Below are 72,089 nucleotides of genomic sequence, written 5' to 3'. Positions count from 1 at the left end.
GCCCAAATGGAACCAGGTTTCATGAAGATATTCTAGAAGGTATTCTAGAAACCTAGAAGGTAGCAGGGACACAGAGGTAAAGAGGGGAGAGCACTGAAGGCAGAAGAGAGGGCATGTGCACAGTGGGAATGAAAAGCACTGGACGTGTTAGGAAACAAGGGATTAAGTGCTTGCACTGCAGCACAAGTATAGGGAAGCAATGAGAATAAAATATAATGATGGCCTTGGTCCATCTGAACGCAGAGTTTCAAAGAATAGCAAGGAGAGATAAGAAAGCCTTCCTCAGTGATTAATGCAAAGAAATAGAGGAAAACAATAGAATGGGAAAGACTAGAGGTCTGTTCAAGAAAATTTGAGATACCAAGGGAACTTTTCATGCAAAGATGGGCTCAATAAAGAGCAGAAGTGTTATGGACCTAACAGAAGCAGAAGATATTAAAAAGAGGTGGCAAGAATACACAGAACTGTACAAAAAAGATCTTCACAACCCAGATAATCACGATGGTATGATCACTCACCTAGAGCCAGACATCCTGGAATGTGAAGTCAAGTGGGCCTTAGGAAGCATCACTACGAACAAAGCTAATACAGGTGATGGAATTCCAGTGGAGCTATTTCAAATCCTAAAAGATGATGCTGTGAAAGTGCTGCACTCAATATGTCAGCAAGTTTGGAAAACTCAGCAGTGGCCACAGGACTAGAGAAGGTCAGTTTTCATTCCAATCCCAAAGAAAGGCAATGTCAAAGAATGCTCAAACTACTACAAATTGCACTCATCTCACACACTAGTAAAGTAATGCTCAAAATTCTCCAAGCCATGCTTCAACAGTACATGAACTGTGAACTTCAGATGTTCAAGCTGGATTTAGACAAGGCAGAGGAATCAGAGATCAAATTGCCAACATCTGTTGGATTATTGAAAAAGCAGGATAGTTCCAGAAAAACATCTATTTCTGCTTTATTGATTATGCCAAAGCCTTTGACTGTGTGGATCACAATAAACTGTGGAAAATTCTGAAAGAGATGGGAATACCAGACCACCTGACCTGCCTCTTGAGAAATCTGTATGCAGGTCAGGAAGCAACAGTTAGAACTGGACATGGAACAACAGACTGGTTCCAAATAGGAAAAGGAGTACGTCAAGACTATATTGTCACCCTGCTTATTTAACTTCTATGCAGAGTACATCATGAGAAACGCTGGGCTGGATGAAGCACAAGCTGGAACCAAGACTATCGGGAGAAATATCAATAACCTCAGATATGCAGATGACACCCCCCTTATGGCAGAAAGTGAAGAGGAACTAAAGAGCCTCCTGATGAAAGTGAAAGAGGAGAGTGAAAAAGTTGGCTTAAAGCTCAACATTCAGAAAACTAAGATTATGGCATCTGGTCCCATCACTTAATGGCAAATAGATGGGGAAACAGTGGAAACAGTGACAGACTTTATTTTGGGGGGCTCCAAATTCACTGCAGATGATAACTGCAGCCATGAAATTAAGAGACACTTGCTCCTTGGAAGAAAAGTTATGACCAATCTAGACAGCATATTAAAAAGCAGAGACATTACTTGGCCAACAAAGGTCCATTTGGTCAAAGCTATGGTTTTTTCCAGTAGTCATGTATGGATGTGAGAGTTGGACTATAAAGAACGCCGAGTGCCGAAGAATGGATACTTTTGAACTGTGGTGTTGGGGAAGACTCTTGAGAATCCCTTGGACCACAAGGAGATCCAACTGGTCCATCCTAAAGGAAATCAGTCCTGAATATTCATTGGAAGGACTGATGCTGAAGCTGAAACTCCAATACTTTGGCCACCTGATGGGAAGAACTGACCCATTTGGAAAGACCCTGATGCTGGGAAAGATTGAAGGCAGGAGGACAAGGGGAGGACAGAGGATGAGATGGTTGGTTGGCATCACTGACTCTATGGACATGAGTTTGAGTCCAGGAGTTGGTCATGGACAGGGAGGCCTGGCATTCTGCAGTCCATGGGGTCACAAAGAGTTGGACATGACTGAGCTACTGAACTGAACTGAACTTTCTATTGATTGAGCCTGCTTCTCTTACTGTCCATATTGCAAGGCTGTAGGTCTCATGTCCTGTATAGTCCAGGAAGCATCCTAAATGAAGGGTGCATGCTCCAGAATGCCAGGATTGGGAGCGTGTCATTGTTTTCTTTGCTATTTTTCAGTGCTTAGCACATGGCAAATGGTTACTTTCCAGTGGGTCTGCAAATGTGGTGGCCCAGGTAGGTGGATTTATAGATTATATCATCTAACTTTAACTAAACATCATCACAAAATGGCAAATAGCTTAAAAAGATGCCTTCAGAGAACTCACAGATTGAAGATAATACTAATAATACAATTACAGACAAGTTGAAAGTTGCATAGCTGATATTCCTTATCCTCCAAGTATAAGATGGCATTGGCCACCTTACAGAACCAAAACAGGGATCATCTGATGAGACCTGATAAATAGTATCTGAAAATGTGACATGTGAAATATAGATAAATAGATATAGATATAGATAATATAGATATTATATATATATATAGATAATATAGATAATACTTCCTTCACTTCCACAACTGTTCGCACAAATGTCTATCAGTCTCTCCCTCTAGTAGAAAATAATTCTTAAAAAAAAGAAAAAAAAAGAAATATAGATAAAGATCCAGCACTATTCATGGTGAACGTTCTCATCAATGGCATAATAGTATTGTGTCTTCGTGACATCTTGAGGTTTTTTTTGCATGATAGCCCTTGAATGAGGTATTAAAACAAACTAAACTTAGAATGAGAGCAGCAACTTTGCTTGCTGTATCACAAAGTATTAACCACAGTTTTTAAAAATATGAAAAGTGAAAGTCTTAGTAGCTCAGTCATGTCTGACTCTTTGCCACCCTATGGACTGTAGCCTGCCAGGCTCCTCTGTCCATAGAATTCTCTCAGCAAGAATATTGGAGTGGGTTGCTATTCCCTTCTCCAGGGGATCTTCCTAATCCAGGGACTGAACCCAAGTCTCTTGTATTGCAGGTGAATTCTTTACCATCTGAGCCACCAGAGAAGCTACCAAAATATGAAGTAAATATATGTATACATAAATATGAATACATATAGAACATTTCAATATAAAACAACTAAGCAGATAAAATACTTCTAAATTTTATGCCTTTGTAAGTCAACATGTATGATCTATGAATAATAAAAATGTAGGGATTTTGAAAGTTCTCTGAATATTAATAAAAATTATTCAAAATACTTAATTTTCTCTTTATCTCAACCTTTTACCTTTTGTGCCTATTTAAGAATGAAGCATATGCCTGTTCATATCGCTAACATTATTACAGTCATAACTTAAATATATAACTATAAATATGTGTGTATCTGTACTCCACATATTCTCAAAATATTTTAGCTGTGAGGAAGTGATAATTTTGAAGTTTCACATTTTGGAATAAAGATGCATCAAAGGTTTGGGGCCAGGAAGTTATATATCGATATTTCAAGATATATCAAGAGCTGTATTTAAGAAAAAAATCTGATGCCAAGGTACCTTAAGAGACTATTTTATGGACTATAAGAGACTATTTTATAATGAACTGTAAAAGGGAAAGAAGGGAAGGGAGGGCTAATACATTGTTGAGATAATTCACGTCTTGAATAAGGGAAGAAGGGTTGGGACTAAGAAGGGGAAGATGGAAGCGGTAGACACGGGATTTCAGTGAAGGCAGGAACAACAGGACTTTAGGCAGAATAAGGGGAGTAGAGGACAAAAAGCAGCAGTAACCATGACTTTCTCTTCTGGGCAAAGAATGAACGGTGAAGATATTACTAATAACAGCATGCCGTGTTTTTAGTTTGGCTTGGAATAGAATATATTTTCTATAATTTGGGTCATTGTTAACTCAAATAAATCAGCCTATTCATTTACTCATAAAATTTTTCAATTTATTCAACAAATACAAATTCCAACTACATTTCAGAAACTGCATGATATATCAAGTAGTCAGAGCTGTATGAGATGGTCTCTAGACTCAGGAAGCTCACAGGTTGCTGCTGCTAAGTCACTTCAGTCATGTCCGACTCTGTGCGACCTCACAGATGGCAGCCCACCAGGCTCCCCCATCCCTGGGATTCTCCAGGCCAGAATACTAGAGTGGGTTGCCATTTCCTTCTCCAATGCATGAAAGTGAAAAGTCAAAGTGAAGTCGCTCAGTCATGTCCAACTCTTAGCGACCTCATGGACTGCAGCCTACCAGGATCCTCCATCCATGGGATTCTCCAGGCAAGAGTACTGGAGTGGGGTGCCATTGCCTTCTCTGAGCTCACAGGTTTGCGGGAATTATAAAAACATGTCGATGATGACTTGAGGTGTGAGAGGGGCCACAAGAGAACCACCTGGAGAGTGATTTGGTAGCACAGGGAAGGGACAGCTGGCCTGTCTCAGGACAGTTTTGGAAAAGACGTCTTCTGAGAGTCTAAAAAAAGTGCTTGAAGGGAAGAAGAAAGAAAATTGAGTCCCAGGAGGAGGGATATGATGGCCAAGGCAAAGCATAGTGTGGGGGAAACTGAAGCAGGAAAGAGTTCAACAGGCATCAGATTCCGCGTGACAGGAGGACTGCTTATCTGCTAAGAGGCCATGGTCTCAACTATTCTGAAAACAAAATCAATACCAATCAATGAAAAGCCAAAAGCTGCCAGATCTATGCAGAACAATGACAACTGGAGGCCAAATAAAAAAGAAGCGGAAATAGATCCTTCATATGTTAAAGCTGCAGTATGGAAACTGAGCAATGAAAACATTAACTGTGGCTATTTAAATTAGAGACATTACTATCTGGTGAGTAAATGTGGCATGTGTTAAATAAGAGAGGCCAGCGGGCAACCTTGTAGACAGGGACCCCAAGAATGAAAAAGTAGACACAATTGGAAGTTTGTTTCAGGAGATTATATGCACCCACACAAGGAAAGAGGGAAGGGTCAGAGCTATGGAAAGTACAGAGATGTTTACACCTTGGTATTTAAACCACGTGGAGCTTCCTAGGTGGCTCAGTGGTAAAGCATATGCCTGCCAATGCAGGAGACACAGGTTCTATCCCTGGGTCAGGAAGATCCTCTGGAGGAGGCAATGGCAACCCACTCCAGTATTCTTGCCTGGAGAATCCCATGGACAGAAGAGCCTGGTGGGCTACAGTCCAAGGGGTCACAGAGTTGCTGTATGCGTACATGTGTGTGCTAGATGAAACTTGAAGCTGAAAGGGGATAGGAAATGTGTGAAAAATATGTATACTTTATTTATCTGAGAATGTAGAACTGTTACATGAGACTTGGCAGGAATGGAGGATTACTGTATAGTTCCACTGATGGTGTGTGAAGTAGCCTGGGTAAATGTGACAAGTATGTATTATGGATTGATTACTTAGTACATCTTGCATCCACCTTATTTCATCTAGTCCTCATTATTCAATAACTCCACTAGTGTTACAGCATTTTGCAGATGAGGAGACCAAGAACTACAGGCAAAATGTGAGTTGTCCAAGGACTTATGGTGGTAGAGTTGAGATTTAAATCAGGCTTTCTGACTTCAAAACCAGGGCACCAACCACTTTACCAGTGGTTTCAACATATCAGTAGCTTTTTGGAGAATTATCATTTGATGACTGAGGGTTCTTTACAAATGTATAGACGGCTTTTATGTATAGAAAGGAGTTTTTCCATGCATATTCATTTTCACCAGTAGTGTATACATTACAATTTTGATTGTAAGATACAACTTAAATATTAAGTAAATCTACTATGCCAAAGTCTTTGACTGTGTGGATCACAATAAACTGTGGAAAATTCTGAAAGAGATGGGAATACCAGACCACCTGACATGCCTCTTGAGAAATCTGTATGCAGGTCAGGAAGCAACAGTTAGAACTGGACATGGAACAACAGACTGGTTCCAAATAGGAAAAGGAGTACGTCAAGGCTGTATATTGTCAGCCTGCTTATTTAACTTCTATGCAGAGTACATCATGAGAAACACTGGGCTGGAGGAAGCACAAGCTGGAACCAAGACTGTTGGGAGAAACATCAATAACCTCAGATATGCAGATGACACCACCCTTATGGCAGAAAGCTAAGAACTAAAGAGCCTCTTGATGAAAATGAAAGAGGAGAGTGAAAAAGTTGGCTTAAAACTCAACATTCAGAAAACTAAGATCATAGCATCCAGTCCCATCACTTCATGGCAAATAGATGGGGAAACAGTGGCAGACTTCATTTTTTGGGGCTCCAAAATCACTGCAGATGGTGACTGCAGCCATGAAATTAAAAGACGCTTGCTCTTTGGAAGAAAAGTTATGACCAACCTAGACAGCGTATTAAAAAGCAGAGACATTACTTTGCCAACAAAGGTCCATCTAGTCAAAGCTATGGTTTTTCCAGTAGTCACGTATGGATGTCAGAGTTGGACTATAAAGAAAGCTGAGCGCCAAAGAATGGATACTTTTGAACTGTGGTGTTGGAGAAAACTCTTGAGCATCCCTTGGACTGCAAGGAGATCCAACCAGTCCAATCTTAAAGGAAATCAGTTCTGAATATTCATTGGAAGGACTGATGTTGAAGCTGAAACTCCAATACTTTTGCCACCTGATGTGAAGAATTGACTCATTTGAAAAGACCCTGATGCTGGGAAAGGTTGAAGGTGGGAGAAGGGGATGATAGAGGATGAGATGGTTGGATAGCATCACCAACCCAATGGACATGAGTTTGAGTAAGCTCTGGGAGTTGGTGATGGACAGGAAGGCCTGGCATGCTGCAGTTCATGGGGTCACAGAGAGTTGGACATGACTGAGCAACTAAACTGAACTGAACTTACAAATCTAGTGGTTGTTAATTAATAGTCAACTTTAAATTTAGGATATTTAATTTCCCCAAGCATTTAAGTACAACTCATAAGTTTTATTCATGTATTATTTCAAATATTTTGTATTAAAGTCATGCTAGTTATATTCTCCTAAATATTTAAATTTTTGTGATTGATTTAATTATTTAAAACTTTTCAACTTAAAATGGTTTATATATCTGTTTTTCTAGTGTACTTCAAATAGACAAGCAGGTAAAATTACAAATCTAAAACACAAAATATTCTTAAGTACTTAAATGATACTTAAAAGCCTAATATTAAAGATCTGATGATTTGGATTTATTTAAACTTGTAAATGCTATTCAAACTTATTAAATACTATTATATCTTTTAAAATTAAAATCACACAGACACAATCTTCAGGTTGAAAGTACAAGTTTAAGATGTCAGATTTAAAACCAAGATAGCCTGTATTTTTCAGATAATTATACACTGTTCAAATTTTCTATTTTCTTTTTCATTTATTCTCTGCAGTTGGGGTCACCTAGATTTGCCCTTAACATCCCAAATTGGTACAAAAATAATGATTCCAAGGATTTGATTTTATCATTATTTTCCCTATACTTATTTTTATATCTTCCTGCAGTTGCTAAGTCATTTATCATCTTTTGACTCAAAGAATTTCAGGCTGTGGTTAGAGATTCTAGACAGAGACCTTGAACCTAGTGGCAATTTCCAAAATAATTCTACCTAAGCTGCCTGTTAATATGTCAATCCTGTTCAGAAAGTTTCATCTGGCTACTTATTAGCCATTTTATTTTTACTATAATTTCTGACAGAACTTGTATTATAACCCCATCATAAATATAATTGTCTCATTTGAGTGTACAACATCTCATACCCACCTCACCAAGTCACAACTAATCTGTCTGCTCAAAGCGAATTAAAATTTGTATGACAGCCCCTTCTACCCCATGTGCTGGGGTTGAAATTAAACTTTTTACTATCTTGTTGAAATTTGTACCTTTTTAATATAGATTATTTCCTAATGTATCCCACAGACCACAAATTTACAGTTATTGTATTGACCAGAATTACCTCTCCAATACTGTGCGCTCCTGGGTTTGAAACCAAGCAAGATCCTGTTGGGTCCAGGAGACAGACACCCTCAAGTCCCCTGCCTCTTCTTTGTAAAAAGCTTTAGCCTCCTAGGCCTTCCCAGAGTTCCAAAGAGCAAATTTAATCAGAGAAGTGAAAAAAAAAAAGGGCAAAAACCAAGGAAAACAGTTAAACAAGACAAAATCATAACAGTCTAGCCATAAACAAACTCAAGAACCTTCGGTTCTTTCTCAAGGGCTATAGATAATATCCTGAGCCATGACCTTGAGTTGTTTTACAGATATTAATACTAACACCCCCACCAGGTAGAAGATGTTAATCGCGTGCTGACCACCAGCACATAGACCCCAGACCAGTTGGAAGGTTGATGACTAAGATTCCTGAAACATCACTCTGTTACCTCACCATCAACCAATCAGAGAATTCTGTACAAGCTGAACACACGTCCTGGGACTCTCTCCCTTAGGCTTTAAAAACCTTTCCTTGAAAGCCATGGGGAGTTCGGGTCTTTTGAGCATGCACTGCATGTTTTCCATGCTTCACCCCACATTTGGCCCCTTGCAGTAATAAATGCAGCACTTTTGTTCACTGCGACCTGGGGTTGGTAAATTGGCTTTGCTGCTCTTTGGTCAAGCAGACCAAGTCTGGATCAGTAACACATCAGAATCATAAATCATGGTGTCCTGACCAATGGATGGGCATATAGTCAAGGTGGACTCACTTTAGGACTTTGAATGTTGAGCAAAGGCAGAAAAAAGGATTAGTGGCAGTGCCCTACAAACTGGCCAGTGTTTCCAACTACTGGGATCCCGAGTTGTTGCTGGTTCCCAGTTGGGTCTTCAGTCTTCCCGTCAGTTCTCTGAGCTGCCTGCTCAGCTGGTAAAGAATCCGCCTGCAGTGTGGGAGACCTGGGTTTGATTCCTGGGTTGGGAGGATCCCCTGGAGAAGGAACCGGCTACCCACTCCAGTATTCTGACCTAAAGAATTCCATGGACTGTATAGTCCAAGGGGTCGCAAAGAGTCGGACACCACTGAGCAACTTTCACTTTCCCTTTCCCACCCTTCCAGTAAATTACTGTTTCTTTGCAAACCCAAACTCCAACTGGTACAGGCAGCCAAGGGAGGCTACACATATGACAGACACACACACACAGAAGTGCACCTCGCAAAGAAACTAGAGAAGGAAATGGCAACCACTCCAGTATTCTTGCCTGGAAAATTCCACGGACAGAAGAGCTTGACAGGCTACGGTCCATGGGGTCACATAGAGTCGGATGCAACTTGAGTGAATTCACTTTCTTTCTTTCTTTATCAAAGAAAAGGCTTTAGGCCTTATCCAGGCTCCAGTCAGACCAGCCATACTGTTATTCGTTCTGCAGATTTCATTTGAAGAAAATATGAAATCGTTTTATCACTAAAAAGGTCTGAAATCATCACATTCATGACTGTGAAGGTTTCAGTCATGAAACCTTTAAATTGGATAATTTTAAGGACAAACTGAAGGATGAGGACTATGGCAGAAAATGTCTGAAATAAAAAAAAAAAGAAAATGAAAAATTGGAAACAGCTTCAAAATTCATAAGGTTTCAGAGGAAAGAGAGATAACAGGAATTATTTTCATGTGAAGACCCTCAATGCCTAAAAACTGAGTTCTAGGTAGTACAGCAAAGAACAGAACATCCAAAGAAAAGGCTCAGGGAGCTGTGATTACAGACAGGTAAGAAACGTGGGATCCATGCTTCAAAGTCCTTGAGAGAAATACACAGGAGAGACAGCACGTTACAAGGACTTTTGCAGAGAAACTGAAATAACTGAAAATGAAAGCTAAAATTCGTATTCCATTTCTCAGCTTTTCTAGAAACTAGAGCGTGGACATGTATTTTAGGTTCAATTAACTGGACATATAAATGTAGAAACACCATCTGTGGATACAAAGAAACTGGCACTTCAGGGAATCAAGAGAAAGTGACACAAAAAGCATACACAGGGAGAACTCTTCAGGAGGTGACAGCAGTTTAAACAAGTCTCCAGAGACAGAGCTGTGCTGTGGAGGCACCTGCAGTCGAGGGTCAGTTGGTCAAGTGACCCGTCAATCCAGGCTTCAGTAGTAATACCCATGTGGTCCCACTGCTAATGTCTGAGGGTTCCCTTTTTTCCACATCCTCTCCAGCATTTAATGACTGTAGAATTTTCAAAGATGGCCATTCTGACCTATGTGAGGTAATACCTCCTGGTAGTTTTGATTTACATTTTTAAAATAATTAGTGCTGATCACCTTTTCAAGTGCCTGTTGTCCATCTGTATGTCTTCTTTGGAGAAATGTCTCTTTAGGTCTTCTGCCCATTTTCTGCTTGGGGTGTCATGTTTTCGTTTTTTATACTAGGCTGTATGAGTTGTTGGTATACTTTGGGTATTAAGCCCTTGTAGATTGCACCGTTTGCAAATATTTTCTCCCATTCTGTAGGTTGTCTTTTCATTTTGTTCATGGTTTCCTTTGCTGTGCCAGAGTTTATAAATTTGACTAAGCCTCATTTGTTTATTTTTGCTTTTATTTGTCTTGGGAGACTAATCTAAGAAAACATTGCTATGATTTATGTTAGAGCATTTTTGCCTATATTCTCTTCTATGAGTTTTACAGTTTCATGTCCTATATTTTCAGTCATTGTGAGTTTATTTTCGTATGATCCAACAATCCCACTCCTGGGCATATATCTAGATAAGACGAAAACTCTAATTTGAAAAGATGCATGTATCCCAACATTCACAGCAGCACTATTTGCAATAGACAAAACATAGAAGCAACCTAAATGTCCATCAACAGATGAATAGAGAAAGACGTGGTCTATTTATACAATGGAATATTCAGTTCAGTTCAGTCGCTCAGTCGTGTTTGACTCTTTGCGACCCCGTGGATCGCAGCACACCAGGCCTCCCTGTCCGTCACCAACTCTCGGGAGTTCACCCAAACTCATGTCCATCGAGTCGGTGATGCCATCCAGTCATCTCATCCTCTGTTGTCCCCTTCTCCTCCTGCCCCCAATCCCTCCCACCATCAGGGTCTTTTCCGGTGAGTCAACTCTTCGCATGAGGTGGCCAGAGTATTGGAGTTTCAGCTTCAGCATCAGTCCTTCCAATGAACACCCAGGACTGATCTCCTTTAGGATGGACTGGTTGGATCTCCTTGCAGTCCAAGGGACTCTCAAGAGTCTTCTCCAACACCACAGTTCAAAAGCATTACTCAGCCATAAAAAATATTGAAATAATGCCATTTGCAGCAACATGGATGGACCTAGAGAATATCATACTAAGCGAAGTAAGTCAGCCAGAGAAAGACAAATATCATATAATATCACTTATATATGGAAACTTAAAAAGGATACAAACTAACTTATTTATAAAACAGAAACAGACTTGCAGACATAGAAAACATGATAAAATCCATGTTATCCAAGGGGGAAGGGGGAGGAATAAATTAGTATCTGGGATTAACAGGTACATACTGCTATATTCAAAATAGATAAACAACAAGGTCCTACTGTATAGCACCCCTGGAGAAGGAAATGGCAGCCCACTTCAGTATTCTTGCTTGGTAAATCTCATGGTCAGAAGAGCCTAGTGGGCTACAGTTCATGGGGTTGCAAGAGTCGGATATGATTTAATGACTAAACCACCATTGTATAACACAAGGAACTATATTCAATATCTTGCAATAACCTATAATGGAACAGAATGTGAGAAAAATTTATATTATACACACACACACACACACTCTGCTGTACAGCAGAAACTAACACAGCACTGTAAATCAACCATGTGCATGCATGCTGTGTTCTTCAGTCGTGTCTGACTCTTTGCGACCCTGTGCACTGTAGCCCTCCAGGCTCCTCTGTCCATGGGATTCTCCAGGCAAGAATACTGAAGTAGCCACGTCCTCCTCCAGGGGATCTTCCCAATCCAGGGACTGAATGCTTGGTTCTATGTCTCCTGCTTTGGCAGGTGGGTTCTTTACCACCAGCACCACCTGGGATTTCACTAAAAAAAAAAAAAAAGAACTCTATCACTTATAAAACCATAAAACTTCAATACTTTTCACTCAATAAGCCTCTAATAAGCACATATACTGTGTAAGATACTATGCTGAAGATCTAGGAAGGCAAAGATTCCCATCATCCAAGTACTTAAGAGTCTAGTGGAGGAACAACAAACACTTAAATTTAAAAATAATCGAATGACAGAAGTTAGAGATGCCGTATATTATCTACTATGGAATTTGCATGACACATCAATTAACTCTGCCCAAGGACAGATGGGGAGCTATGTGAAGGTACAGAGAAGTGATATTTGAGTGGAGTCGGAAGGACAAAGAGGATTTCACCAGTTTCACAGGAGCAGACATTTCTGGGAGAGTGACTTGTATGTGCCAAGGTATGGAGACTTAGAAATTTGCAATGTGTTTGTGGGTCAGAAAACACAGGTGTTTTGAGCATGGTAACCATAAGCAAGTGCCTAGAAATAAAATAAGAGGGATACTCTGAAATCTCATTATGAAGGTGCATGTACACCATCTTCTCTGGTGGCTCAGAAGTTAAAGCGTCTGCCTCCAATGTGGGAGACCCAGGTTCAATCCCTGGGTCGGGAAGATCCCCTGGAGAAGGAAATGGTAACCCACTCCAGTATTCTTGCCTGGAGAATCTGGGGTCACAAAGAGTCGGACACGACTGAGGGACTTCACTAACTTACTTACTTACTTATGTACACCATACTAAAAAGTTACTTTATTCAATAATTGCCACTATGGTTTTTAAAGCCACAAAGTGATAGGACCAAATTTACTCTAGAAAAATAATCCTGGTGTCAGTGCAAGAGTAGTAAGAACAGGCAACGCAAACACAGAACACACTTAAAAGTTTAGCTGCTAAAGTTTTTGCCTATATTCCAAGTGAGAGGTGTACATAACTCAAAACAAAAACCGAGGAAGCAGAAATAGAATTTGAAAACTATTGCTAACTTGGTAAGTAAGTACGTGGTGTGAGGTTAGCCTTATATCCTTGGGAAGGATTCCATGGCCTTGGATTACTTACTCATTTACTCATCATAAAATACTAACGACATGATAACATGGTAATGATTCTGATGTTGCAGAATACGCACAAAGAACAGTGCATTGAAAGGATCTAGCACTGAGCCTGATTCTCAATACATTTGGATGCTAAATAATAGAAGCTGTGGTTTTTTTATGGACTTTCCAGGTGGCTCAGGGGTAAAGGACCCATCTGCCAATGCAGGAGCCGCAGCAGACATGGGTTTTAACCCTAGGTCAGGAAGATCCCCTGGAGAAGAAAATGGCAACCCCCTCTAGTATTCTTGGTTGGGAAATCCCATGGACAGAGGAACCTGGAGGGCTACAGTCCTTAGGGTTGCAGAGAGTTGGACACAGCTGAAAACGCACTCGTTGCTTTTAACAGAAGGAAGAATGTAGAGGATTGAATATTCTATTTTATTCTATGATACACCAGATATGGCTTTAATAAATGCCATATTATATTTTGATAAAGTCACAGTGAACAATATGGTGTGACTTCCACCTATTTCAGAAACTAAAGAGCCAGAAAGCTTTAAAAAAAAAACCAAAGCGGGAGACAGGGAAATTGATGAGGCTTTTCTTTCAACTGCTACTTGGAAGGTAAGAATGTCCACATTTTACACTTCAGCATGGTTCTTCTGTGGTTATGTAAAAATGCTTTACTCTTTTATATATAAGTCTTTGTTCTCTCACTAAATTAAAATATTTAGGTCAGAGCCTGTCTCTAATTCTTTCAGTGTCTATTATCATAAGGCGTTTAGTATACATAAATACCTTTACATTTTCACTAAAATAAAACCTTTATTTTATCTTCAATAAAATTTTATCTTTATCTTCAATAAAATTGTTACATATAAATATTATACATACACATATTAAAATAAATACATATATAAAACCTACATCTCTGATGACGCTTACCTGAATATTCGTTTTTAACTGCTGGAAAATATTGAACTGTTTAAAAGTATTGATTTCTAGCCCTTAACTTAAAATTTATAGTTAGCCTTATAAAAGAATAATAGGTGAATATTAAAAAGCATATAAATTGCTTTAAACATCTTTAAATTTTACAGTAATTTTCCTGTCTTCATCCTACTATATTTCTAATTTCCAAATTAGTTATGACCAACCTAGGTAGCAGATTGAAAAGCAGAGACATTACTTTGCCAACAAAGGTCCGTCTAGTCAAGGCTATGGTTTTTCCAGTGGTCATGTATGGATGTGAGAGTTGGACTGTGAAGAAAGCTGAGCGCCGAAGATGCTTTTGAACTGTGCTGTTGGAGAAGACTCTTGAGAGTCCCTTAGACTGCAAGGAAATCCAACCAGTCCATTCTGAAGGAGATTAGCCCTGGGATTTCTTTGGAAGGAATGATGCTGAAGCTGAAACTCCAGTACTTTGGGCACCTCATGCGAAGAGTTGACTCATTGGAAAAGACTCTGATGCTGGGAGGGATTGGGGGCAGGAGGAGAAGGGACGACAGAGGATGAGATGGCTGGATGGCATCACTGACTCTATGGACGTGAGTCTGAGTGAACTCCGGGAGTTGGTGATGGACAGGGAGGCCCGGCGTGCTGCGATTCATGGGTTGGACACGACTGAGCGACTGAACTGAACTGAACTTTTATTACAATGGCAAATTCAGAGAAGTACAAATAAACACAGAAAAGTGGGCCCCCTACCTTAATGTACTCAGTTAATATATTCAGTAACACATGAGGGAGATTAGAAAATGTCAGTCTGTTTGGAAAGGTACAAAATGAAACGTGCAAATCTGTCTGCCAAAGGAATGCCATCCTAAAAAAGAAAAAAAAAAGCCCAAATTTACACGTACGGGTATTTCACACACACGGTGATCACACTACACACACTGTAACGCATCTTGCTTTTTTCACATACTGTATTTAGGAATTCTTTGCGCATCCACATTTAAATCTCCTTCATAGCGGAAAAATGGCTGCACAGTATTAAGTGAACTTAACTAGAATTAGCTTTAACTGAACATATTTGCCCAGGCACAGGTCTCAGTATATGTAAGTCTAGCTCAGACTTTCACAGATTGAGGATTACGAAATCTCTTTAATCCCATAAATCGTAATACCCCAGCTCTACACCTGATTTGAATTTCAGTCCACTTTGCAAACGCAGTCTCACGTGAGTCTCCTCCTCCCAGCCTGAAGTCTTGCTCCGCCTCCCTCGATTTCTCCACCCGCCCCGACCAGCTTCCTAGGAGCCAGGCTGAACAGGAGGGGACGGGGCACAGCCGTCCGAGGGCGCATGCGCGGCCTAGGCAGCGCATGCGTGCTACGTGGCTACTGGCGCGTCCCTTTCCTGGGCTGAGGTGGCCGGCGCCTGTCCAGGGGCGGGACGCCAGGCGCTATGGCCGAGGGCAGCGGGGAAGTAGTCGTAGTGCCCGCGACTGGGGCTGCCAACGGCCTCAATAATGGGGCCGGCGGGACCTCGGCGCAGACCAGCAACCCGCTGTCGCGGAAACTGCGTAAGATCCTGGACACCCGGCTGGACAACGACAAGGTGAGCGGGGCTGGAGGGGCCGAGGGTCGCGCATCCCTGGGAGCCGGAGTCGGGGGGTGGTCGTCTGTGCGGCGACCTCGCGCTTGTCCCTTGTCTTCGCCTCGAGGTGGGCACCCAAGGCCCGCGGGACCCCTCAGGCTGCGTTGCCGACGTGGGGCAGGTGAGAAGGGGGAAGCCGAGGAGACCCTGGAAAAACGAAGTTTCCAGGGTGTACCTCTATTTATTTAAAACGGTTCCTCGAAGATTCTGGGTCTGGACGGCAAACGGTGGAAGAGGGGTTCTCCCTGACCCCGACAGGTGTTGATCGTGCCTTAACGGCATAAAGAAAAAAAATGTAGAAGTGAGAGTTTTATAGGTAAATGTGTAGACACCTGACAGTAAGGTATCGATAAGAATTTGTGTGTAAAAGATAACATTATACTATGATGAGTTAGAAAGATGGTCCACATTATACTATGACTAAGAAAGGTGGTCTTTAGGACCACCACTTATTAGATATAACCAGCAAACTGGTGCATTCTGGTTTAAGTCCCTTAACTTCTCTAAGCTGATGTCAAATCTCTTAATTGGGAATACCGCAAGTTACTTTCTCAGGGTTGTTGCGAGGGTTCAATGAGAGAAACCAGGTGAAATGGTCAGCACAGCGCTGCAGGAGTTGTTTCTTGTTAATTCTCAATAAATGTTAATTTTATACAGTTTATTAAGGGTTTAAAGTGTCTGTTATTGACATGAATCTTCTCTTTTAATACAGCTGCTCTGGTAAATTAACATTATTTCTTTTTTACTCATGAGAAAAATAAGGTATGGAGAGAGGGTCTCTGGGTTAAGACATATATCTAGTAACTGGCGAGCTGTCTTTTGCCCCCTAGTCTGTGCTATTTTGTTCATTTAGCGTTTACTGACCACTCATTTAGCCTCGACTCCAGGACGTATCAAGGCTGTGTTCCAAAAAAAGAAATAGCTTTATTTTATCTATTTTTTGCCATAAATATTTATAGCTATTTTTTCTGTCTCTTAAATATTAAACTGAATTTAAATAGCCTTACAGTTTTTTTCATTCCAGCCATTTTAAAAAATTGAAGTATAGTTGATTTGCAATATAGTGTTAGTTTTAGGTGAGCAACCAAATGTGTCCAGTGTTTTTATGATAACGTAATCAAAACATGAAAAGTCCAGCCTGTTTGAACATGTATTAGTTCAGGTGTAGGAATTTCTGTCTGTAGGATTTAGGGTGTTATTGGACACAATGGGCTTGGTTCTCTGCCCTCTCTACCCATGTTCTCTCTGTTAAAGACCTCTTTTAGTCTCATAGCTTTTTAAATAGTAAAAAGCATGATGATGCTCTAATTTCTAACCCTGTTCCTGACATCTCTACCAAGCTCCAGTTGTCTACGTGACACCTCCAGTTGGCTACCTGATCCATATCACACAGATAGCATGGCCAGAATTCTTGATTTTCCTCCAAACTGGTTCTCTTCCCCTGTTAGTAAAGAACATCACCATTTACCCTTCATGCAAGAAGCATATAAGTGGTTTTTTTTTCCTGTTGTTTTCTTTTCCCGCACATCTCACATCCAATTCATTACAAATCCTATAGGCTCAATCTTGAAAAATATATTCTAATTTTTTTTAGAGTATCTCTTTTTTTATCTGCTTAAACCATCTTGGGCTAAGCCACTGGCCACTGTCAAATCTTGCTTGAATTATTTTGGTTCAGAAGTCATCTCAGAGAGGCCTTCCTCTCTTAAGTCTAAGTTCGGCTCCCAGTTATTCAGTTCCCAGCCTAGAAGCTACCGTTAGTACTTATTTTTTAGATAAGCCTTCCAGAGTTGGTTTATGCAGGTGCCAGTAAATATGCATGTACTGTACATAGTCCTTTTTTTTTTAACACTTGTTTTCACTTACTTATATCTTGAAGCTCACGCTATGTAAGTACATACAGAATTTCCACTTCTTTTCAATGGCTGCATCACAGTCTCTTTAACCAAGCCTTTTTAGATTAACATTAAGGTTCTTTCTAATCTTTGCAATTTCAAACAATCCTGCAATGAATAACCTTGTATATATGTCACGATTCACAAGTAAATATGTCCTTACTGTGTTTCAGAAATAAGTTTGCTGTTCAGTACTGTGAAGGTCTTCCGGTATTTTTTGGATTGTGTAATGGAAATAAATTCTTGGGAAATGATTTCAGTAAGTTTTTGCTTAAGATTAGAAAAACATTTGAAAATTGGTCCCAATAATATTCTTTTATTATCAATTATGTAGGACATGTTGGAAGCTCTTAAGGCACTGTCAACCTTTTTTGTTGAAAACAGTTTGCGGACTCGAAGAAATTTACGTGGAGATATCGAACGCAGAAGTTTAGCCATCAATGAAGAGTTTGTAAGCATTTTCAAGGAAGTGAAAGAAGTATGTAAACTCTTTTCATTTAGCATTTATTGAGCGCTTACTGTATGCTTGGCTTTGTGCTAAGTTTTTTTATGAATAGAGTTGATACGCTTGCTATTTGTGTACCATGTTCAAATAAAAAATTTAACTATTAACAATTCCTTCAGCAGCATCATTCTTTGGATTGGTGTGATTTCTAAATCCATAACCTCCACAAATGCTGCGTCTTAGAATGTTGAAATATTTGGGAAATTCTTTTACAAATTTTAGCATTTTAAACAGAAACAAAAAACCATTTCTCTGAGTGATTTTCCAGTAGAAATAGTCTCTTGTTGAATACATCTCCCTTGGATAACTATTTTTCCCCTGGAGATTAATAGGGACCGAGTAACCTTATTGCATCTTAAATTATGAAATTTTCAGATTAATTGCAATCAGTTACTTCAGCTAATAAATAATTATTCATTATATTTGAGTGAGCAGTCTACTCACCATAGGGTGAAAATGAATTTTGTTTATTATGTTATAAATTACATTAAATTAGAGTAATATTACATAGTTAATATTTCTATGGGAGTTGTATGGAAGTGTCATACATGGTACCAGTGAGTGCTTAATAAACACAAGGCTATTTTTTTTTTAAGATTTATTGTTTGTTTGTTTGTGGCTGCCCTGGGTCTTCGTGGCTGCGCTGGGTCTTCATGCTTCACGTGGGCTTTCTCTAGCTGCGATGAGTAGGAGCTACTCTGCATCAGTGTACAGGTTCTAGGTGCTCAGGCTTCAGTAGTCGTGGTGCATGAGATTAGTTGTTCTGCTGCATGTGGGATCTTCCCAGACCAGGGATTGAACCCCGTTTCCCCTGCACTGGCAGGCAGATTCTTAACCATAGACCACCAGGCAAGTCCAGTGTAGACTGTTTTTAACTGTGCAGTAGTGTTTCATTGGCTGAAGTCTAATAATCTGAAAGGTTAAAAGGAAAGTTTGGTAGTGTTCATAAAACTAGGGAGGGATAGTAGTGATGAGCACATCTAAAGTGTACTCTTTTAAACACCATTTCCCACTGAAAAGAAGTACCAAAGCGAGGAAGCCATAAAAGACCACTGGGAAGTGTGAAAAGGACTATGGAGCTAAGTTAAGGGGTTTCCACTGGTCAAAGATAGGATGATTTGAGGATCAGTAAAAATGACTGCAGTGGACTGAAGCTCGTCAAGCATATTTATGTCCATGAGGGATACTACATTATTTACAAGTCAGATTCATTCAGTGTACTGGAGTGCATGCTTCGTCCCTCAGTCGTGTCCAACTCTTTGCAGCCCATGGACTGTAGCCCGCCAGGCTCCTCTGTCCATGGGATTTTCCAAGCAAGAATACTGGAATGGGTTGCCATTTGTTAAAGTAAATATTAGAAATAAGTTTTTCTTGACCTAGTTGGCTAATAATATAGTGCTAGTCTCATTAGATTATACAGTGAGATTTAAGGAAATAGATTAGTTTGCCTATTTGTACCTGTTTGCTGTTGCTGATATTAATTGCTATTTTGAAATCATTCTTTTATTCACTTCAAAGCTGTTTAGGATAAACAGTAAAGGTCAGAAATAGAACTATTACTTATGATTCTATTACACAAAAATAACCTGTCAGTATTTTATTGTGTGGCCCTTCAGGACTTTTCCTGTGTTCTTCTGCACACATATATGTGTATTTTTTCTGAAAAAAACAAACAAACAAACATGGGGAGGTGTTGTATGTGTTTTATGAGCCCTTTTTTAGCCTTATATAGACATTTTTCCATAATAACACACACACACATAGATACTATCATTGTTAATGGATGCACAGATTTCCTTTGTGTGGTTGGAAATGGTTCACACTTGCCATTTGTTTTAGGCAACTCTGTGTTGATCATCTCTTACATATATTGTTGCACATTTATTTGATTAATTTCTTAGGATAAATTCTTAGTATGAGAATGTGAATAAACACGTATTCATATTCTTAAAAATTTTCCATTTTCCTATTGTCAGACCCTTTCTAAAAAGAAATATGCTAGTTTTTTAAAATATCTTTTCATATTCTAGACGTTATTCTTTTAATCATTTTCAGTCTTAAATACAGAATCTTTTGTCATGCTTTGGCAAAAGAATATCATGGAACAAAAATAAAGATTTGGCTAAGATAAGAGAAATTGCTTTAACTATACCTAATGCTTTAACTATATCTAATGTTACTTTTTTCCTTTTCAGGAACTTGAAAGCATACATGAAGATGTTCAAGCAATGAGCAGCTGTTGTCAAGATATGACAAGTCGCCTACAGGTCCGGTATAATGACTGCATTGTAGCCTAGTTCCTGATAAGACAGTAAACTTTCAGAAATTGCTAGTTAAGTCCACAGAATGTGTGGATATCTGATACATCATGCCCTGTAGTAAGTTTGAATGTAAATTTTTAAAAATTATAACTCTCTTCGTGTTTCTTCAGTGATGGTTTGCTAATATTGTGTAGTTAACTCCAGAAACCTTTGTATTTTGATCTTGCCAGTATAGAGATAACTGTGTGAAGTTTTGATAAACTTTTGAATTCCATAATATTCCACAAATGCAGCACAAATAAATTCCTTAGTAGAAAGCCTTAGGAATACTTTCAGACTAAAGCTATGCCCAGTGAAGACCCAGCTTAATTATGATTTATACTCACTCTAAAAAATATCTCAGGAAAATGTCTCTAAGTGTAGGGCCGTTTATTAAAGCAGTCTAAACCCCTAGTTTGGCTGCAGAGTTAGCATTGATCTACATACTTCTGATTCACTTTATGCCTTTATGTCTCTACCTGTTTCCAACCACTGACTTGTTTCTCCTCTCGTTACTGACTGCCTTATTTTATAGGATTGCCCAGTTCAGGCCACTGAGAGAGAATCTCATTGGCTACACTTGTTGTTTGTTTCAGTTCACCTTATAAATGTTTTCCTAGTCTTTGAAATACCTTTTCATCAAGTTTTCATTCCTGATCCTTTCAGCTCTGGTTCAGGGGAGAGAGGATTGCTTAGTATGACTTAGTATGACTTGGTCAGGAATAGCACTCTGTCTTGTAGATGGGGCTATCTCTAATCTTCACTAGAACCCTCTATGAGGGGTATTTTTTGTATATTGAGTTATCATTGACTTAGCTTACAACTTCATTCAGAGATTCCCTGGTAGCTCAGCACAGCCATAACTGAAGCCATGTTTTCCATCCTTCAACTGGCCCTGCCAGTGCCTCTGTTTCACTAAAAAGCATCAGGAACTGTTAAATTCCATCATGGTGACACCTTTTTCTTTCTTGTAAGCCTTATGTATGTAGTATTATGTGTGTATTGAGAATTCTGAGTTCTTCTTTTTTAACATTTATTTATTTTTCTTTAGAGGATAATTACAATATTGTGTTGTTTTCTGCCTGAGTCAGTTCTTAAATGTAGTATGTGAGCCTTAAAACATCTGTTTCAATTTTTTGGGCCTTTTTTATATCTTTGTGTTCTGGAGTGTAATCTCATTTGCTGTTGAACTCCAGTAATTGGCAATGTTAGTTTTCTGAAGTATAATAGAATTGAAATGTGCTAATATTAGATATGTTTATAATTTTAGGCAGCAAAGGAACAGACTCAGGATTTAATAGTAAAAACCACTAAGCTTCAAGCTGAAAGGTAAGCTTTTCTTTATATAATCAATTCTTCATTAATTTGGAGATAATTCAAAAACTATAAATAACTTCAAAGCAGAGATAAAATAATCAAAAAAGTGATTCAAAAATGATACAAAATATGAGGTTTTAAGCTATTATCCAAGAGTAAAACAAATACAAACAGTGTTTAGGAACATTGATAGCTGGGACTGAGATTATACCTTTTTGGAAGTGATGATGTATTGTTCGTTTGCTGTATAATTCAAAACAAGCAGTAGATTTTTAAATTTTTTAGTAATTGTATTATGTTTTTTCACAATTGCCTTTCATTTTTAACTTAATGATTATGTACGCTGCTGCTGTCAAGGTACAGAACTGTTCTGCCACCACACGTCTCTTTCCCATTGGTGCATGGACCATGATGAGGAAAATTGCACACTATGCTGAAGAGATGGTTGGGTTCACAGAGCAGTCAACTCTAAGGAAAAGCAGGTGTTGAATTTCTGTATTCAGAACTAAGCATGTGCCTTGAGCATCAGATTAGAATGTTTTTAGTATCACAACACATCTTTTGTAAGTTTCCTTGCAGTTAGAGACCCACCTGTGAATTTTTCTCTTATGTTTTTGTTGGCTGACGTGAGAACAAGTGTGGATTCAATTGAAAATTATGTCTAAAACCAAGAGAGAAACATCACCAATCCTGTATACAAAGTTTATTCAAACCCTTTCTGCTGCTGCTGCTAAGTCGCTTCAGTCGTGTCCCACTCTGTGCAACCCCATACATGGCAGCCCACCAGGCTCCCGTCCTGGGATTCTCCAGGCAAGAACACTGGAGTGGGTTGCCATTTCCTTTTCCAATGCATGAAAGTGAAAAGTGAAAGTGAAGTCGCTCAGTCGCGTCCGACTCTTTGCGACCCCATGGACTGCAGCCCACCAGGCTCCTCCGTCCATGGGATTTTCCAGGCAAGAGTACTGAAGTGGGGTGCCATTGCCTTCTCCTGGCCTGAGTTAAATCTTTGTCTTGCCATCTTTAGTATGTAGTACAATCTCCTGTAACTAATTGTTGGTTTGATTGAGTCTCTTTTCTACAAAGCTGAGCTCCTTGAGAAGTGACAGCCTCTTATTCTCTTTTTATGTCTCAGTGCAAAACACATTGTAGATTCAGTAAGTGATTTTGAGTGAATAAATATGAACTTTGTTTTTTAATATTGGTGAAATCACTATTTATTATGTATTTTTTTGGTCTCTTGGAAAGGCCCATCAGCCAGATTTCTCTCTGGTGAATGTTAATGTTTATCTTTGAGGTGTAGTATGTTATAGTGGAAAGGATGTAGACCTTGAAGAGCTGAATTCTAATCTAAATCTTAGGTAAGAGCTCGTTAGATTTTTAATCTTACATGAGTTCTTTGTTAACTCCCTCAGGCTCAGTTATCACATGTGAAAAAAAGGAATAATAAGCTACATTGCAGGGTTGTTGTGATGAATAAGTGATTTATATTGAGTGCTGAACACACTGCCTGACTTACCTCAAGGAGTACTACCCTCCATATCCCTCTCCGCTTTTTAAACAGAGATGTGTAGTCCATCTTGTTTCTTCATTGGCTTTGGCAACTAGAAACAGAAGCTATTCTGTACTTAATTAGATAGTTTTCCTCAGCTGTGTTGTTTATGTTCTCATTCTTTCTTATTTTTTAATAGGTTTTATTTTGATTGTGTTCTTTGCTATAAACCTATATCTTAGGTTTTGATATTACAGCTTACATAAAAATATAAAAGCAATTTATTTTGTCAGAACATATGTGATACATATTCTTTTATTGCCCTGTAAAAGGTTAGGAGAAGGCAAGAAAAAGTCACTTTTTTCTGCTTCTCCTTTCATTTACATGTGTGAAACTTGAAGAAAATTACAGTTAGATTAACTTGAACACCTAGATACAGCTGTTGTTAACAATGTGGTGTATTTTCTCTCAGTTAGTATGTGTGCATACTGAATTAACAGCTGACCCTTGAACAACACAGGTTTGAACTGCACAGGTCCACTTATATATGTGTTTTTTTTTTTTTTTTTGTAGTCCTACACAGTCCACAGTGGGTTGGAGCTTCTACTCCAGAGGGCTGGATGTAATATATGCAGATTTTCCTCTGTACAGGGTAGGGTAGGAGTCCCCAACCCACACATTATTCAAGGGTCAACTGTGCTAGATTCAGTTAAAACATAATGAAAAAGTAAACTAAAGAGATTAATTTTCCTTTGTGCCTGGTAAATTGACTGTGAAGATAGATCCAAAAGAAACTCCCAAAAGATTTTCATTGAAATGGTTAATTTGTATAGTCTCAAGGAATTTTATGAGGTGTTATCATTAATTTAAATCCGGTATGATAATGATTTGAGCTTCTAAAAGTATAAAACAAAACATGTTAAGGTAACTTGTAGATATCAGTACTTAATAAGATAATTAAGGACATAGGTTTTTTAAATCTGTATAGATTTAAGTAGGTGATTTACATTGTCATTTGAGAAAAATAGAGCATTACTGCCACCTGGAGGACTTTTTCTTTTTAGCTCTTGTCATTCGGCAGGAGCAGTTGACATTGTGAACTTAAACCTGGAAACCCAAGAGTCCAAACAAAACAAAGATGACATGCGTTGTTCTGTCTGTTCAGATACTGTTTGTTCAGTTTCATTTGAATATTTTGAAATTGGAGAATATTACTTCCCTGTGAATACTATTAATGAAACACTTTAATTTTATTTGTATATCTTCAAATCTAAAATCTAGAAGGCAGGAATGTTGAATTTCTGCTCGTGTGGTTTGTATTCCTGACTTGCCTTTTGATTGTGACGCAGCTCAGTCCTGCAGGTCCCTGCAGGTTGAATTGCAGACTCAAGTGTGCTTTTTCCTAATGGTCAGCTAGTCTAAGTTGGCTGCACTCAGGTAATATAATTTGAAAAGATGTTTTTTGTTTGTTATGATAGTGTGCAGAAAAAGTGGCTAAGACAAAAGAGAGGAGTGATTTTTTTTTTTTTTTTGGATTAATGAAGAATTACAAGATGAGTTCTTGGCTTCAATTTTTAACCTAAAGTAAATAGTAGGCTTGATTTTTGATTTGTTGTGTACTTCATGGACCAGCTTCAAAGGCTTAGAACTTTTTAGTGACTGAGAAGAAATTAATTGGCTTATGTCTCTCTCACAACTTTGTTACCATAAGGTGAACTATTCACATACATATAAGTGGCTAAGGATTTGTATTGCCTGTACCATTCATGAACTTATTTCCCCTTTTGCATAAAGGTTAGTCTGTGGCCTCTTACTGTGCCCTCTGCAGAGGTAGGACAATATCAGCTAATTGATCACCTACGTGCTTGATGAGCTGCTAGTATTTGAGGCAGAAATGAGGCTTCTGAAGATACTGAGACAGTTTCACGTCTTTGTCTTAAAAGTTATGAGAGAGGTAACTTGTTTTAAAGCTATGTAAAATGCATAATGTGCTTGATTTTCTGTTCCCTTTTTAAAAATATTACAGTCAAAGGTTAGAAATAAGAGCACAAGTGGCAGATGCCTTCTTATCCAAGTTCCAGCTGACTTCTGACGAAATGAGTCTTCTCCGAGGTACAAGAGAAGGACCCATCACTGAGGTACTTTGCTTTCTGTTGAAATCACTTAAAGCATAGCAGTTACAGATGTTATAGAGAAATCACTCTTTTCTAAGGCTTTATTTTACCACCTAAATTTTTTTTTTATTTAAAAATGTTTTTAAGCTTAGCAATTTAAGGTACAGATTTTAAATTATCTTATTTTTTTTAAAACAGTACGTGTACTTCTTTTTTGTTTTTTAGGAGTCAGAGTACAATAGGGCTTATAAGGAAAGCCTACATCACCTCATCACGTATTCCACTCCTTTCCATCTCTAAGTCCTTTGGCAACCATTTTCAATCTTGTTAATTGCTTCTTTTGTAGATTCTATATTCTGGACCTTTGGTGAAAAGGAGTATGCTTTGGATATCCATGTTAACTATTTGCTATGGATGAGCTACCATGGACTAAGTAATTAGCCTCTCTCTCCACGGCTCCTTTCCCTCCACACATACATGTTCTCTTTTCTTCTGCCTCACAGTGCAGTTATATGGCATGTTCTGTTTACACTGCAGTGATGTTGCAGTGATTACATGTTCTTTCTCTCACAACTTTTGGTCTTTCCTGAGATTAGAAACTTCTTACCTTGTCATCTGATTCTTTTCTGAACCCATGCCATTCTTTCTAAAACTTCAAAATGCTAAACAACAAGGAAAAGTATCATTTCTCTTTTTTCCCTCTTGAAAATACTCAGTTTTTCTTGAGAAGAATCCTTCAGTGTCCTAACTGGGAGGACCTGCAAACCTGTGCCTGGGGTCTGAGGGCAGGAAGAGTTCCTGAGGGGGCCCAGGGAGGGGGGCTTACTGAGTGACTCTTGATAGATGTCACCGTTATCTTACTGCCTGGGCTGGGATGGAACCCATCCCTTGAGTGTAGGGTGTTAAGTAGGTGAGAGAATTGTAGGTGCCTTACCTATTGGTATTTATTGCCCTTATAGTTTGAGGAACTTGGCGCATTTTAAATATGTGACATTGCACCTTCCCTCACCCCGCCTCAGCAGAAATAATCAACAGTATTAGGGATTTTAAAACATTAAAAAAGTTTTTTATTCATCAAAGAAAAATAACTCATCAACTGCTTTTCATGGTTGGAACACTATTGGTGGCTATCTGGAAACTAAGGCTCCAGTACCTTTTTCGAGAGGGAAGAAAAGCTGGGAGTTCAGCGTCAATCAGCTTGTGTATGTTTATACATTCAGCTTTGCATTCTGCTCCTGGATGAGGGGCAAGAAAGGGTTATATGGTAGACACATAAACCATCATCTCCTGTGGTGATGAAGCCATGCTGGGCTTTCTGTGTCTTAGATACGTAATACATAGCATGTTTTCCTTTATGTTATAATCTTCAGGTTTACATTACTCTTTCACAAAACTGTATACGTCTTGAAGACAGAGATTTTGTCTTTATAAACTTTTAATCTCCACATCTTAGTACACTGTTTGGCACATACGTTTTAAAATGTGAATAATGGGCTTCCCTGGTGGCTTAGCTCATAAAGAATTCACCTGCAATGTGGGAGACCTGGGTTCGATCCCTGGGTTGAGAAGATCCCCTGGAGAAAGGAAAGGCTACCCACTCCAGTATTCTGGCCTGGAGAATTTCATGGACTCTGTAGTCCATGATGTCGCAAAGATTCTGGGGGATGCAACTGAGCAACTTTCACTTCACTAAATATCTATTATACATTTTACAAAAATTTAGAGAAAGTTGAGATCAGTATAAGAAGGCTTCATTAGAGTAGGTAGAATAATTTCTTTTTCCTTTGTTATGATATTTCGATTTAGAGCAATATAGTTTTACCTGAAAACATGGAAACTTTAAAGTTACATTCTTAATTTTAAAGGATTTTTTCAAGGCACTGGGAAGAGTAAAACAGATTCATAATGATGTTAAAGTTCTCTTGCGTACAAACCAACAAACAGCGGGGTGAGTAGCCTTTTCAATTCAAAATTTTAAAGATTTTCTAGATTCTTAAAGTGTATGGCATTATGTGAAATAGAAGTTTAATCTTTATGTGTCTTTGGATAAACAGGAAGTTATACCCTGGTGTTTAGCATAAAACAGCAGTTGAGTATCTAAGTGATGGTATTAAAACTTGGCAAAGTTTATTTAATTATTAAAAATTACTAAAAAAATTATTCCACAAAATGATAAAAAGTTAATAAGCTATAACCAAATCATTCTGTAATTAAAATAATTAGATTCTTAGATTTAGCTATTGGCTAAAACTTTTAAATAAATTATAATCGTTAATTTTTTTAGTTTAGAAATTATGGAGCAAATGGCCTTGCTTCAAGAAACATCTTACGAAAGACTTTACCGGTGGGCTCAAAGTAAGTGGTCTCTTTGATGCAGTCTAGATTCATGAATGCTTGATTTTATTTCACTTAGTATTTATTTGATAGCATATTTTGATTTTAGTAATAAAAAAATTTGAACATACTGTCTTTGTGTTTGCCTCATAAGTATCTACTATAATTCAGTACTATATATAATTAAGGATGGAAATGAAAAAATAATAAGGTCAGTATCTGTGCCCCAGATTATCTTAAAGTTGATTAGACATCCCTTGTTGTTAATGTAATCGTTAGGGTGAATTAATTTTCTGTTGCCTCTGTAACAAATTTATTTCAATCTTAATGGCTTAAAACAAAAGTTTATCATTTTATAGTTCTGTAGTCAGAAGTCACCATGCTAAAATGAGAAGATGTGCATTCATTTCTGGAGGCTCTAGGGAATAATCTGTTGCCTTGCTCATTCACTTTTTTGGCATGACTTAGTTCTTTGAGTCGGAGGACTGAGCTGTGAGTTTCCTTGGCTACTATCACAGGGTTTTCCTGCTTCTAGAGGCCGCCTGCATTGGCTTGTGGCCCCTTGCTCCATCTTTGAAGCCAGCAATGGGTAGATGGAGTCGCTTTCTCACTTTGAATCTCTCCTGCCTCTTCTTCCATCTCATATCTCTGACTTTTCTGCTAGCCTCTTCCACTTTTAAGACATAGATGATTACCTTGGACCCACTTAATGATCTGGGAAAATGTCCCTATTTAAGGTCATCTCACACGCTAGTAAAGTAATACTTAAAATTCTCCAAGCCAGGCTTCAGCAATACGTGAACCGTGAACTTCCAGATGTTCAAGCTGGTTTTAGAAAAGGCCGAGGAACCAGAGATCAAATTGCCAACATCTGCTGGATCATCGAAAAAGTAAGAGAGTTCCAGAAAAATATCTATTTCTGCTTTATTGACTATGCCAAAGCCTTTGTCTATGTGGATCACAATAAACTGTGGAAAATTCTGAAAGAGATGGGCATACCAGACCACCTGACCTGCCTCTTGAGAAACCTGTATGCAGGTCAGGAAGCAACAGTTAGAACTGGACATGGAGCAACAAACTGGTTCCAAATAGGAAAAGGAGTACGTCAAGGCTGTATATTGTCAGCCTGCTTATTTAACTTCTATGCAGAGTACATCATGAGAAACGCTGGGCTGGAGGAAGCACAAGCTGGAATCAAGATTGCTGGGAGAAATATCAATAACCTCAGATATGCAGATGACACCACCCTTATGGCAGAAAGTGAAGAAGAACAAAAGAGCCTCTTGATGAAAGTGAAAGAGGAGATGAAAAAGTAGGCTTAAAGCTCAACATTCAGAAAATGAAGATCATGGCATCCAGTCCCATCACTTCATGGGAAATAGATGGGGAAACAGTAGACACAGTGGCTGACTTTATTTTTCTGGGCTCCAGAATCACTACAGATGGTGATTGCAGCCATGAAATTAAGACACTTACTTCTTGGAAGGAAAGTTATGACCAACCTAGATTCCATATTGAAAAGCAGAGACATTACTTTGCCAACAAAGGTCCGTCTAGTCAAGACTATGGTTTTTCCAGTGGTCATGTATGGATGTGAGAGTTGGACTATAAAGAAAGCTGAGCACCTAAGAATTGATGCTTTTGAACTGTGGTGTTAGAGAAGACTTGAGAGTCCCTTGGACTGCAAGGAAATCCAATCAGTCCATCCTAAAGGAGATCAGTCCTGGGTGTTCATTGGAGGGACTGATGTTGAAGCTGAAACTCCAATACTTTGCCCACCTGATGTGAAGAGCTGACTCATTTGAAAAGACCCCGATGCTGGGAAAGATTGAGGGCAGGATGAGAAGGGGATGACAGAGGATGAGATGGTTGGATGGCATCACCGACTCAATGGACATGGGTTTGGATGGACTCCGGGAGTTGGTGATGGACAGGGAGGCCTGGCGTGCTGCGGTTTATGGGGTCACAAAGAGACATAACTGAGCGACTGAACTGAACTGAAGGTCCATCCCCTTAATTCCATCTTCAAAGTCCCTTTTGCTTCATAAAATAACATATTCACAGGTTTCAGTGATTAGGGCTCTTGGGAAGACCATTATTTCGCCTACCACAAGTGGTTTATGTATTTAGTTTTAAAATGTTTCAATAGTGTGTTAGTAGAATTACCTGTTAAAAACAAAGGAACATGAGGTCTTCACCTAGCAAAGGTTGGGAATTTCTGAACATGTCCTGTTTTTTGAACAGAGTAGACATTTAATCAGTATTTTGTAGACAGAATAATCAATATAATTTTACTAGTATGTATTAGTTACCCATATAAACATTCTAGCAAACTGCTTGAAGATTGCCCCTGGGGTAAAGAACTGGTGATGAATAGTTAGTATTCCCTTCCCTTCTTGACATTGCTGTGTGTATAGCAGTTATTCGGAGAAGTCAATGACACCCCACTCCAGTACTCTTGCCTGGAAAATCCCATGAATGGAGGAGCCTGGTGGGCTGCAGTCCATGGAGTCGCTAAGAGTAGGACATGACTGAGCGACTTCACTTTCACTTTTCACTTTCATGCATTGGAGAAGGCAATGGCAACCCACTCCAGTGTTCTTGCCTGGAGAATCCCAGGGACGGCAGAGCTTGGTGGCTGCCGTCTGTGGGGGTCGCACAGAGTTGGACACGACTGAAGCGACTTAGCAGCAGCAGCAGCAGCAGCAACATAGCTGTTATTTAGTGCATATTTGTTCATTGATTGGTTTCTTCAGAATTCTGGTTTCTTATAATAATAAAATATGTTGTATACCTCATAGCAGATGTGGTATATTGAAGTTAAATAGATATTTAAGCTTGAATGTTTAGTTTAGCAGCATTAACTAGTTTTTTATTGGTATGTTCTCTAGGCTTTTCCAAGCATTTTTTAAATGTGGTATTTAGACTCTGGTTGTACAATGGACATAATAAGGGCCTAATTGTATTTTAACCAGTGTTACAATGTTAACCCTTTTTCAGGTGAATGCAGAACACTGACACAAGAATCATGTGACATATCTCCAGTGCTAACTCAGGCAATGGAAGCCCTGCAGGACAGACCTGTTTTATATAAGTGAGTGACTTTTTCCTAATTAATAAAAAAGCAAATCTACTTTTTCTTTGGTAATTTATGTTGACTTTCAGTGTTAATCAAATTTATATACAATAGTTTGAGCAGTATAATAATTTACAGTGATATTTTTATCTCACCTGGGTACCACTGGAGCATCTGCCTAATTGCATATTCCATGCTATAGAATGCAACACAGATATGAAAACCAAGATGTCCCAATATCTAGACTGCCTCTTATTTATGCAGAGGTTAAGGTCTTTCCTGCATTCTGCCATCTCATTAATTACCTTGGAATTGTATGTAACTAAAACTCCTGTATTAACACTGCCCTGAAAGGGTGGAGGTCACATGGACTAATAAATAATAATTACCCAGAGATGAGAAAAGAAGATTTAAAATTAGAATTCCATTAGTAGGATTCCAGAAAAGAAAGAGTTCAGGTTTTTAATCCTGTAAGTTATGGCAGCCAGGTGCTATGTGATAATGCTTTGGATAAGAACTTCATGCATTATTTACTTATATATTTTTTATTTTTCTGTGTTTTAGTTTTCTTTTACTTTTCAAGTCCTTTTTTTGTCTTCAGTCTTTAAACTTTTTAGTTTGTGTTGGGGTATAGCCAATTAACAATACTGTGTTAGTTTCAGGTGAACAGGGAAGGGACTCAGCCATACATACACATGTATGCATTCTCCCCTAGGCCTCCCTCTCATCCAGGTTTGCATGTAAAATTGAGTAGAGTTCCATGTGCTGTACAGTAGGTCCTTGTTGGTTATCCATTTTGAATATAGCAATGAGTATATGACCTTCTCAAACTCCCTAACTACCCCTTCCCCCTCATCAACCATAAGTTCATTTTCTAAGTCTGTGCCTCTTTCTGTTTTGTAAGTGAGTTCATCTGTTATCATTTCTTTTTAGATTCCACATATAAAGGTTGTCACACGCTATTTCCCCTTCTCTGTCTGATTATGTCACTCATGTGGCACTCTCTAGGTCCAGCCGTGTTGCTGCAAATGGCGTGATTTCTTTCTTTTAATGGCTGAGTAATAGTCCATTGTAGATATGTACCACATCTTTTTTATCCGTTCCTTCAAATCCTTTTTCATTTTTAATGTCTGGAATAGTATGAAAATGGGAAGACCAAGTAGGGAGTTAAAATTTGGGAAACAGAAAGCCAGAGAACTCATGCATTCAGTCCTGCTCTGAGTCATGTCTTTTATCTGCTTCTATATTTTTAGAAGATTTCCTTCTTACTCTGTTTTCTGATTAGAACATTACTTGTCCTGTGATAAGATTTTAGAACACAAATGCTGGGACTTGACAGATACATAAAATAATCACACCCCAGTGTTACTTACTGAGTACTCACTATATGTTAAGCACAGTTCTAAGTGTGAAAGGCTTACCATCAATAAAACATCACCTTCAACTTGCTTTACTTTATGGAACCAGACGTAAACAAATCCACTTTAGCGTATACATTAAGTGCTTTTCTAAAAGTCAAGTCTCAAATGCTTTGTGGCTCAAGTAGTCTGTGGTGGGCAAAGGGGTGTACATTAGTGAAAGTTTCTTCCGGGAAGTAGGTATAAAATGAGTTCTGAAGGTTGATAAGCATTTTCCAAGATGAAAAGGGAGGAGAGAACATCCCAGATTTAGGGAACAGCAGGTGCTAGTGCATGGGTTGAGGAGGAACATGTACCTCTAGGGACTCGCAGAAGCTGGTTGCTGGGTTAGTAGCAGGAGCTGGATCACAATAGATCTGCATGTTGTTCGGGTTCCTGGGATAAGCTGATGCTCATTATTGACCATCGGCTCAGTGGATCTTAGCGTCTTTGAAATTTCTTTCCCAGTTTTTTCACTGTAAGGTATTGGTGTTTGGTTATGATTATAGTACCTGAAACATTTGGTGCTTGTTTAATAATGTGTAACAGTGTCCACAGATTCATATTTGTTCACAAGGTTAATTGTTTTTTAAAAAGGCCTTCAGGTATTTTGGGCCTCTGAAAAGGTCAACTGACTTCTACCATATAAATGTATTTTTTCTAAGTTTTGATTCTTGATTGACACTTGGAAAGGAGCAGTATTGCATAATGGTTTAAATGGTGGGCTCTGAGTTAGACTGGGTGTTTTTTTTTTTTTTAGATTTTTTGATGAACCCACATACCTTTATAGGCTTCGGTTTTCTTGAGCTGTGAAATGAGGATGAAAATAGTGCTTGTCGTGCTGGGTTGCTGTGAAGATTAAAATTGGAATGTTCCCATAAGGTGTTGAGCATCATGCTTCACTCATCACAAAGTACTGGCTATTATTTTTATTTTGAAAGCAGATAAAGTGGAAAATTTTCAGCTAAAGAGAAGTGTATTTAAGGCCTACCTGACAGCAAGGCAAAATGCTTGAGAGACAATAGAACTGAAATAGGCAAAGAAGATGTATCTTCACAGGAAACACAGGGGATGGGGGCCATAGTGCAGTGTGGATGGTTAAACACTTGGATGTTGAGTGCAGAAGAAGGAAGCTTTTAGTGCCAGTTAAGTACCATAAGATGAACACTGAAAAAGAGAAATTTGGCCTTTCATCTTAAGTAATCACCTCTTTCAAAGTGGTGGTTTCTTAAAATTTAGGGAAAAACTTTATAATGTATTATGTTAACCACCAGATGGCACTATATGAACTTGATTTAAATAAAGTAGAGAAGCTACCCAAACATTATTGGGTCTCAAATGTATAGGTATCACATTTAAGAAAATGTCAGTTATTGAAGTCTTTGGGGAAAATTGCCGTACTCAGATTTTGTTAGGTCTTATATAACTGGAATGCTAATGCATTATTAACTTTTAATACATCAATTACAGAAGTGTTTTCAAAAAGAAATTTATTCCAAGTAGAAATGGACAAATTGATGTTGTCTTCTTTACTGGTAAACCATGTCAGTTATTAAAGGATATAATAATATCTACAATGCTGATTTTTTTTTATTCTTTATTTGTTGTATTTCTTAGAAAGGCTTTTACGTTATTCTTCTATCTTTTAATTTTTTTGGACAAATTTTTTTCATTTTATTTGCTTTTTGACCAGAATTTTTCCTTTTCTACTATGGATAAACATAAAAACTGGGGATTTTGATTTTTTTATTTTAACTAGAGGCATTTTAGAATATTTACATAATTTTGACATTCACTTTTATAAAGCTACATTTTCAGTTTTTGACCTTTGTTGGAAAAGAATCTCTTTTTGGTCAAGGAAATTTTCTTTTGTCTCTGGGAAAAGAGATTTCATGTCTTCAGATATCACTGAAGGTTCATTTTAGCTCATGCTCTTCTTGCTTCAAATTATATCTATTGCAGGAAAATTTAACATTAATGTTAATGTTTATTTATATTTTATAGTAAAAAGGTTAGATTCTGGTGTTTGTCAGACTTTTAAAATTGCCCCTCCCCGCATTTAAAATGCCAGTGGATTCAGTGGTTTCTGATATAACCTGTGGCCACAGTGAGTAGTCCTAGAAACAGAAGTTACATTGTTTCTGTTTATTATGCAGTCATTTGGGTCCCCAGGGGAAGATTAGGTTTACATATTTAAAAAGTTTGTGAATTTTGTGCTGTCATAAATCTGATCACAAGTCACTTCATAGAACTGATGGTCTTTAAAGGAAGGCATTCTGTACCCTAAGCATTTATATTTTTAAGAGCATGAGGGAAGAAATAGAAATAAGCACCTTGGTTCTAATTTGTTAAAAAAAAAACAGAGTGAATGTAAAGCAACTGTGCACTTTTGCAAAACTTAGCTTGATAACTGCATTTTCATCTTGACGTATTGCTGGTATGTCACTGCATGGAATTTCAAAACCATTTCCTTTTAACTAAAACCAAAAACCACACACAACCATGATCTGGTTACTGGTACATATGAATGCTCAGAGTCCTAACAATTTATTGCTATTGATTGCTTTACTACACTTTTATTTAAAAATATGCCCCCTTTCTAGCTTTCTTCTGTTAAAAAAAAAGTGGGTTTTTCATGAAATCTATAGCATATTAAAGAAAGCAGTGTAGCCTGAGAAATTCTTTTGAAAACTTTGGTGAAATTTTTGTAGTTTTTCTTTATAGTAGGGTAATGAAATAATTCTCAACATTTAGTAGAGTACTGTTCAGAGATGTAAAAATTCATGGATCTAGAATCTGCTGACATAGGACTACGAAAAAATAGTTTGTCTTCCTGTGTACCTTTAAAACAGAACTTTGAGTTGGGCGACAGTGGCGACAGAGAGAAACAAAGGCAGATTCTAGTCAAGGAAACAGGGACTCTTGGTACCTTTAAGCCATCCTATCATTTGACCCCAAATGGTCTGATCGTCCAGTTCAAAATCTTTTTTCCCTAAAAATTTCCTTAGCCTTGAAAGTCTTCTCTCCTGCCCCACCAACTGTAATTGATAACTTGTAAATATATGTAAAAGAAAGTATTTGCTCTTAAGGCATAGCTGGTCAGTAAATTCAAGTAGCATGTAATATGTTTAACATTGGAGTCAAAATAAGCTTTTAAATACGAATAGTATATTTTGGTGGTATTTGGTATAATTTGGACAAATTTTGTTGGTATTGTAGTAATATACATGAGAGTTTTTTTAGTGTAGCAGGAAAAGTCTTATATTTTGGATTACAGAGTTCTAACTGTAACCAGCCTCTGAGAACCACATACTAGTCCGCCTGTGTGCAGTGGAGTGTCATGTTTTGGACGAGGGGTGGGACAGGACAACCTGTAGAGTTCAGGGTTTCCAGCTTGTCTCGAATTTTACTTTTACCAAATCCCCTGCTCTATCCTTTATTGCCACAACCTCTGTTACTGATTGTAAATCCCTGCATTCCTTCTTAGACATAAAAAGATGCACCTTAGGATTGGATTATCACTATGATAAATTTATTTATTAAATATTTTTTGTTTAAAGCAGTATTGCTTGAGAGAATTGTGTAAAAAAAGGTGTTAGATAGCTTATCTGAGAAAGTGCATGAATAGTTTGATATAGCCATTAGGAAGAAAAACAATTGTTTGTTAATAACCTGTCTCTTCTAGGTATACCTTAGATGAGTTTGGAACAGCCAGAAGAAGTACAGTGGTTCGTGGATTCATTGATGCTCTTACAAGAGGGGGCCCAGGAGGTACCCCTAGACCCATTGAAATGCACTCCCATGACCCTTTGAGGTATAAGAGCAGACAGTATTGGGGTATTCAGTGTTTTTCTAAAGGAAATTTTCACCAACATTTAGTTTTTCCATTAGATACGTAGGAGATATGTTGGCTTGGCTCCATCAAGCTACTGCTTCTGAGAAAGAACACCTCGAAGCTCTTCTGAAGCATGTAACTGCACAAGGTGGGTCAGCCGGCGGCTCCTGCTCGTCTGAGAGGTAGCACATCACACAGGATGTCTCTGTTTCTGTTCTCGCTGCTGTTTTTCGTGGAGATAAACTCTTTACCCGAGGTGGTTCAGTAAGCGGCCTAATTAGTCTTACTTTCTCTAGTTTCCCTTTTCCGGTGAATTCCTCTCCATCACTTTAACTGATAACATTTTTATACTGGACCTTTGGGGCCTTCCCTAGTGAGCCAGGACCCCTCTGCTCCGCTTTCAAGGTGCCTCTGGAGTGCCTGGTGTACGTTGTCTCAGATCTTGTACAGCACTATCCTCTAAAGGCAAAAGGGGATGTTGTCTCCGTGTTGTCTGCAAGCACACAGACTCAGTGACTTTTCTTAAGGTCATGAAGCTCCTACTTCTTTCTTTTCTATTAATACTACTCAGCCCCTTTTTTCATTCTCATGCGACTGTTTCACAACTTTTTGAATAATTGCCTATGTACTGAATGTACTTAAAATTTTTGTCGTAATTTCAAAGAAGAAAAATGATTATTTTTGAGTTGCTAACATCTGTTTGCAGAATTTCCAGTCTTTTTAGTTGTGACTATCTTGAGATGCCTGTGATAGACGGGGTTAGTGGATAATTAAGATGTTCTGGTTTTGATAGGAAGGGAAGGGACGTGTTGGGAGGGGTGTCACTTGCCTGTCTTGCATGGCGTGGCCCCACACCATGCTGGTTCATCAGGTCATCTTCCAGGAGAGGCCAGTGTGCAAAGGGGTGCAGGACTCAAGCTCCTCATTGATGCTGAGACTAGATTCAGCATCTGTGATAGACTCGCACACAGTCTGCACTGTTTAAAGTTGTTTTCTGTTATCCTCATAACCCAATTTAAAAGAATGTATTTCTTAAAAGCTGTTAGTAAAGTATACATGAGAGGCTGCCTTAAGAGGCAGGAAGAAAATAATTGGAGTTAGAAATAGGTTCTTCCGTGGGAATGGCATGAATTCTTCTAAACTTCAGTTTCTCCATCTGTGAAAATGAAGGTGGTTACAAGCTGTACATGTCCAAGTACACGGTACAGACCTTGGGAAGTGGTCAGTAGTTAGTAAATGTCAGTTTTTCCATTAAATTGTAAGGTGTGTTTTCCATCTTATACCTGCAGTTTGTGTGCTTAGTACATCTGCCTAGAATAAGGAGTTTGTGGAACAGATCCTAATACATCTACTCATCACCTCCTTCAGTTAATTAATTTCACAATCTTTTTTCATTAATCAGCAGTCAAATGAATTGATAAAGCTTTAGGTTCAGATATTAATATAGTTAGTAATATCCTAAAAGATATTGAACTTAATAAAATACCACTAATGATTATTTTAAATGTTTATCATTAATCGCAGATATTAGTGTTTGTTGTTTTTTTTGTACTTCTGTGAAACAGTGCTATATGAAAAAAATTTCAGTTATGTTATAATTAACCGTAGGTGTTGAAGAAAATATTCAAGAAGTTGTTGGCCATATCACTGAGGGTGTGTGCAGACCTCTAAAGGTAAAATACTTTGATATATTATATAAAATATTTTATATATGTTATATGGTTAAATTATTGCCTTATTTGGAGTTTAAATAAATAGCCACTTGAGCTGTAATTTTGTCAAATTAACACATTAATGTCAGATAATAAAACTTACTTTAAAATAATCATTGCCAATTTTCTATGCAAGGTTTTTGTATACTATTACATGTATTTATAATGTAAAATATTTTAGCAGATCATGTTCATTGGTATTACGACATACTCTAAAATCTAAATGCTTTCAAAAGTGTTTATTGAACATCTCCTACATATGTATTATTCTTCTGAGTGCTGCAGAGATGTAAAGGGACTAGAAAATACAATATCTGTGTTTAGAATCTAATTAGAAAATAAGAAGATATAATGTTTTCTGCAGCTTAAGCATAGATGTAGTGTAATATGTAAGTAAGCACATTCAGTGTAGTTTAAATTGTATTTGTTAGTTAGGGAATGTGAAGTAAGGGAAAGATTAGTGAAGGATGGATTTTAATTAGAAAGATTCCCGGTAGTTAATCTTGAGCATTTCAAGTTAATTTTGAACTATAGCTGAGATACTGCCCTGGTAGTAGTATAATTAGACAAATATGTTGGAGCCAACTCAAGATCCATCCACTTTCCTGTTCTCTAATTAATATTAAAAGAAACTTGGTTTAGTTGTTTAAAGGTAAAACTTTTTTCATTTTTTTCCCCCTACTGTTGGTTCATAGAGCAGTACCTTTTTACTGATAATTTTAGGCATGTAATTTTAGTTCAGTTTATTGCTGAACTAAATTCCATTATATGCTGGTTAGAAAAACCTCAAAATGATCTCATTGTATGGATTATTTCTGATAGCGTTGCCTTGAGCCAAATTCTGTAGGTAATGGATCATTTGTTCATAGAGTATACCTGTGTTAAATTTTTTGTGTTGTTACTTAAAGAAGTTTGTGATTTCTATAATCATGAAATTTAATCTCTTTAATGCTGTTCACACCACATGTGATTAATGAAGAAAAAGTTACACTTTTAAGAAATGTTTAATTTTTTGTCACATGTTTTAATAGGTTCGAATTGAACAAGTAATAGTTGCTGAACCTGGGGCAGTTTTATTATATAAAATTTCTAACCTCCTCAAATTTTACCACCACACAATCAGGTAAGTGGAATGGTTAAATGTGCTCATTAAATCCCATGTCGTACTTCATTTCCGTTGGAACACAGTGTAGTAGTTGTGTGTGTGTGTGTTCTATTTGCTGACTAAGTGTAAACTAGTAGAACCTCCACACCATGTGAGTCAGTATTTGCATATTATACATGTTGTAGTTTGAGTCCGTTATTTCCTTTTTCCTTTCTTTTCCAGGTGTAACTGTACACACACACTCACAAACACACATTTGCACTCGCACAGCTTATGTAGCAGTATAAGTCTATAATAGAAGTATTTTTTGAGTCCTTCTGTATTCGAGATCCATGGCACTTAAAGCAACTCTATATTATACTCAGAACAGGGCATAATTAGTAAAATGTCCTATTCTGGATGTAAATAACATAAATTCTTCTTTAACATTTAGTTTTCCATTAGTGGTAAAACAGAATCATAGCTTTATCTTCTCTCAGTAATATTAATAGCTATCTTATCTTCTCTAAATTAAAGTGATTTTATCTGATTAGAAACCACTTACTTATCTAAAATACAATCTTTGACTCCAAAATTTGCATTCATTTCACGATGCATATATCTTTTGACAGCATATGTACACTTGAGCCCTGTTGTAAATGTAAGACCATGTTATATGTGAGTTGTGGTAAAACAATGGTGTTCCAAGCTATATTTTTGATAGTCTATTAAAAAATCATTTTAGATGACTTTTTATAAGCATGCCAGTATCAGGAACAGAAGAATCACTTTCAGTACATGAATAGAATAAAATTGCAAATTGTTTTATATACATGGTTGTGTTACAGTCTGCAAAAAATGAGAAACCCCACTGGACAAGTCTAAGAAATATCCTTGTAGGAGAAAATTGAGAATTATAGGATGTACAGTAGTTATTTAAAAATGTTACCAAATTTTTCATGATTATTTTAAATATACTTTTTTGGCAGCTGTATAATCATACTTTATAATTTGAAGATGTGTTACTGATATGGCATAAGTTTTATTTAAAAAAGCTCAGTATTAATAATATTTTCTCTATAGAGCTACTGATGGAATGGCTTCCTTTAAATTAAAAGCAGATCTTCTTTTAATCTTCAGATAATCAAAACATGCATTTACTGTAATAGCGGAAAAATAGCCACGTGGATTTTTGCATGCTATAAGGGTTTAGTCTAACCCACTGCTTTTCTAAGAGATCATGAGATATTGAAAACACTGTAGTTTGCTTTCATTTGTTCGTCACCTAACCTAAAAGAAAAAAAACTCATTTCTGTATGAAACTAGAGTAATTGTTTTAGTTCACAGGTTATATTCTATATAAAAACTTTTATTTAAATCTAGATCTTTTAAAAGAATTCTACCCAGTTATAGAGCTAAATTGTTTAGACCTGCTTTGCAACCAGAAATATTCTTTGCTTTTAGTGGCATTATTGGAAATAGCGCAACTACATTGTTGACTACCATTGAAGAAATGCATTTGCTGAGCAAAAAAATATTCTTCAACAGCTTAAGTCTTCATGCCAGTAAGTTAATGGACAAGGTATGTTTGAAAAATGCAATTCTTATACTGTGTGAGTCTTTCACATTTAAAAATGCTGTTTTACTGTTTTTACATTGGTGACAGTTTTTTTCCCATTTCATTTAGTGTTCTCTTGAGTTCTTCCTATGAACAAGAAAGTTCATTTCGGGATGGCTTACTGGATGTAGGCTTATAGTCTGTTTTTGGAACAGTATAACATCGAGTCATAGTTGGAAGTAGAATCTCAAAGCCCTAGTTTTACTACCATTTTTCAATAACCCACAATTTGTAATTAAAGCAGACTTTCTGTGTTTAATAGGTCAGAACTAAAATGACATACAGATTGAAAAACTGGGACTTTTAATAAATACTTTTTCTAAACAGCTGGCATATATTTTTACACTGGTGGTCTAGCTTTTTCCTTATGGAATTTATGTTCCTTTGAGTTATATACTACAATTATGAAACAAGTAGGATAATAAAGAATTCCATAAAAGCAAAGAAAAAAAAATGAAACAACAAACAAAAACCTGAAAGAGTTCTGTAAGAGCTAGTATTTTACACTGAGCATTGCGTTGTGCAAAAGTAAATTGGTGAGACCTTAGGGAATGGGTTTATAACAATCAAATCCTTCTTTGTTTTTGTTTCATTATTAACGACTCAGGTTTTTCAGGGATGTATCACAGTCACCATTTTTGTTTTAAATTATGCTGCTCTATCCAATTGCCTGGTTATATTAGACGCAGGTTTGTAGTATGGTGTTGAGCAGTCAGTAGCAATCCAGTTTAGAGGCCCTGGATTTTACATTCCTAAGCTGAGGGAAACTTTTAAGAGTCTACTGTCTGACCCTAACATAGGATTCAAATTTTCTGGAAAAGCAGCATGAATTTGTGGAGATGAAGTATTTCACTTATGTGTTTTCCTGTACCACCAGAAGTTTACTAACAGGTAGTCTGTTCTTGTTTTAGATACAGTTATATAAGTTATTATTTAGACACAATTTTTCTAAAATCATCCATCCATGACACAAAACTGTTGCTTGCTAATGAGAGCACAAGGGCAAACAGTGAAGGTCTGTTGGTCTCAGCTTGCTCTTCCATTCGTGGAAAACAGTCTGATAAATCAGTGCTTACTGTAGCATCCCGTGCTTTATGGCAGACATCCCCAATGTGTTATGCTGGCACGTGAGGGAAGGATACTAGTTTAGCTCAGTCGCTCAGTCATGTCCGACTCTTGGACTGTATGGACTACAGCACGCCAGGCCTCCCTGTCCATCACCAACTCCCAGAACTTGCTCAAACTCACTTCCGTTGGGTCTGGATGCCATCCAACCATCTCATCCTCTGTCGTCCCCTTCTCCTCCTGCCTTCAATCTTTCCCAGCATCAGGGTCTTTTCCAATGAGTCAGTTCTTTGCATCAGGTGGCCAAAGTATTGGAGTTTCAGCTTCAGCATCAGTGCTTTCAATGAATATTCAGGACTGATTTCTTTCGAGATTGACTGGTTTGATCTCTTTGAGGTCCAAGGGACTCTGAAGAGTCTTTTGCAACAGCACAGTTTAAAAGCATCAGTTCTCCGGCACTCAGCTTTCTTTACACTCCAACTCTCACATCCATACATGACTACTGGAAAAACCAAAGCTTTGACTAGATGGACCTTTGTTGGCAAAGTAATGTCTCTGCTTTTTAATATACTGTCTAGGTTTATCATAGCTTTTCTATGATAGCTTTTAATTAAAAGGAGCAAGATCTTTTAATTTCATGACTACAGTCACCATCTGCAGTGATTTTTGGAGCCTCCAAAAAATTAGTCTCTCGCTGTTTCCATTGTTTCCCCATCTATTTACTGTGAAGTGATGGGACTGGATGCCATGATCTTGGTTTTTTGAATGCTGAGTTTTAAGCCAACATTTTCACTCTCCTCTTTCACTTTTATCAAGAGACTCTTTAGTTCCTCTTTGCTTTCTGACATAAGGGTGGTGTCATCTGCGTACCTGAGTTTATTGATATTTCTCCCTGCAATTTTTATTCCAGCTTGTGCTTCATCCAGCCCAGCATTTCTCATGATGTACTCTGCATGTAAGTTAAATAAGCAGGGTGACAATATACAGCCTTAATGTACTCTTTTCTGAATTTGGAACCAGTCTGTTGTTCCATGTCCAGTTCTAACTATTGCTTCTTGACCTGCATATAGATTTCTCAGGAGGCATTGTAAGGTGGTCTGGTATGCCCATCTCTTTCAGAATTTTTCAGTTTGTTGTGGTCCACACAGTCAAAGGCTTTGGCCTAGTCAGTAAAGCAGATGTAGATGTTTTTCTGAAATTCTCTTGCTTTTTTGATGATCAACGGATGTTGGCAATTTGATCTCTGATTCCTCTGCCATTTCTAAATCCGGCTTGAACATCTGGAATTTCACAGGTTATGTACTGTTGAAGCCTGGCTTGGAGAATTTTGAGCGTCACTTTGCCAGCATGTGAGATAAGTACAGTTGTACATTTGTTTGAACATTCTTTAGCTTCGTCTTTCTTTGAGATTGGAATGAAAACTGACTTTCTTCAGTCCTGTGGCCACTGCTGAGTTTTCCAAATTTATTGACATATTGAGTGCAGCACTTTCACAGCATCATCTTTTAGGATTTGAAAGAGCTCAACTGGAATTCCATCATTTCCACTATTTTTGTTCATAGTGGTGCTTGCTAAGGCCCATGTGACTTCGCATTCCAGATGTCTGGGTCTAGGTGAGTGATCACACCATCATGGTTATCTGGGTCATGAAGATCTTTTTTGTATGGTGGTTCTATGTATTCTTGCCATCTCTTTTTAATATCTTCTGCTTCTGTTATGTCCATGCCACTTCTGTCCTTTATTGTGCCCATCTTTGCTTGAAATGTTCCCTTGGTATCTCTCATTTTCTTGAAGAGATCTCTAGTCTTTACCATTCTGTTGTTTTCCTCTATTTCTTTGCACTGATCGCTGAAGAAGGCTTTCTTACCTCTCCTTGCTAGTCTTTGGAACTCTGCATTCAAATGGGTATATCTTTCCTTTTCTCCTTTGCCTTTAGAGGAGGAGTATATGTGTCCATAATAATATACATATACAGAGGGGTAGCTTTCCAGAGAGGGAGTTACAAGAATTGAACTTTGAAGAACATAGGGGATTAGATAGGTGAAAAGGTGGGTGAGTAGAGGTCATCCTAAGTAGAGGAAACAAAAAGAATATGTAACTCTTTGTTTAATGAGACAGGATGGAATGTAGACAGAGAGGTCAGGTTGCAGACAGGGTAGTGAAGGGATTATCATTGAAGTAGTTTTTATGAAAATACATACTCTAAGGGAAGAGCCATAAGGGGACAGATTCTTGAAGGGTAAAGGTAAGTCTTCAAAAGTTGGTGACTGATAGAATGTGGTTAAATCAGAGGAAAGAGTTCAAAAATAATTCCTAAGTTCCCAACCTGGGAATATTGATACTAATTGCAAGTATCTGGAATAAAGAGAAAGTGCAAAATGTAGGGGATAAGATGACGATATGGTCTAAATTAGACAAGACACACGTGGGATATCCTCCTATATAGTCAGTCTCATCCAGCAGGGAGCCGTGCATTTGGATTTACAGGGTTTTGTGTGTAAAGAGTTGAATCCATGGGTTTGTATGAGGTCACTAGGAATCACGTTTAATGAGAGTAGGGCTTCTAGGACACAGTCTTGAGAAACAGTAGCATTTAAGAGAAGAAGGTAAGCCCAACAATGGTGGGATTCTGAAGAAGGTTGGAGAGGCAGGAGAGAAATGAGAAGAGGATTTTATCAGAAAAGCCAGGAGAATAGAGGGGAAAGCATGGTTGGTGGCACATACTGTAGGAAGAGTTCTGTTAAAAAAGAGGCAGCAGGTGTGTTATCTTTGTCAATATTAGGTGATCCATGACTTACTGAGGACAGTTTTATTCATGTGGTGGGGGCAAGAGCCAGATTGCAATATGGGAAAAGCACAGGAGAGTATTACCCAAAGCTTTACTAATTGGAAAACATAGGAACTAAAAAAAACTAAAAGCAAAATGTAGGAGGCATTCTTATCGTGAAATCTGAAAAGAGAATAATAAAGCAGAATGGTAAAAGGAAAAATGGACATACATTTCTACAGTCAATTAGAAAACAAAAACAAAATTGCTTATTTGTTGAAAAGATCAACAAAATTGACAGCCTTCTAGCAATTCTTTAAGCAGTGACAAAATTTAAAATTATAATATCAGAATTGGAAATAATAACCAGAGAGGAGGACTAAAACTTATTAGATATTTAATCAAATTATTGAGGGAAAATATTAGTAAATGAGAAAGTAGAAGTACTTCCTTTACCATATAAAGATTAATAAAACTAACAGCCAATATCATGATTAACATAGAAGCACTATTACTATGTTTCTGTTTAAGTCAAGAAAGGACACAACAAGAATACTTGCCAAGAACTGCTTATTTAAATAACAGTCCAGATAAAGTAATGAGAGATACAAACATTTTAAAGGAAGAAATAGGGGATTATTTGTGATGCTCTGATTGTACTTCAAAAACTCAAGGAATACAATTGGTGACAAGATCAATATACAAGGATAAATAATTTTCGGGGAATTTGGCAATGTAGAAATCTGGCAACCAGGGAATTTGGGGAATTTGGCAACTAGGAATCTGTCTTTACACCTTAGACAACTGCATTAGCAGAATTTGTCCACTGTAACTATTTTGGAACTCTGGAGTCTACTGAAGAATTGCAAATTCTAGGGGAAGGCTTGAATTATAAATTGCAGTCAGTTTTGGTCAACTTCAACTCTCAGCACACTTGCAGCTACCCATCTCCCACCCGCAGGGCTGTGGGGCAGCTGTGCACTTGTTCCTTGAGTGCCTTGCACACAGCTTGTAGAGCCAGGGTGGATAAAAAGGACCCTGTCTTCTGTACCTCTGGGATCTGCTCTCATCCCAGAGCTGTGAAGAGGAGGGTGGCCATTGTTTCTGCACCTCCGCGTTGTGACAGACTCCTCCTCCTAAATTGGTCAGTTGGCTAAATTGACTTCCTGGTGATTTCAAAGGTTAGCGCATTTTTTCTACCCGCTTAATGTTTTTTCTTTTTCCCATAATGGGAGTCAGACATTAAAAACATTTAAAAACAACTGTATATACAAGGAAAATTAAAAAGTAACCACATGTTCAGGGAAAGGAGCAGGCTCAGAAAGACCTGAGAACTTTAGTTTACACCTCAGCCTGATCCTTGGCACAGAGATAGCCTACTAGTTTAAAAAAAAAAAAAAGGTAAAAGAAATGGCACCCCCTGGAGAAGGGAGAGAATTTATTTCCAGGGTTAACAAATAGTGTTTTCAGCAAAAAATCACAGGGCACACAAACAGGGAAATGTGGCCCATTCAAAGCAAATACCTTCCTGCAAAAGACTTGCTGGCACATCTACCAGCCAGACTTGAGAACAGTTATGTTAAACACGAGTCAGGAGAACAGTGTGTGAACAAAATGGAAATACCTGCCAAGAGTTAGAGAATCTCAAAAAGAAATTCTGGAGTTGAAAAGTATAGCTAGCAAACCAAATGAAGTCCTCAGAAAAGATTATACATCCTGACCAACTGGGATTTATTCCTGGATTGGAGGGATAGTTCAGCAAGTGAAAGTCAGTCAGTCATAATTACCACATGGATTGTTTTTTCAAGTCCTTTGCCATTTTCCTACTAAGTTGTATCTTATTCTTGTTATTTTCTGATATTGTTATACATTATGAATATTAAGTGTCATATATATTACAAATCTTTTCTCCATGTCATCATTTACCTTTTGATTTTGCCTGTAGTATATTCTGATACATCCCTTTTAATGTTTATACCATAAAATCTAACATTTTTTTTTCTCTATTGTTTCTCCTTTGGGAACTTGCTATAAAACGTACTTCAAAAACTTTCCCACATCAATAAAATATATATAGAATTTATTATATGCTAAAGCTAATATCTATTAGTGGGAAAGTGTTAGAGTATTTAATAAGCATGTTCTTAGGTTTTTCTGTAATTTCACTTTTATATTGAATTTTTAATCTACATAAAGTTTATTTTTGTCCATGTGGGGAAAGAAGGATCACATTTATTTTTCTCAAATGGTTATACATTTATTTTGTTTTATTTTCATTCAAAAAACCCACTAAGTTCTGTATTTCTCTTATAAAGTTAAAATGAAAGTTGCAGGAAAATACAATGGTTAATACAAGGAAAATTTTAAGTGTGGTGTCTTGCAGCTAAATTCTAGAACAGAATAGGATAAAAACAGGGAAAGAAAGAATTGTAATTTGAACATCAGATCAGATCAGTCGCTCAGTCGTGTCCGACTCTTTGCGACCCCATGAATCACAGCACGCCAGGCCTCCCTGTCCATCACCAACTCCCGGAGTTCACTCAGACTCACGTCCATCGAGTCAGTGATGCCATCCAGCCATCTCATCCTCTGTCGTCCCCTTCTCCTCCTGCCCCCAGTCCCTCCCAGCATCAGAGTCTTTTCCCATGACTCAACTCTTTGCAGGAGGTGGCCAAAGTACTGGAGTTTCAGCTTTAGCATCATTCCTTCCAAAGAAATCCCAGGGCTGATCTCCTTCAGAATGGACTGGTTGGATCTCCTTGTAGTCCAAGGGACTCTCAAGAGTCTTCTCCAACACCACAGTTCAAAAGCATCAATTAAGTACCAATTAATACTGCAGCCTATGTGAGATTAGGTGAATGAAATTATTATTTATTGTTATCAATAATTATGCCCTGAAATGTTTTTCTTAGATATGAATTGGGTAATAGGCATATTTTAACATTACATTGAGATTGGAATATGATACTGTTTATAGCTCATGTGTTACTTATATGTACACAACCATTTCAGGTTTCTTTCAGAAAATCTTACTTTCTCCAAATTTTAATGTTCCATATTTTATGTTAAGTATACTATCATCTTATTCTGCCTCTTATAAACCATTCATCTCTTCCAAGAAGATATAGCCTTATGAGGAAAACATGTATTGCAGAATGGTCTTCACTACCAAAGCACCCAGTTTTTGTTAATAGAATTTTAAAGTGGATTATAAAATTGTTAGGAAGAATAGCTTTTATATAAAGATATAGCCAGAAACGAACTCTTTTATGATTCCTTTTTTGCTTTTAAAAAGACACATTTGGGAGCTAATTCTTTATCTGGTATGCTAAAGGAAAATTCAAGGACATTATTTAATTGAAAGATGTACCTTTTCCCTAACAAAGTGTTTGAAGCCCTTCAGTAGTCAAGTGTGTGTACTCCCTTGTTTATCAGGCTCTCCTGAAACATTCATAGCTGTGCATCTAGCAAAATCTAAAGGATCCCCTAAGAGATACAGTGTCATATCAGTTTTAGCTAGAGAGGCATTTTCTGAAAAGTTCTTTTCACTATAGTAATTCAATACTAATTTAAAGGGTATATTTTATCATAAATGAAACCCATATCAAATTAATAGTAAGCAGGGTTGATTTGCCTAGCACTCTGAAAAGAAAATCTAAATGGTCCTTTAAATTTTGATTTAAATTCTTGGATATCACTCCTGTTTAGAATGTCTTATTACTGTTCAAATTGTAGTTCTTGGAGGAGTAGCTTGGGCATCATGTCGGAGTTTATTAGTTTAGCTGAGAAGAAGAACCTCAGGCACCTGAGATTAAGATTCAGACCTGCTGAATCAGAATGTGCATTTAACCAGATTCCCTGGTCATTCGTTTGCATCTTAAAGTTTGAAAAATGCTTTTTAAGAGGAATACTTCGAGATTTACATTATTCCTTACAGATTATTCTGCCAGGAAAAACAGACAAAAACAATCTTTTCAGCCAAAATGCTTTTGAAATTTTAAATAAAACTATGTGAAAAAGTTGTAATTTTTTTGACATTTCAAACATTAACTTGTACTCTTAAATTTCTTTTGAATAATTTTATTGACTTAAAATTGTAATTCCATAAATAAGTAAGGTAAGAGGAAGCTTTCAGAGGAAATGGTTGTGGTATAGAATGTGGTGATAGTTTCAGTGTGTGTTACCGAGAGGGGCCTCATGTGCCCACAGGGCTGGAAAGCCAAACTCTGACCGTGGGTGTTTGGACCGAAGTAAGGGTTTATGTTGTCTAGTCAAGGCTATGGTTTTTCCTGTGGTCATGTATGGATGTGAGAGTTGGACTGTGAAAAGGCTGAGCGCCAAAGACTTGATGCTTTTGAACTGTGGTGTTGGAAAAGACTCTTGAGAGTCCCTTGGACTGCAAGGAGATCCAACCAGTCCATTCTGAAGGAGATCAGCCCTGGGATTTCTTTGGAAGGAATGATGCTAAAGCTGAAACTCCAGTACTTTGGCCACCTCCTGCGAAGAGTTGACTCATTGTAAAAGACTCTGATGCTGGGAGGGACTGGGGGCAGGAGGAGAAGGGGACGACAGAGGATGAGATGGCTGGATGGCATCACTGACTCAATGGATGTGAGTCTGAGTGAACTCCGGGAGTTGGTGATGGACAGGGAGGCCTGGAGTGCTGTGATTCATGGGGTCGCAAAGAGTCGGACACGACTGAGCGACTGATCTGATTTGATCTGAAGGGTTTATTTGCAGAGTGCCAAGCAAGGAGAACAGGCAGCTAATGCTCAAAAGATGGGAATTCCTCGATGGCTTTCAGGCAGGGTTTTTAAAGACAGTGTTAGGGGAAAGGATCTTAGGATGCATGACCAGCTTGTGGACCTTCTGATTGGTTATTGGTTATTGATTACTTTATTGGTGATAAGGTAACAGGGTGATGTTCTGGGAATCTTAACCTGCTGGTTCCAGCAGGAGTCTGTGTGTTTGTGATCAGCATGTAGTCACCATTCTCTGCCCGGATGGGGGTCTTACTTTCTCCAGAACAACTCAGAGTATGCATTGGATTGTTATCTATATCTTTTCAGGAGGAACTAGGAGTCCTGTGAGTCTGTTGTAATCATTAACCATTTGCTTCTGCTCTTGGAACTCAGGAAAGGCGTAGGAGACTAAAGCCTTTTGTTCCACAAACAGGAAATGGGGGACACGGAGGGGCTTTTGTACCTCGGAATGTCCTGTAGGGTCCTGCTTGGTTTCAGTCTCCCCTTTTCTTTGATACTCATCAGTCCTTAGGGGAACAAGGGCAGGACAAGAAAGGGAGTCTGGTTTTGGATAAGAGATCACTCATAAACTCAGTGAGGGAACTCAGTTGTAGGGGGACTTAGTTTCAAGTATATAGACCCTGAACCTGTACATATTGGGCCACAATATCTGAGACTGGGGCATGACAGGGAGTGGTGATTCTCAATTATAGTTGGGAAGTGCTGGTCTCTCTCTGAATTACTTTTTTCTTAAGACTAGGGCTGAACAGAATAGGCCATTTCAAATCCATATGAAAATATAATCCTAAATTCAAAGACTACTAAGTTTTTCCTCATAATTTTTTTTTTGTATTTTAAAAGTACAATTTCTACACTTCTGATATATTAATTCTGAGATAATCTAACAAAAACTTTTGTGTTACTTTCTGTGATTTTCATTAGTACAATAGAGAATAAACGATAGATGATAGATTTTGTAATGTGTCAGCCAGTGCTTTATGTCTTTCATATGAATGATTTTACTGTGAACTGGCATTTATTTAGACACTAAAATTTAGTAGAAAAATATAAGCAGTGTATAGGTCATCCTTTATTTTAGGTTGAACTCCCACCACCTGATCTTGGACCAAGTTCTGCCTTAAATCAGACGCTCGTGTTGCTGCGTGAAGTTCTAGCGTCTCATGATTCTTCAGTTGTGCCGTTAGATGCCCGTCAAGCTGATTTTGTGCAGGTGTGTTGTAAATTCACTCTTAATGACCATTGCTCCTTTAATGTAGATTCTGTTGGAATTCTGGCATTTCATAACCCATGTATCTTGACACCCCTTCTCAATGTTTTTTCCTTCAAATAGTAAACCATTTCCCATTAATTTAAAAAGTAATATATATTCAATGATGCTTAAGAGTTATAGTTTTTATGCCATTTAATCTCTTTCATATGTGCTTCTGTAAGTTGGTCCCTTCCTCTTTAGTTTGGCATTCACTGTGAAGTGCCGTTAACACAGACCTGTGTCACTGGTACAGAGATGAAGGGTCTGTTTAATTCTATTTCTCATTGTAGGTTTTATCGTGTGTCTTGGATCCTCTCCTCCAGATGTGTACTGTATCAGCCAGCCATTTGGGCACAGCTGATATGGCCACTTTCATGGTCAATTCACTATATATGATGAAGACGACATTAGCTCTGTTTGAATTCACTGACAGACGTCTGGAAATGCTGCAGTTCCAGGTTAATTTTGCCATAACATGACTGCTCACTGTGATAAAATCTTCTTTTTCCATACATGATCTCAGTTACTGGCTATAAGCTAACTTCAGTGACCTGATTTCTATGAATCCCTTGTTATAGTCTGATAATACCTCCCTTCCCCCCAGGCATATTCAGTATTTTAGTTTAGTTTGGGAGAAGCCAGGGTATGTAATGAGTAGGATATTTTATTCAAACCATAGTATGTGGTGGTAGACTGGAGCTTTTCTGACTAATTTGAACCATTACCCTGTATGCAGATTTCAGTTTCCGAACTGTGAATAACGTGCTATATTTTTCGAACTGCGGAACTTGTGCGGAAGGTGTTGCAAAGGACAGATACATTTTTATCTATGTGTAAATCAGTGTTAGGCACAACATTACAATTTGTTAAATCAACCATGCTGGTCCTTAAGCCAAATGGTCTCACTTAAGAGTCACAACAAAGCCATTTATAAAATTTACCAGACACTTGACTTCTGAGTTTGAAATAGTGATTTGGTAGATAAAATGTTTTAGAAAAACACAAAACTCTGAATCTTCTTTATTATCACAAGAATATAAACAGTTGGCAGTGGCTGCAGTAAAAATATATTGTTTTTGGTTTTTCCAAGGAATGAGTTTTGAGACCTCTAAATTCATGATATTTCCTGCTCTTTCTTTCTTTTCTTTTTTTTTTACAAAATATGAGGTATGATTAATTTTTCTTTCTTCCATAATTGTTTATGTATAACTAGTAAAAATCTTTAAAAAAAATTCATTGGTTTTTAATGTATTTATCACTAATTCAACCCCAAACTGCCATTTGTCTAAATCTGTTCCTGAAATGTGCAGATATATATCAGTTGTCCAACAATCTGTTTTATCATTAGTTATCCTTGTTTCTTAAATATCCCAAAGTTATTTTTTGCATCCCAAGAGGACACACCCTACCATGTGAGTGCTTATTAGGTCTGTATCATGCTTGCTGTTAGGCGGTGGCCAGTGCTGGTCTCATGGGCCAGACCAGAATCAGTGTGGAAGGACTGGGCAGTGGTGTGGCTGCTTGCTGGGAGGCATGCCCCTGCAGTAATGGTTTTCCCTGTTTAGTAAAAGAGTCTTGCTTTTCAGATCTTTTCTATCAATAGCCTGGTAATTTTCTTCCATTCTTAAACACTTCTTCCAGTGTTCTGAGAAATCCAGGCTAGTCTGATTCTCTTTAGTTTTGCAATAAACCTGTTTTATTCATGTGGAAGCTTATAAGGATTTTCCTTTGAGTTCAGATATTTCCTCGGGATATTTTTTAGTATGTCTCTTTTTTTGTTACTTCCATTTTGGACTTTGCAGAGCCATTTCAGTCTGAAGATTCAACCTTTTTTTTTTTTTTTTTTGCTCAAGGAAGTTTTCTGTTATCTTTAATTAATTATCACTTCTCCATCTGTTACTTTTTATATTCTGAATATAAAAAGCTTCTGTCCTTAGTTGGCTTTATCTCCTGAACTTGTCTTTTAATTTGTGTTTAAACCTCTTCACTTTAATATATTTCTTTGATATTTATTCTGTATTACTTATTATTCTTCATTTTTCTTTCAGACACTAATTTGGTTCTTAGTGGTAACTCTTTCATTAAATATTTATATTTGCAATCTTATTTTTCTTGGATTTTCAAAGAGACTAGTAAGTAAAGGTTCTAATTGTACTTTCTTGGGCATTCACTTGAAAAAAATTAAAGTGCCCTGTGTCTTTCAATCTACATGTGTTAGTCGCTCAGTCATGTGACTTTGCAACTCCATGGGCTGTATCCCACCAGGCCCCTCTGTCCATGGAATTTTCCAGGCAAGAATACTGGAGTGGGTTGCCATGCCCTTCTCCAGATCTTCCCAACCCAGGGATCGAAGCTGGGTCTCCCACATTGCAGGCAGATTGTTTGCTGTCTTAGCTACCTGTGTTACCTCAAGAAAAGACACTTGTTTTTGTTACTCTGGTGGCTTTCCTCTTAGAACGTATCACCTTTTTTAAACCAGTTTTAAGTTTTTTAAAGGGAGGGCCTCAGCTTCTGTAGAGGCTTGGACAATGGCAAGCATTCAGATGGGAACATCATCTGTTAATAGTGAACTGTGTCATTGGTAAACAGGTTGATAACAGTGAGGGAGGAACAGCAGGAAGAGCTCCAGGCTTTCAGGCCTGTACTGGTAAAGAGGAGGGAATTCCCTTCCTGGGAATTTGTCATCCCACAAAGGCAGTCTCCGCCTGTGACTTCTGCCCCCATTAGCCGTAGGTAGCTTCCCCAAGAACAGCAAAAGCAGGTAAGCGCATACAACTCCCACCTGCCAGCATAGTCTCTGTAGGCAGCCCCTGACTCTGACGCCTCTGACTAGTCTTCTGCTGGGTCCTCAGCCATCCCCTAGTTGTCCCAGATCTGCTTTCTTCAGGAGAACTTACAGCTTCAGCCCCTGTGGGATTTCCTCCGGGGCTCTCCAGATGGCATATCTGATTGGCTGAGTCAGTCCAGTAAGTTGGGAGCATGAGGCCGTGTGGATGTGAGGAACAGCGAGTCCTCATCCTCCCAGAATTCTTCCTAAGTATTTTATTTTACATTGTTGTTGTTGATGAGTAGTTTTTGTTTGTTTGCTTCATACTAGCTTTTAAAAGAGCTAAGAAGCAACTCAGTTTTTTTTGACTAGTCCCGGAATCCTCAAAGAAGACTTTCTTTCCATTTGTGAGAGGACTTCCTCTTTGAGGAAGGAAAAATCTTTATATAAGAGCAGTCCCTGTGCCTCAGCAAGGAACACGATGAAGAGCTAAGAGTCCAGGCTAGTCTACTTCTACTCTCATCAGTCCTATTCTTCTTTTAAAATGTTTTCTTTTAATTGTATTTTATTTTAGATTGAAGCACATTTGGACACACTTATAAATGAGCAAGCTTCTTATGTTTTAACCAGAGCAGGCTTGAGTTATATTTACAACACGGTACAGCAACATAAAGTTGAACAGGTAAGTACGTGGCTGTTTCTAACTAGAGAGAAATACCGATTTAGACTGTGTCTTCTAGAGCTAGACTCATTAGAATCTTGGCTTTGCCACTTAAAAGCAGTTTTTCACTGGGAAAGTGACCTGTCTCTGTTTCCTCATTTGTAAATTGAGGGTACTAATATCTGTAACATAGGGTTATTCTGAAGATTAAGTGAGATAATGCCTGTGTAGTGCTCAGATGACTACCTGAAATATGGTAGTGTCCCCAAATGTTAACTGTCCTTTTTACCATAGATAGTTTGGGTTAAAAGTAATGAAAATATACAAAAATTAGTATAGAAAAATGTATAAATTAATACAGTGGTAAATTTTTCAGAGTCCTTCATCACCATCAACTAATTGAATGCTTAGATTACTATATATAAATATCAGTCATTCCCCACTTTAATTTAGCAGATCATGGTCTATTATTTGGAAAGGTAAATACTTCTGGGGCATATGATCTTGTTCAGTTACGGAACTCCAGTAGAATTAGAACACGGAGTGGGAGAGAAGCCTAGGAAACCATGTAAGCATTTTTCTTTAAAAAGCAAAAAACTCTTTTAAATAACATTAAGATGAAGAATATTTTATAGCCCAGGAACTCTTAAGTGACACTCTCAAAGATCACAGGTTTTGAATTTTTTCTTTTGATAAGGTAATACGTTTCCACCAGAAGGAGCTGATTCTGCTACCTTTTTTATACTATCTAAAATTGTCAAAATGAGACTCTTAGAGTCCCTGTTTCTCACTGCCGTTTCTCAGTACTTAACTGCCCTTTTTTCTTGCTTATGATTTAATCTGAAGTATCCTGCCGTTTCATTGTTCGTAAACGTATGTGCTCCTCACTCCAACACCTATTATTGAGGACCTTCATGCTAGTTGTACAAAAATTAACAGGTCATAGTCCCTCTTTTAATTGAGGTTGAAGATGGGACCTTCTTTGGAAATAAACTAAATTTTCAAATTTTGGAAGTCTGCTAATGGACTGTATTTCATAAGTGAACTGTAACATATAGCACCTGTTTTCATCTTGTTTTTGGCCTTTTGTTCCCTAAGGGCCCTTTAGCTAATTTGCCCAACCTAGATTCTGTGGCACTGAAGGCTGCAATGGTAAGTACACAGTAAAGCATGTCAGTATACGTTTCCTTACGGAATGTTATTCTTACTCCTTCTCATGTGATAATTTGCTGTATTCACAACTGGTTCTGGGCATAATGATTGCACATGTATTCCTTTAAAGAGGTCTGATCAAGACAGACATTGGTAGTAATATCTCACTGTGCCCTAATAGTCGTATTATTCCTGTTTAAGTTTTCTTCAGTTTCAGAATTTTACTCCTAACCTAATGAAGAAACAGGAATGACAACATGAAGAAGTTAGGCTATATATCATTAGAGAAAACCACCAATAAGAGCTGCATTTATCATGCAACTAAATAAATGTATAAAGAATACAGTTGTGAATTGTGATAATGCTGTGAATTAAATTATGCAGGTCCAAAATCTCAGAGTCAACCCCTTCATCCCATTTACTATTAACCAAATCGTGATGATTTTGCTCTCTAATTTTCTCAGATATCTTCTCTTCTTTCCACTCCTGTTGCCCTTGTCTGAGATGCTGCAGGAGCTACCCGTTTGTTGCCCTTGCATCTGCTATGTACGACCTCCCCTTTGATTCTTTTTGCTGTGGCCAGAGTTAGCATCTTAAATTCAAATCAGATGATTTCCCCCCTTTCATTATTTCCCTCCTTTAATGGTTTTCATGATGCTTTTACAGTAGAAATTAGAATCTGTTAGAAAATCTTTCAAGTCCTACATGGACTGAGCTCTAGTAGCCATTCTTTCTCACCTAAGCCTTCATCCACTGTCCCCACTACGCACACACTTAACCTAATGTCAGTTCATCTTCACGATTTCACTTAAAATGTCCTTTGCTCAGAGATGCTTTTGCCAAACACAAAGATTAGATCTGTGTCATCCTGATGGATGTTTTTGTAGTATTGGTACCTTGGTTTTTCCTTTATTTACATTTGTTTACTACCTCTCTCACTAGACCATGAGCTCTGTGAAGCTAGGGATTGTCTTTTTTTGCTCACCATTATATTTACATTACGTTATAAGGTACCTTACCAATAACAGGTACTCGATGAATATTAATAATGAATAGATGAGCGAATGATTAACAGATACTCTGGATTTTAAAAAGTAAGGCAGACTTGAAATCTGATGACTTAACATCTTATTAATATTATTACCCAGAAGTTTGGTGAGGGAGATCAAAATGAATGGCTTGGATTTAAAATTTTAAAAGTAGATATTGCTGATACTGAGTACCTTAAAGAGTTGACACTTGCAGTCAATTTAGTTGGAATATATAAGAAATAACTCATTTTGATCACAAAGACCTCGTTATTTGGAATATGGGGTTTTTCCAAGGATTTAATCCTTAAAAAGGAATGATTACTAGGGAGGTCTGTTAGCAGATATGTGCACTTTGTGTTTTGAATTTCTCTGTTTCATTTAGGTTCAGTTTGATCGCTATCTGTCAGCTCCTGACAACCTGTTAATGCCACAGCTGAACTTTCTTCTAAGTGCCACAGTGAAGTAAGTATTTATTGGTCCCAATTATTAATAGTTGGTAAAGATTCACATACATTTCTTAGAAAAAAATTGTTTTTTTAAAAAAGGAGATTTAATCATTGAGGATTTATAGTTCTCAACCTCTCAGCACCCCTAAGAGATCTGACCTTACCCTGTTCATACTTGTTCCTTACATGTTTGTAGTTTGAAAGTGTCTGTTTAGTGAATGCTTTTTTTAAAAATAATGGGACTTATATAATTGAAGCTACAATGTGATAATATGAAGTTCCATTGTATTAATATAATGTCAAAATTGCACTGAATATGTGATGAAAAATTAGTAATATGTTCATTATGCAACATAGATGTCCTGCTGTTTAGATCATTTTGGACTCTGGAAGTTTCTATAAATATATTATAAAATTGTTCGATATCATGTATTAGAAATGTGTTCAAGACGAAGGACTATACATTAAAATATAAGGATATTACAATTAGAAGAAAGAGAAATTATACTGGGTGACTTTTCTTGATTTTAGCAAAAATATTGACAAAATTTTGTACAAGTAGGAAATCAGACATCTGTACTTTTTTTTCTTTCCATTCAGCTAGTGTATTAAGTGCCCTGTGTACCGGGCACTGCAGAGTAAGATTTAAAAGCCAGTTTCACTATCTTAATAGAGATTATAGTCTGACATGTCAATTACACACTTGAACAAATATTTACGTTCAGTTCAGTTCAGTCGCTCAGTCGTGTCCGACTCTTTGCGACCCCATGAATCACAGCACGCCAGGCCTCCCTGTCCATCACCAACTCCCAGAGTTCACTCAGACTCACGTCCATCGAGTCAGTGATGCCATCCAGCCATCTCATCCTCTGTCGTCCCCTTCTCCTCCTGCCCCCAATCCCTCCCAGCATCAGAGTCTTTTCCCATGACTCAACTCTTCGCATGAGGTGGCCAAAGTACTGGAGTTTCAGCTTTAGCATCATTCCTTCCAAAGAAATCCCAGGGCTGATCTCCTTCAGAATGGACTGGTTGGATCTGCTTGCAGTCCAAGGGACTCTCAAGAGTCTTCTCCAACACCACAGTTCAAAAGCATCAATTCTTCGGTGCTCAGCCTTCTTCACAGACCAACTCTCACATCCATACATGACCACTGGAAAAATCATAGCCTTGACTAGACAAAGTACAATAAAGAAAGAACTATGCAACTTGAAAAAAAATGCTTTAAATATCTGAAAGGATGTCATGGTACAGAGGTGGTCCACTTGCCTTCTGTTGTTCTGAGGAGCAATATGTAGAGCAAGGAGGCAGCTTTGGGCTCAGCATGACGAAGAATTTGGTGTCAATTAGAATTGGCTGGAAATGGATTCTCTCAGACATAGAGTTAGGGTTCTAACTATAACTAACCTAATGAAGAAATTGGAATGACAATGAAGAGGTTAGATTATGTATCATTAGAGACTTCCCATATGTCAATCATCCTTGGCTTATAGTTCTTGACTTCTGAAATGGATTCCAGTCTTAATATATTACTTTTGAGTGTGACACTCACCAACCTCTACTCTGTTACCTTCTTAGGGAGTTCCCACATTAGTTGTGGTCAGTGTAATTGATTTTATTTTATTTTTTTTACTTTTATTTTTTTTATCTTAAAAGATCTCATACTATCAACATAACCAAAATTCTAAAGAACTGGGAGACTATAAAACAAATTCCTTTATGCCATAATTCAGATTGTTTGTTTTTCTTAAGTTATTTACTTTGTTTAATCAAATACCTGTAACTTTTTTATATTTAACCACTTGTTTTAGTACTTAGTACTATATAGGCATGATATGCATTTGATCTTACTTATAAGGCATTTGAAATATTAGGAGGTAACTTTTATTCACTTAAATTTTGAACCTTTTCAAAATGGTAATCTGTTTTTAAATAATTTAAAATAATTTCTGTCTAAAATAATTTCATATCCATATCAATTTCTATTCATAGTCTATTTAAAATATCAGTTGTTTCTTTGAAATAGAGCTTTGCAGTGTAAAACTTTCTTTATTCCTGTCTTGTTCTGTTAATGTTCTGTTTTTTTCAGTGTAAAACTCTCTTTATTCCTGTCTTGTTTTGTTAATGTTCTGTTCTCTATAACTTTGCTTGTCTCTGTGGTTGTAGTACCTTGGGGACCCCTGTCACTCTTCTCTTCTTTTTTCTTGTCTTGTGTTGACTGCCTCTCAAAGTGGGTTTTGATTGAATACTTCAGCCTTGGAATAAACTATGGAATGAATTTAAGTATCCAGGAAATGAGCTTGTATTAAAAATTAAAAAGTAGAAAATTAAAGCATTTTTAAAGAATCCTTCCTTCCTTGTGATGAATTGGAAGGGCCTTGATCTTTTTTCAGTGCCAGACTCCAGCATTTATCTTTTAATAGCATAAAAATAGAGGTTGGACTATAGAAACCACAGTCATGCATATTTATAAAATATTCTGTGTCTTCTCTTATTGATTTAGAGTTCTTTGTATGAATAATTTAAGAAATAGAGACTATAGATGCTTCTTAAAGTGAGTGAGTAGAAAAGTGGATATGATTTGAGAATTCTTTGATTCAGGAATCTTCATCTGTTGCATATGGTATAAACAAAGCAAATTTCTTTAAAAGTAATGACTTTGGGTTTTTTTGTTTGTTTGTTTTTTGAGGTAAATGGAATACTTTTCTTCTCTTTCACTGCCTCCTTTTAAGCATCTAGGGGATTCTCCAGGCAAGAATACCCGAGTGGGTTGCCATTCCCTTCCCCAGGGGATCTTTCCAACCCAGAGATCATACCTGGGTCTCCTGCATTATAGGCAGATTCTTTATACTAGTGCCCCTCAGGAAGCCCTCCTTTTTAAGCCACTATCTTTAACTATCAGGAATACCAGTATAAACACAAAGCAGATTTGGTAATAGGGGCAAGGGTGGGCCTACCAAAGAAATAGTGGCTACTGGAAATGTGCAAACTGATAAATGGCTGGGACTCAAACTGTGCTTTAGAGACCTGGGAAAGTCTAAGCCTTAAAAGTGAGGCTAATGTGTCCTACAGTATAGGCTACTTAAGACTCATAAAGAAAAGACAAACCTCTAAAAGATCATGTGGATCTTTACTGAATTAACTGCCTTCCAGAACAAAACTTAACACTCCTAAATATGGCAAAATACAATCAACAGTGTAACATTTATGGTGCTGGACATGCAATAAAAACTACTTGGGTATAGTACTAGGAAAGTATGAACCAAAACTAGAACCAAATCTGTCAACAGAAACAGACTCACCGACACAGGTTACAGAATTAGCAGGTAAGATCTTTAAAACAGCTATTTCAGATGTGTTCAGGGACTAAGAGGAAAACTCACTGGGTAGAAATAATCACCAGTTGGACATTCTAGAGGGAAGGATCAATCAGCTTGCAGAGAGAACAGTAGTAATTGCCCAGACTGAAGCTCAGGTAGGAAAAAATTAAAAGCTGTAGAAAGATGAAGAATCTTAGGTGGTGAATTGTGAGACGATAACAAGCATTGGAATATAAGTGAAGTGTCATAGTGAGATTAAGGCAAAAAAAATTGAAGGCATAAAAGAATTTTTTTCAAATGTGATGGAAAACATGAACCCACAGATTCAGGAAGCTAAATAAATCACAAGGAAAATTATACTAAGGTACACCATAATCAGATTATTGCAAACCAGTGATAGAGAAAAAAAATCTTAAAAAGCAAGATTTTAAGGGGAACAATGATATTATTTGTGGGAGCAATGATAAGGCTACTACTGACTTCTTGTTAGAACAGTTCAAACCAGAAGACAGTAAATCACATCTTTTAAAAAGCTGAATGATAAAACAGTTTCAACTTTGTGTATTCGTCAAAAGTATCTTTCAAACTGAAAGCAAAAAAATACATTTTGAGATAAGATAAACAAAAGTAGAGAGCATTTATCACCAGTATACTTCACTGCAAGAAATGATAAGGAAAGTTCTTCAGGCTGAAGAAAAATGATACTACAGGAAAACTCATGTCTACACCAGGGAATGACAAGCGCAGGAAATGCTAAATATAAAAGATAGTGGACCTTTAAAATAAAAATACTGACAGTGAATGTGGGATTCTTAACACTGAGAAATAGAGTTTATGGCTACAAAAAGCATAAAGGATGAAGTGGGAAGGGAGTAGAAGTACACTGTGGAGATGCTGAAGGTTGCTCATGAAGTGCTTAATATTGTGTGAAGATAAATTGTAAACCCTACAGCGAGCACTAGAATCAATAATATGCCAGTGGATAAAACAGAATGTTAAAAGGACAATTAGATTAAAAGGAAAAGAGAAAAAAAGAACAGGTGGTGTAAATATAAAATGAATAATAGGATGATAAACCTAAACTCAGCCCCAAATGTAAATATATTAAATGTAAAAGGGCTACACACTCCAGTTAAAAGGCCGAAAGTATTAGATTGGGTGTAAAAACCTGGCCCAACTGTCTGCAGTCTATAAGAAATCCACTTTAGGGCACGTTTAAAAGATCATATTGTACCATGCAAATAAAAATTATAATAAAGCTGAAGTAACTATATTCTGATGTTAACATCAGGAAAATTAGGCTGATGGGAAAATGATGCTACCAAAGATAAAGAGGGATATTTCACAATAATAGGATCAATTCATGAAGAAGATATAATAGTAAATATGTACAACTAATAGAGCTTCAAAAAACATGACATATAAGCTTATAAACATGACATATAAGCTTATTCTTACATAAGAAGAATAGATAAATTGGCATTCATTTTGATATTTCAACCCTCCTCTCTCAATAATTAATAGAAAAAGTAGAAAACTACTTGTTTGGTGTAAAGGAACTGAACAGTGTCACTAATCAGCTCAACCTAATAGAAAATATCACACACAACTACAGAAAATAACATTCTTTTAAAGTGCATATGAAACATTCACTCAGCTAACATAAGAGCAAATAGATGTAAGAAAGCCACTAGTGAGTATTCCTGTCTATGAGCATGGTATACCTACCTGTTTATCCAGATCATTTTTTACAATTTTCAGTAAAGACTTAGTTTCTTCATATAGTTTTCCATGTATATTGTTGGGTTTATTCCTAGGAAACAGTTTTGTGACTCCTTTGATAAGGTCTTTTATTTTCCATTGCATATTCTCATTAGATGTTGCTGGTAAATAGGGAAAAATACTAAATTTTGTACATTAATTTTGAATCTGACCAGGTAATTAAACTCTTAGTTCTATTAGTTTATCAATTGTTTGCCTTGATTTGTTTTGTTTGTTTGTTTTTGGTACAGACATCTGAAGTTAATGAATCATTAATTATTTTCAGTATTTATGATTAAACTTACTATATTGACTAGGTGCTCCAAGTAAATAGTAGATGTAATGGTGAGTGTACATATTTTATTTTGAACTTTACTGAGAATGTTTCTGATATTTCATCACTGAAGTGTGATGTTTGCTGTAGATTTCCAGTGTTCCAATGTGGGCACACGATATTCTTCTCTAACTGGGTATGTAATGTAGTAGTCTGTAAATTCTCAATGTAGTTCCAATCAAAATGCCATGGAACCAATTTATTAAATATTTACCTAGAAAGAAATGTATGAGAGCAGACTCCAGTCACTTTTGACTATCTCCACAGTTACCCCTCTGGTCCAAGGTAATATCATCTGTGCCTGGATTATCACATTAGCCTTGAAACTATTCTGCTTTGACCCTTGCCCTCTCTACCATTCCCACACCAGCCTCTACAATCTAAGTTTAGCATCTCAGCTAGAGTGATCCTTGAATGAATTGCTTTACTTAACCCTCTCGGTAAGTCTGTACATTAGTATCTCCATTTTACAGAAAAGGACATTTTTTTTGGAAAGGTTAAATAATTGAAACAAGGTCAAACAGTTAGCAAGAAGCAGAGTCAAGATTTTCAAATCCAGTATTCCAGAGCCTGTTCTCTTTAGCTCGTACTATATTTTTATTAACTCTTTCTCTGCTGAGATTATATTGTTTTACTGTTTTAAAAGGAAACTTGAAAATGTTAGGCGTATGTGATAGGCTGTATGAGACATATGTGAGATCTGTGCCTTGGTCTCACCTCAGATATGCTTTAATTTTTACTGTGAATGACAGAAAGCTGACCCGCTGTGGCATCTTTGGTATTTATATTGTGATAAAGAGAAATCAAAATGTTCTTTTTTTTTAATGTTCATTTTTAAACCAATCTATTATACATAAGTATATTTTTTCCCCTTAGTTTTTCGGGAATAGTTAAACTGTTAACACCTTTTCTCCTATGGCATGTTTGATTGCTTCTTAACTGTGGTGCTGTAATAAAGCTCAATTTTAGTGATCACAGAACCTGAATGTTGAAATAAGTTATTTTTAGAAGTGCTGGGTTTATGGTAATGTTGAAAGTTTTATCATGTTGTTATGGCAACCAAAATCTTAAAGTACTGATTAATGACAAGCTCACTGATTCTGGAAGTAGCAATTCATTTCTTATCATGGCTCAGTACTTTAAATAATTATTTAAATTGTACGTAAGGTAATTTCAGTGAACATGTTTTAAAACGAGAATGGTATCTCTATTTAGTTATATAATAATGTTTATTAGCATTTTCAGAATTTATAACTGTAGTTTTATGCTACTGTTGACATTTATAACTGGACAAAAATAATTTCTTAATGTCTGGTATTCTCACGGATAGATAACTAAAATTCTTTGCACTTCTGTAAAATTGTGTAACAAGCTCATCTTTATTTTTTCTCATAGCACATTAGCTACATGATTATTATCTTTGATATTGATATACTAGAATAGCAAACTATACGGTGGGGGGAGAGGGGGGAAACAGCAACTATACTTTGCAAAAGTAAGAAGACTTTCCAGACCATGGAAATAAGGTGTGTAGGGTCTGGGAGACCAGCATGTCTTTTTCATGTCATATTGAAACATTGTTAACAGACCCATCAAAAATTACTTAGGGGAGTGTACCCTTGTTTGATTTTCTGTTTACTGTTGATTAAAAGGTTCCAAGATGAAACTTCCCTGCTCTATGAGATGTTAGTTCATTTTATATGTAACCTGATTTATTCTAATCTTCCTTTTCAAATGCCTGTAAATGACCAATTCCTCAAAATGTTTTGTGAATCAACTTTACCATCTTAATAATTTCCTATATTAATGAATTACTTGTATGAGTCATGTTTTAAATTTTTTGAAATTACAGTGAGAATGTCATGTAAAGACATGTAAAGAGACCAAGAAAGTTAATGATCTAACTTTATAGATGAATCTTGGCTTACATTCAAAAGCTTTTCCCTTTTAACTGGCCTTTTGCATATCTGCAAAAAGCATATCTGTGAAAAGCGGGATTTATCTTTGGAATTTTAACATAGAGAAACAGTTCTAAAAGTATTACATCCATCAGGTGTGTGATTGGCTGTGATTGATCAAAATACAGAAATTAAAATCTGAGGTGGGTACCCATACTAGAAAATAGCATACAGGACTGGAAAAAAAAAAAAAAAATACTGCTTTTCTTTACATGTACTTGAAAAGATCAGTAGATAAAGGATATTCCACGTTTTCAGAAGCAAATGACTAGACTGAGATGATTTGCTGGTCATTTTGTATTTATACAGTTCTTGAATTTTTCTACTTTGGACACTGATTTTATTTTTCACTATAATGATTCATCATTATTTGACCTTCATATTTCACACATAATATTAGTGAATAATTTGGACCAAGACACCAGGCAGGCAGAAGGCAGACAGATAAGATATATATGATAACTTTTTAACATAAGGGGTGAACTTACATAGTAATTAGCATTAAAAATAAAAAGGAGGAGATAGTAAAATGGCAAGAAAATTGCTTTATTACTTTAGAAACACTACCCATTTATGTAGAAGTCACTGATACGTTTCATTACTCAGGGAACCCAGTTCCACAAAGTGATGTATGTGGATGCATATATGTGTGTAAGTGTATGAATAAGCATATATAGGTTTTTTAACAGCAGTTCATTAAAAACTCTTAGCTCAATGAAATGATGCAGTTTTAAAGCTGAAAGTATCTAGTAAAGGTTGTCAAGGTCAGTATTTTGTTTTATGACATTGGAATTAGCCTTGGAAAGGTTAAATTACTTGTTCAAGGCAGCAGTAAGTAGCAGGACTTGAGCTAGAGTCAAGATCTTCTGACAGTAATGGCCTTCCCTGTACCGTTTTACCTCTGCCATGTATCACTCATTAGGAGAACATTAATGAGTATGAGCATATGGACCTGTACCTGGCTTGGGTAGTAATAAGTGAACTTCTAACGTTTGTCCAGAAATATGGAATCACTATCAGTCTCAGTTCTTGCTCTTTACAGTTTGGATTTGACTCGGATTCACTTGGAGAATCTCCATTTCCGTTGCATTTCTGTCCTATTGACTTTAGAGGACCACTTCTGTTCCCTTCCCTTTTTCCTTTCCACTCTGTGAAAGCCTTTTTTGTCCACAGGCTTTTGTATCTCTCATCTTGTTCAGTGCAGCCATGTTCATTTTTTGATCCCTCCCTTGTCTTGGTGGCTTCTTAAACTGGGGAGTGGAATGAGGAAGCCCTATACCATCAAATACAAACATTTAAAGTGAATTACAAACTCTTACTTGGTCTTATTGGCTTGGTTTTATTTAATTATTTATCTTAGCAGTATTGCTTTATTCTGGTTTTCTGTGTTGCAGATTTATAATGATTTTCAGCTGTCTTGTGAGTTGTGGCTTATAAGTGGAAATGTGCCCTGAGTTACAACTAAGCTTTAGTAATGTTAAAAGTTTTCACTGCATGGATTTGAAATTAAAATTTTAAATTGATTATTTCAAATTTTCAGTAATTTATTCTACATTTACCAGTTATTAACTCTGGATTTTTAAAAAATGTGTTTAATATTCATTTTTGTACCTTATTCTGATTTTAAACTTATTGTAAGAAGGAATAGCCTTGTTTGTATGTTTCACATGTAGCTTAAGTACACACTGTGTTCAGACTGAGTACAGATTTTAGAGTATGAGGTGTGAGTAATGTTTTATAAACCTCCAAATATCTTACTGCTTTCAGTAGGGGAGGGAGAGGGATGCATTGGGAATTCGGAGTTAATTGATGCAAGCTGTTTCATTTAGAATGGATAAACAAGGTCCTACTGTATAGCACAGGGAACTCTCTCCAGTCCCCTGGGATAGACCATGCTGGAAAAGAATATTAAAAAAGAATGTATGTATGTGTAAAACTGAGTCACTCTGCTGTACAGCAGAGATTTGTACAACATTGTAAGTCAACTGTACTCCAATAAAGTATTAAAACAATTCAAATAAAAAATTTTACTGATTTTAGTACAGAACTAGAAGTGCTATATCTAAAATTCATTACTTGTTGCAAATGAGTATCAAATATTACAATTAACAGATTTTTTAAATGCTAATTATAATATTTTTCAGCTATGTCACTTATCGAAAATGATTGTTGTATCATTTTGATGCATCTATTGTTATGCTCAGTTAATTATAGGAGCGATCACTAATCAGCAGATTAAAAAAAAAGTCTCCAAGCCTCATCTGGTAAAGTAGATTACCAAATCAGTTTCTACCATCCTCCCTTCCAACAAAAAGGTAGTACAGCCAATAGCCTTACTCCACTCTGATCAGAAAAGTTGCTCAACGTATCTGCCTTCTACCCAGTCTCATTCTGGAAGCTTTAGGGAAATGTCCGGTTGTTTTAACAAATCACGGTTGCTCAAATCAAGAGTTTGGACACCCCATCGGAACAGTGTGCGATGACCCAAGACCATAAGTGGACTCCCTTCCTCATTCCATTCAACCAGTTTTATTCTTCTTTAGACCAGTGATCCCCATATTTCCACAGATAATCTTACAGAGGTATAATTTTGGTCATGGATGTTCTAAGAACTGGTTATTTCTAGCACTGAAGGACAGGGAAGTCTTCGTGGATGAGGGAGTCCATTTTTCCTGAGAATTAAGAGCATTGAAAGGTGGATGAGAGACATTGCAGGCTAATGAAGGTATGTGGGGGAGCAAAGGGCCTGAGGTCAGGAAGAGCAGGGCAGATAGGCCAGTCAGGGGTTGAGCTGGACTACAGAATTAGAGTAATGATGCAGATGGTATTATAGAATATTTTGAGTGAAAGGGTAAGAAGTTCTGACTTCTCTGAAATTGGAAGAAGACATTGAATCGCCTTGAAGGGTCCTGGGTAAGGGGGAGACATGATAAAAGTTACGCCTTAGAAAGATTAATCTAACAATGCTTCAGTTGCTCAGTCATGTCTGACTCTTTGCGACCCCATGAATCGCAGCATACCAGGCCTCCTTGTCCATCACCAACTCCTGGAGTTCACCCAAACTCATGTCCATCGAGTCGGTGATGCCATCCAGCCATCTCATCCACTGTCATCCCCTTCTCCTGCCCCCAATCCCTCCCAGCATCAGGGTCTTTTCCAATGAGTCAATTCTTTGGGTGAGGTGGCCAAAGTACTGGAGTTTCAGCTTTAGCATCAGTCCTTCCAATGAACACCCAGGACTGGTCTCCTTTAGGATGGACTGGTTGGATCTCCTTGCAGTCCAAGGGACTCGAAAGAGTCTTCTCCAGCACCACAGTTCAAAAGCATCAATTCTTCCACTCAGCTTTCTTCACAGTCCAACCCTCACATCCATACATGACCACAGGAAAAATCATAGCCTTGACTAGACATACCTTTGTTGGCAAAGTAATATCTCTGCTTTTTAATATGCTATCTAGGTTGTTCATAACTTTCCTTCCAAGAAGTAAGCGTCTTTTAATGCAGTCACCATCTGCAGTGATTTTGGAGCCCAAAAAATAAAGTCTGACACTGTTTCCCCATCTATTTCCCATGAAGTGATGGGACCAGATGCCATGATCTTCGTTTTCTGAATGTTGAGCTTTAAGCCAACTTTTTCACTCTCCTTTTTCACTTTCATCAAGAGGCTTTTTAGTTTCTCTTCACTCTCTGCCATAAGGGTGGTGTCATCTGCTTAAGCTACACTAAATGTGGAGGAGACTGGCTGGAGAAAGACCAATGGGATTTCACTTTCTCCTCCCAGCAGGAGTTAGTTACGGTCTGAACTGAAGTGATGGCACATAAATATGACACTGACAGAGACAGGAAACAGAAGTAGGTTTGGGAGTAAAGCTTTAAAGACACGTTTTTAATTTAGTTACTGTGAACATCAGAAAAGTGTTTTCATCAGTGCTTGTGTGCTCAGTTGTGTCTGACTCTTTTTTTTGCCTCATGGACTGTAGCCTGCCTGGCTCCTCTGTCCATGGAATTCTCTAGGCAAGAATACTGGAGTGGGTTGCCATTTCCTCCTCCAGGGAACCTGCCCATCCCAGGGATCTGGGATGTCCTGTGTCTCCCACATCTCTGGCATTGGCAGGTGGTTTATTTACCACTGAGCCCCCTGGGAAGCCTGTGTTCATCAATAGGTATAGTGATATAGGAGTAGAAATAGTTGGAGTTGATGAACTAAATGTCATGAAAACTATTCAACAATTAATGCAGATTTGAAGAACCCAATGCTATTTTTTTCTAAAGACATTTACTTCAGTTTATTTAAAATTATTTATCTTCTTTTATGTGCTTATATAGGAATGTGTGTTTGTAAAAATGCTGTGATTTGTTGTAGACAAGTGTCACCTTTGTGGGAGAGATGAAAAATTGAGGAGATGTGATTATTAGTATAGGAGCTGTAGGTGAAACGACTGTATATTGTAAGTTATTCTGAGATTTGAAGGACTGATACATTTGAATGGTTATAAGCCTCTTTACAGTTAATGTGTTGTCAGTTGCATTTGCAAAATCAGTGCATTGATAGTGGGTTGCAGTTTCTATTTCTTGTTTAGTAATTCACAATGGTATTAGGCAATGTTCCATCCTAAACATCACAGTTCTACAGAGTGAGCAAAACACTGCCCCTGCCCTTCTGCAACCTACATACTAATGGAGAAGATTTCATAAAGAAATAATAAATATAAAAAAACTTTTTATCCCCAAACTAAGATAACTTGTGTAGTTGTACAATGATTTTTAATAAGATGTGATAATTATGAAATACTTTGGTTCAAGTATGGAGCTTTCTTGGAATGCTTAGTCTTTCGTTTTCAGATTATATGTTAACACAAATCTGTTTGTCTGTCAATAGAGAGCAGATCATAAAACAGTCTACAGAATTAGTCTGCAGAGCCTATGGGGAAGTGTATGCAGCTGTGATGAATCCGGTCAATGAGTACAAAGATCCTGGGAGCATTCTACACCGATCGCCACAGCAAGTGCAGACACTTCTCTCCTGATCATCATCTTTGAGTGTGGTAGCAGAATACTGCGTTCCTAAAACCCTGAAGGTTTTCTTGGTTTTTAGTCTGTTCATCTTTACTTTGAAATCTGATGGTTGCAGTTTTCTTTGTATCATAAGAATTTGAATCCCAGTAATTGCTCTGGTCACAGTAATGTGTAAGTAGCATGTTGACCTGGGTTATTAGCAATTGCTCTGTATCTGCTCTCCACACAGGACTCTCTTCTTTGCTAACCCTGTCTCTAGCTCTGCCATTTTGCCTCAATTCTGGAATACACATATGTGGAAAAAGTAGAATGAGAGGTTTCAGGGATTTTTGTTTTTAAACAAGATTAGTTCTAAATTTAACTGTACATTAAAAATTATCTAAACTTAAGAGTTAGTTTGAAGATATGACCTAATATTAATAAACATCTCTTTACTTAAAGATTCATTTGCTTCCTTATTAGATATTGTGAGTAGGTATGCTTAAACGGAGGAGCAGAAATATACATTCAGCAAAAACAGAGAGCAGTCATTTAAAGGTGGCTTTCACTCTGGGTCTGCCCTGGACTGAATTCAAGGTGAAATTCAGCGTCAGCTAGGATGTAGGTGTGAGGTGTGTAGACATCCTGTGCTGCATGTCAGTCTGGTGTTTAAAGGAATGTGTTTGTTGTACCATGTGGACTCTAAATTCAACTGTCTGTTCATTTTGTCTGGTGTTTAAATCAACGAAAAACTGATGTATTCTATCACTGGAGGGAAAATGCCAAAGTAGCAAACTTCTAATTGATGACATATCTCTTCATATGATGCCCCTTGCAAAGAATTGTTTGGGCTCTGACTTTGAAACTTGACCAAAAATGAGATTCAAAATCAGTTGTTTTTTTTTTTTAAACAAATCTAAATGTATTTGATGTGACTTGACTTTGTTGGTAAGATGTTGAGGACAGTTCTTATTAGCAAAATCTTAATTTCTGGTAGATCTATAAAAAGAGCTATGTCCCCAAATTACAAATGAGAGAATGAGATATAAGGAAAACCTTGGTTAGGTTAAAATGTTTTGAAAAGTAGTAAGATAATATTTATTTGGCAAATACAGAATATATAACAAATTAGTATTATCAGAATGGGGCTGTTCTATCTGAAATTTACAATTGTATTAATATGATTTTTCGGATCAAGAATAATTGGTTACATATCATCTCTTTTGGTGTTTGATATGTATTTTAATCTTTTTCCTTCAATAAATGTGGTATATTAAAGAAAATAAAGTATGATGTAAGGCAAGAGCTTAAATTTTATATAATTTATATCTATTGTGAGAAAAGATTGCTTGCTTATCATTAGTGAATTCCTTTGTTTTCTAGGGGAAATAAAAATATATTTATCTTTTTACCTAAGTTTTTCAAATAAAATACTAAAGTGTTTTTAGAACAGCGATCATTGCAGTATTTTTGTACATCTTATCAGTGTGTTTTTAGAAAACAGGCTAATGGGAAGGAAAATACAATACAGGGCCAAATTGATAAAACCAATGGAAGGTGGGCGAGCACAATGTGGTGTCAGTGTGACCTTGAGAACTTAGTTAAAATAAAAGACTGCAAGCGTTAGTTGAGTAGCTTAACACTGTATTTGCTGTTTACTTCATAGTTTACATCTTGAGCTGTTAAGTATAACCTTAGGTGATGCAGGTAAGCCTTCCCTTTAGAGAGAGACGTTACTTGCCTGACCAAAGCCTTCTCTGGTGGAATGTTTCCAATTCTTTTTCTGTGCTTGTACTCAGACCAGTGAATGTTACCTGAGAAAAACCACGCCCAGTAGACTGACTGACTTTTTAAATTCATGAGCACAGTTTCAAATGATACTCGGTGTTGCTTGGTGTTGCTTTTCTGTCTCAGGTGAACTCAGCTCCCTACTTTTCAGGACGACCTTCACCCTCACTTGGTTAATGACCTTCATGATTCATCGAGATGGAAGCTGTCAGATTTATCTCCCTCGTTTTTCTTCTACCCTCCTAGTTTATTCATCGTCTTCGTCTTTCCTCCTTTTGTGTTGGAGACGGCGTCCTCCTCCTGTGACAGGCAGTTCCCTTCCTCTGGACTCCAGGTTCCATTCTCCCCTTCTCAGAGACTTTTGTCTCGAGTTAATCCTTTATTTTGCTTCAGCAACTTGTGACTTCTCTGTAGGATTATTCTTGACAGCATACACAGTGCTCTACTGTTGATAACATTTTTAAAAACTTGCCACCTCCCGGATCCTAATACCTCCATTTCTCTGCTGCGTTTTATGGTTGTTTATGCATGTAGTCTTAACATTTCTGCTGCCATTGTGTCCTAAATTACCCCTGTATGGCTGGCTTCAGCATCCCCACACCACTGCAACACAGCCAGTCGTGATGAGATCCCCATAGCATTGTGTGTTGTCAGATCCAGTGGATTCTTCTCATTCCTTCCTTTATTAAACTTTCAATAGCATTCCACACATTTCTATCTGAAATACTGTACTTTCCAGGCTTTCACAGCACAACTTTCTGCTAGTTTTCCATTCACTTCACTCACCAAACCTTCCCTGATTCTCTTCTTTGTGACCTTTAAGAGTTGGCATACTCTAGGGCTTGATCTTCAGTTTTTCCCCCCCCCTCAGGAGTATTTTTTATTATCTCAGCACAGCTCAACTTTCTCTGACTACTATTAGCTCACATTCTTAGATCCATCCATTCAGTGGAATACTCTACAGTAGTGAAAAATGAAACAATTTCCAAATACATAATGTTGAACAGAACAATCACAGAATAGTATGAGTCCATTTATAGAATTTTTAAATAAAAGATAAGGCAAATTTGCACATTATTCATGGATATGTATGTGGTAAAGCTGTAAGGAAATATGGGAAAGGGTTAATGCAGACTTCAAGATTACCTCATAGGATCCTTAGAAGTTACTAATGTTCTGTTCTTATGCTTGATTGTTAGTATATGTGTGTTCATTTTTTTATTTTCTAAAATATGAACTCTTTATATATTTCACAATTTTTTAAAAAAAGGTTAAAAGAAATTGTTTAGCACAGGGCCTAGAGTAAAGTTAGAATTCAGTAGAATTTATATCTTACCAAATAGAGAATATCCAGAAAGAGGAAGAAATTTCCAAAAGGAGGTTTTTATGGATATGTTTATAATTATAAAAATGATAAAGTTATAATTTGATAAAAATTATTTAAAAATTCTGGAGTTGAAAAGTATAATAACTGAAATTAAAATTTCACTATAAGAGTTCATCAAATTTGACCAGATAGAAGATAGGTCAACTGAAATTATTTAGTCTGAGGAACAGACAGAAAAGAATGAAATGAAAGAAACTCAGAGATTTTGAATATTGTCAACAATATTCAGACAATGGGAATCTCAGGAAAAAAGGCGGGGGGAGGCCGAAAGAATATTTGAATAAATATAAGCAGGAGACTTCACACATTTGATGAAAAGTTTAATATACACACTCAA

The 72,089-nt window shown here is 37.3% G+C and overlaps 1 protein-coding gene across 1 annotated transcript; it reads left to right on the top strand.

Moving 5' to 3' along the window:
• The first annotated feature begins 15,350 nt into the window (after positions 1 to 15,350).
• On the top strand, positions 15,351 to 69,483 carry COG6 (component of oligomeric golgi complex 6). Its single transcript, XM_005900258.3, has 19 exons — positions 15,351 to 15,596; positions 17,865 to 18,008; positions 20,231 to 20,302; positions 21,606 to 21,664; positions 25,168 to 25,279; positions 27,121 to 27,203; positions 27,540 to 27,610; positions 30,590 to 30,683; positions 35,748 to 35,876; positions 35,954 to 36,045; positions 37,506 to 37,570; positions 38,641 to 38,732; positions 40,158 to 40,275; positions 49,985 to 50,116; positions 50,446 to 50,613; positions 53,497 to 53,604; positions 54,682 to 54,735; positions 56,149 to 56,228; positions 68,462 to 69,483. Exons 1-19 carry the CDS (start codon positions 15,444 to 15,446, stop codon positions 68,607 to 68,609), a joined length of 1,974 nt encoding a protein of 657 aa, XP_005900320.1. The 5' UTR covers positions 15,351 to 15,443; the 3' UTR covers positions 68,610 to 69,483.
• The last annotated feature ends 2,606 nt before the right edge of the window (positions 69,484 to 72,089 follow it).

This window comes from Bos mutus, chromosome 12 (assembly GCF_027580195.1).
Source record: "Bos mutus isolate GX-2022 chromosome 12, NWIPB_WYAK_1.1, whole genome shotgun sequence".
NCBI classification, from domain to species: Eukaryota; Metazoa; Chordata; class Mammalia; order Artiodactyla; family Bovidae; genus Bos; species Bos mutus.
This window is presented reverse-complemented; position numbering and strand designations above follow the sequence as displayed.

Bases quoted from the DNA above. Each gene is read 5' to 3' on its own strand.
- COG6 (XM_005900258.3), top strand. From the start codon at position 15,444: ATGGCCGAGGGCAGCGGGGAAGTAGTCGTAGTGCCCGCGACTGGGGCT. The intron at 27,611-30,589 runs GTAAGTGGTCTC...ACCCTTTTTCAG, and splicing joins ACTTTACCGGTGGGCTCAAA to GTGAATGCAGAACACTGACA. The intron at 50,117-50,445 runs GTGTGTTGTAAA...TTCTCATTGTAG, and splicing joins GTCAAGCTGATTTTGTGCAG to GTTTTATCGTGTGTCTTGGA.